The sequence below is a fragment of the Nicotiana sylvestris genome, chromosome 11 (genome assembly GCF_000393655.2).
Source record: "Nicotiana sylvestris chromosome 11, ASM39365v2, whole genome shotgun sequence".
Lineage (NCBI taxonomy): Eukaryota > Viridiplantae > Streptophyta > Magnoliopsida > Solanales > Solanaceae > Nicotiana > Nicotiana sylvestris.
This window is the reverse complement of record NC_091067.1, coordinates 141402656-141474744: the sequence shown is the minus strand read 5'-3', so window position 1 is coordinate 141474744 and position 72089 is coordinate 141402656. Positions and strand designations below refer to the sequence as shown.

General features: G+C 39.1%; 4 protein-coding genes across 4 annotated transcripts; all 4 read right to left on the bottom strand.

The window, feature by feature from the left end:
• Nucleotides 1-41096: 41096 nt before the first annotated feature.
• LOC138881763 (uncharacterized) lies at nucleotides 41097-43549 on the bottom strand. The gene is made up of 6 exons (XM_070162021.1): nucleotides 43235-43549; nucleotides 42996-43127; nucleotides 42455-42608; nucleotides 42153-42361; nucleotides 42037-42095; nucleotides 41097-41481 (listed from the first exon to the last, which is right to left on the bottom strand). Exons 1-6 carry the CDS (start codon nucleotides 43547-43549, stop codon nucleotides 41097-41099), a joined length of 1254 nt encoding a protein of 417 aa, XP_070018122.1.
• A 4390-nt stretch (nucleotides 43550-47939) lies between these two features.
• On the bottom strand, nucleotides 47940-48955 carry LOC138881762 (uncharacterized). The gene is made up of 2 exons (XM_070162020.1): nucleotides 48419-48955; nucleotides 47940-48323 (listed from the first exon to the last, which is right to left on the bottom strand). The coding sequence occupies exons 1-2, from the start codon at nucleotides 48953-48955 to the stop codon at nucleotides 47940-47942; spliced, it is 921 nt and encodes a 306-aa protein (XP_070018121.1).
• Nucleotides 48956-53272: 4317 nt separating this feature from the next.
• On the bottom strand, nucleotides 53273-54820 carry LOC138881761 (uncharacterized). The gene is made up of 3 exons (XM_070162019.1): nucleotides 54549-54820; nucleotides 54297-54434; nucleotides 53273-53294 (listed from the first exon to the last, which is right to left on the bottom strand). Exons 1-3 carry the CDS (start codon nucleotides 54818-54820, stop codon nucleotides 53273-53275), a joined length of 432 nt encoding a protein of 143 aa, XP_070018120.1.
• A 1991-nt stretch (nucleotides 54821-56811) lies between these two features.
• Nucleotides 56812-57633, bottom strand: LOC104233180 (uncharacterized). The gene has a single exon (XM_009786523.1). The coding sequence runs from the start codon at nucleotides 57631-57633 to the stop codon at nucleotides 56812-56814; it is 822 nt and encodes a 273-aa protein (XP_009784825.1).
• Between the last annotated feature and the right edge of the window lie 14456 nt (nucleotides 57634-72089).

The window sequence follows — 72089 nt, the reverse complement described above, 5'->3', positions numbered from 1 at the left end:
TCCAATCTCTAGGCTTTACATGTAGATCTTGATAGGATGTCCCTTTGGGCATTTATGAGTATACTGAAGTTCTTTGCTCGGTACTTGGTTGAATTCACGAATATTGTTATATCTTATCGCATAGGTTCGTTTAACCATCTGTATGAATTTACTACCATAACTCTTACTTTAAGTTATCGTTTCTGAGGTCTGCTACCAAATCCCAGCTCACTCTCGTTGCTCATTCCATATGTATAAATTTAAGTCCTTTAATGTTTCCTTATTATTGCTCATCTTTAGAATGACGGCCTAATCTTATGTCATACTTTCTAACTTTTGTCTATCCATTGTTGATTCACCTCAATATTGATCTACAATATACCACTGATAACTTAACCTTTTATGTAATATTGCTGCTAGGATTCACGTTTTATCGGGCAACATCTGGAATGATTAGATTGATCCACTCGGGGCGATACCCAGCACTTTCATAACTGTACCTCATGCACTGGCCTCTGATCTATCAATGACATTTCGGGCAGGAACCCTTACTTCCTTTCCTTGACGTCGTGTTTGTATAATGCACTGATATCGTAGCATATCTGTAGGCTTTGAATAAGTACAATCTCATACCTTTTTCACATTACCGCATTATTCTTCTACCACTCCATGATTAGTAGAACCACTAAATTCTGACTTCATGCCACATCACTCCATATTCCCCCCTTTAGAGGAGTACTAAGAGCTAGAGCTACGACGATCTACCTAAAGATATTTTACCTCTATATATTTGACGTCTTTTCACATCATCGATTATCCTTACTCGCCTTGTGGTAATGCTTTTTGTACCAAGGATAATAAAATTCCTGGCTCACAAGGATGACACTTAGTGTAACTGGCGCACATAGTCCCTTAAGCTTAACTTTGATCATATTGCTTGCTTTAGGGAAGCGACTTCCTGAATGACCATTAAAGGGCATTCTTTTGTCATCCATTCTATTATCGCCGGAATGCAACCTCTGAAATTCTCATGATGCCGACTATTATGTTATCATTTAGTCCCTAGTTCACGTTTAATTTATCTTGTTTACCAGCCCATACTGATTTCTACTACTCCGGGGGTATATCTTTTCCTGCTGGTAATCGCGTTAGAGTTGCGAACTTATTTCTCGAAAAAAAGATATGACTTTATGGCCTATACTCCTTTGTTGTTTCAAGTCCTGTCACCTCTCATCTTTTTCCTTCACTGAACTATAGACTCTATAATTCTGTCATTTTCATCATCATTGTTTTTCCACCATTGTCATCCATGTGGACATCTTACTCATAATTCTTCATTAACTCTATTCTTATTTTCCTACTAACATTTATGTCTATCACTTTATTCTAAAAACACAAACAAGACATTCTTTTGCTTTTAACTCCCCTTACTTCATTTCACTGGCTCTTCGGGATGCCTAAAATTCTCTCTCTTAGGGACACGAGCCATGCTAAGGTAATATTTATCCCTTCAAGGCTTCTAGTGGCTATCTTTATAGTACTCGTATCTAGCTGTACTATTTTAGAGTGCGCCATCTGGGTATCTCACAAGGAGATTTATTAGCACATTTGCATTATGCTTCAGAAATTGTCAACTAACACAAACAATCAATTCACCATTATGGGTTATCCTAACCCCAACCGGATCTTGATATCTCGTCTTTTTCTTAATCTACACATGTTAGCCCCCAATAGGGTATAACTGAGATGGTATGCTCAATTATACATACCTCTGTTATTGTTGAGGGTAACTTACAATGCTTATATTTTTTTGCCGGAGATGAAAATATTGATAATCTTTATTAATTAGGTGCCTTGTACCCTTCCCATCTTTCTCCTTTTACTTGTTGAAGCTTGTATCTATCTTTTGAATCTTTCATTGCCTTTAGGGGTGGATAGATATTCTTTGCCTTAAGGCTCCTTATCGAGAAGCTTACACTTCTTAGTACACACATGGTCTACTGAAGACCTTATATTTACCCATCATATGCATCATGCAAAATCGAGCTCCTGTAACTCAACTCTTTCACAGCCATATACAATCTTTTACCAACCATCTTTTTAAATATAGGTATCGTTGTATTATGACTAAAGTCGAATTTAGGAGTTTGAATTCTTACAACAGAGCTCTGCCACACGATCTAGAATAAGAAGAAAGAGTGAAAGTCCTAAATGCCTATAGCCTCCTGCTTATAAGTGTGGTGCACTACACACCCATAAACAAGACTCTACTAGACACGACTTGTAGAATCCCTAGGACATAACTGCTCTGATACCACTTTTGTCACGACCCGAATCAGAGGGCCGCGATGGGCACCCGGTGCTTTACTCAACCGAGTACCAATGTAACATATCTTTCTTATCATACTATCATGAGTAAATGAGCCAGCAAATCGGGCATAAGATAACAAGAATAAAACATAAGGTAATACTCAATGTATGAAGACCCAAAATGATATAACCACTCATATATGTGACATACGGGCCTATAAGGCCGACATGACCATTTGTAAACTCAAAATATAGGCCGATAAGGCCATACAAGTGTCCCTACACCTGACATCTGTCTACAAGCCTCTAAGAGTACATAAAATCATAAAGATCGGGACAGGGCCCCGCCATACCAATCAATACATATCCAAAGCATACTGACCAACTAGGCAACTCCGGAGCAAGTGGAGTGCACCAACACCTTCGCTGAGCTGATAGCCCACTAGGAGGACTGTCAACCTATCAATCGGGACCTGCGGGCATGACACGCAGCATCCCTAGGCAAAAGGGATGTCAGTACGAATAAAGTACCGAGTATGTAAGGCAGGAAAGCATAAACAAGAACAGTAATGTAAAGATAGATATAGGAGATACAACCTGTAACATCTGAGTGCCTCTGGGGGATACTGACATGAAATGCATAATACATATATATATATATATGAACTTTTTAAAAACATTCGCCTCTGTGGGCATCATCATCATCATATCATACCCGGCCTCAAAGAGGACTCGGTAAAAATGTACCCGGCCATCATAAGGCTCAGTAGAATCGTACCCGGTCACGTGGAGCTCGGTAAACCCAACTGATCAGTGGTTGCACAATAGGTGTCATACCCGGCCGACTGTACCGCGGCTCGGTAGAGTAAAATAGATACATATATATAATGCAGGCTCGACTCATGGAATCACGTTCTAACCCTTTCGGAGTGATGTAAGGCCATTGCACCTTCGATTAACATTATGGACATCCCTACCATCAATATGAACCTTATTGGGATTTAAGGATCATACACACTTGTTTAGAATAACTTTATAAGGAAAGAACAACATGGACAACCTTAGTTTCTAGGAGTAGATCCGTTATGAATTAGCGTACCGTTTATGTTCATGTCACTTTAAATCATGCCAAATGAAAGAAGAGTTTAGCCTTAACATACCTGTGAGCTTAATTCTACATGAACTCTCACGTAAAGCTAGAAGACTGATAGTTGTGCATGACGTACTAACAGCTTCAGCTGTTCAGGATGAATGAACTATATCCAATACTGAAGCTTACGTTTTCCACAACACTTTTCCTTTTACTACTTTTGTCCATTCAGTGGGAAAGAATCTTCCTCAACTCTGTCCCAACTAATTCTCAACTGCTTAAGCTTGACCTTCAAATTCTTGACAATTGTTTTTCACCAGATTTCATGAGTTTAACAGATTGCAAATTGCCAGAACGTTTTGTCCGGACATATCTATGATACGTGCAAGGAAGTGGAAGGTGAATTCTTTGAATTAGTTAAGTTGCTTTTCCATGACAAATTTCAATGGGTCCATTAAATCTAGTGGTAATTCCAAAAAGAAAGTCCTCCATTGTTGATCGTCATAAATTCTTGGAATGGCTTGACTTGATTATTATACTATTCTAAATAAAGATACTTCCATCTAAAGAAATTACCTAATAGATAAGGATTGTCTACTAATAGATATTTGAAAAATATCTTCCACAAGACATCAAAGAGATAAGTTGCCACCTTTCTATTCCATCTTAAGAGTCATGAATATGGTTAAGGCCTTGCTGCCACGTGGGGTAGGGATTTGGTAATCATTATCTGCTTATAAGGTAATTAGGTAGTGTCCTATTATCCGGTAATTAATCAATTATCCACATAATTAAGAATTGTCTTAAATTACTGAAATTTTACTTATTTTTTTAATACACTTTAAACATACTAATATCATGGTCATATAGTATCTTGTATGGTACTAGTCCGTAAATATTGGGTATCATCGCTCGACCCGTTTTTTATCCCAATATGTCCACTTGGATAAAAATTCATTTTCCTTGACTTCCTTCCCCTCTCACCTTCACGAATTTACCCATCACTTGTTTGAAATAGCATAATCCGTATAATCTCCAAATAATCTTTTCCTTGGACTGGTGTCAATTACCTTACAAAAAATTCAATGTAAAATACTACAATGTGCAACATCATCGTAATATAATACTGCGGAACATGATATCGACGTAATATTGTGGGGCGTAACAAACCCGATGACTTTCCCGGCATAACCTGAGGACCCTTCTGACATAACCCCGACATAACCTGAGGACCTTTCCGGCATAACCTGATGAACTTCCCCGGCATAACCCGAGGACCTTTCCGGCATAACCCGATGACTTTCCCCGGCATAATCCGAGGACCTTTCCGGCATAACCCGAGGACTTTCCTCGCCATAACCCGAGGACCTTTCCGACATAACCCGATGACTTTCCCGGCATAACCTGAGGACCCTTCCGGCATAACCCGATGACTTTTCTGGCATAACCCAAGGACCTTTTTCGGCATAACCCGAGGACCTTTCCGGCATAACCCGGTGATTTTTCTAGCATAACCTGGTAATCTTTTCCAACATAGGGTACCACTCCCTAGCTGATGCCAGCATAACATGTTAGTCTTTTCTAGTATAGGGTCTCACTCCCTAGTTGATGCCAGTATAACCTAGTAATCTTTCCAATTTAGGGACTCCGGTCCTCATTTGGTTTCATTTTAGATATAAGGTCTCCACCCCCTAATCTCTTTTTCTCAAGGATACACAATCCTGATTTTATTGCTTTCAATAAAGAATTAGTTTAGTTTTTTGCAATAACTCACGATTTTTCCTAGTGAAAATTGGGGCAGAAAATTTCGTTCGTTTGTTTTGGTGCCTAGACAGGCTTTCACCATAAGGCGCGAGGTTTGATATGACCAAAAGAAGAAGTCTCAATCCAAATAAAAGAAAAGAAAAGGAAAAGAAGTGAACCCAAAGTGCAAAAGTGGAGAAAAGATATGCATTGCTCAAGATATGATTGAAATCACAAACTTTGCATGTCCTGCCTTGATTTGAAAAGCTGAAGAAAAATAAACCAGCAGTTGCAACTAACGAGCATCAAGATTCACATCAAGTCTGCAGGAAGAACCAGCGAAGACTCAAGATCAAGCTTCAGAAGGTCTATGGATAGGAATCTTGTAACTCATGGTTGATAGGCTTAGTTAGTTTAGCTTTTCATCTTTCATTTTGGGGTAATAAGGAGCTCAACAAGCAGAAACAGCAGTGAAATCACAATTTTTCGGTAGTCCCAGCTACCAAAACTTTCAGAACTACACTCACCTGATTCTTTTATATCCAAGAATATGTAGGCAACCTCCGAAGCAAGGTTCGGTTAGACTTTTTCCAAAAAAAAAAAATTCTTCCCATGAAGCTTCAAACGGGCAAAAATCGTTAGTAGTTGCTTATTTTCTTTGCCCGAAAACTCTTCATGTTTTCGAGGAAAGAGGGGCAGCTGTGAGCATGTGATTTTTGCCCTATGTCAAATACTCCTATAAATTAAAGAAATAAATATTTTCCAAATTGTTTGCAATTTTATAGAATTTTTGTAGGATTTTATTAATTGTTTACATTTTTGTACACGTTTAATTTTGTTAAAATCATGAAAAAATGTCAAAAATACCATGCATTGCATTTAGATTTTTGTTTTGATAATTTAAGGATTAATTAGTTCATTAATTGCTTTATTAAAATAAAAATCACAAAAAATATCATTCATTTATATTTTTTAGCTTTAAATGCTAGAATAGTATTTTTCTCTTCATTAATTTAGGAGTAACTAATTTTTGTAAATATTATAATAGATAATTACTTTAATTCTATAAATTAGATTAATTTAGGATTTAATTTAGGATTTTAGTTAATTAAAGGGGAAAAAAAAGAAGAAAAACAAAGAAAAGAAAAAAATAGGAAAAAGTATTTGGTTTTATTTCTTTGAAATTAGGCTAATTTTAAAATTGGCCCAGTTTAATTGTTAAAATCTCGTTCAAACCCAAGCCCAATACCCAAATATACTCGGTCCAATCCCCTTAGTCACAAAACAATACCATTTTCTTGGTTTTAATCCCAGCCGTTGATCTCCCATGATTTAACGGCTGGGAACTAATTGTCCCTTTTGTATAATACTGTTCGAACAGCCTTCCCGCTAACTCCAAAAACCCATATCAGTCTCTCATCTTTCTCAAAGAGACTAAACCCTAGCCGCCTCTATATCCTCTGTCAGCTACGCCTTGATTCGTCGTCCGGAAATTGTCTTGCGGCGGTGGAGCTTTTCCAAACTACACCAAATTAACACCCTGTAATCGCCTCTCCCTCCCCATTCTAAATCCACAAACCATTTCCTCCAAATCCTTACCAAATTGCTCGAATCTTAGATCTGGAATCTACGCCCAAACCCTAAATTGACCAAATCACACCAAAATCACAACCCACACTCCTCACACCCCTCTGAACCCTAATCTATAGTCAATTTCCCTAAAACCCTCGCCAAGTTCTTTGAATCTCAAATCTAAAATCCCCTGAACCCTAACGTTTTCCCCTTTTTTGATTTCCGGTCAATGATTGGTTGTTTGAACCCCAAACTTTCATTAATCGACTATTCTTGTTGAGAACAATCGATTAATGTTAGTTCAAGTTCATGTTACCCTATGAAAGCTTGGTCAAAATTCGTAGTTGGTCCGGTCTTTTAAAATGAATTTAAGTAATTCTTTTCACTCTCCTACTTATTTTTGTTATTGTTTCTTTTTTCTTTTGCATGTTCAGTTTCTTATCTAGCCGCATGATTTAGATTTTCTCTTTTTCTTTGGTTGTTAGTTTGATTACTGACATCTATTTTATTAGAATAACTGAAATATGTTTTTAAAATTTCACCATTGGAAATTCGATTTGCTTAGGTTCAAGTTTAATTAGGTTTAATGTTTTACGTTTTGATAAATTATTTGTTCTATTTTTCCTTTTGTGTTTGTTTCTCTCTTATGTTTATTTCAACGTTTAATTAAGTTGATTAGGATAATGTTAAGAGTTAATTGATATCATATTTAGCCGATTCCTGATTAGCTTTAGAAAACCTTCGCCTTAGATTTAATCTGTTTAATTGAAACTAGTTGAGTTTGATTTCTGTGTTTTCTTTGCATTAAGCATTCTTGATTTTTTATAGTTGTTGTATGGTTACAAATTAAATGCAATTTTGTTTAGGATTAGTTAGATAAAACTTGTCTATTAGGTTTAAACCTTAGAATTGAAACTTAGACCCTTTGTTTAATTTTCGAAATAGAATGTGAATACCCTAGGGCTACAAATTGAAGCAAGTTTAAGAAATCCTAATCATCTAATTGATTCTAGAAAGTCCTAAATAGATTTCTAGAATCACAATAGGATCAGATTTGTTTAGAATTGAAATATCTAGCAATTGAAAGGGTAAAAGTAGGGTTTCACATAAGGTAAAAAATCAGAATATTCTAGATTTGAGACAGTTGCCCCATTCTTAGTAAAAATGTGATAAAATTGGGTGGGAAAAAGGGCATACTGTTGTCCAGAGATGATGTACTATTCTGAAACTTCAGAATATAAGTTAGAATATTCTATTTTGATGCCATATTTGTGCACTCTATAAAAAGAAAAGCATTCACTCATTCTAAAGGGGATGAACCAACATTTTCTGCATCCAAAAGGCTCTGAAAATAAAAAAAGAAAAATTCCCTAAAACTTTTCTAAAAACTTCAGTTTTTTCTAGTTAGAATTCTAGGCTGATTTTTTGATACTCTGATTTTGGGAGACATTTGAGTGTTTGGATTCTGGGTTTTCTGGGTGATTTCATATTGTTGCTGCTTGGTTTTGTTGGCTGCTCTTTCTTTAGAGTTTTCGATCAACATTTCATCGGTCCACTACTTGGTTCTTGATGTTGTAAGGTACTGATTTCACCTCTTTAAATGTACTGCCTGCTTTGAAGTGATATAATATCAACAAATTTGCAAGTTATGTATATTGAATGAGTTTCATGTGATAGTTGATTAATCTATTATTGATATAGAAGATTTTACTGTTTGAGCTTAAAATAGGGAAATAAACTAGCATGATCCCCTTTTGTTTGGTTTACTAATGCTTGTAACTCCTTCTTTGAAAGATGTTTAAGTTTGAAGATTTTTTTTTTGCCTTATACTGAATTTGAACCTTGGTTGGTGAAATGATATTTCTTCTTTCTTTCTGCCTACTTTATTATTTAATTAGCAATACATCAGTAAATGGAATCCCACAAGTACTGAAACCTGTATTTTGTTTTTTGCTCTTTTGTATGTGAGTGGCAATAAGGCAAAGAAACCTCAAGGCCGGAATTGAATGTTGGCTTGTAAGCAACAGCTCTATAGCTGATTTCTTAAAGTTGAAGCTGGTTTGAAGGATTTTGTAACAACTGAAAGGCTCAGAATTAGGAAGAAATGTCATTTTTTATCCTATCTTAAAATTATTCTTTCTTTAGACATATAGTTGTATTTAAAAGCATATTGTAAATTTGTGGATTGTCAGTAGTAAATGGACTGTTGGAACGTTTTAATTTCAAATTTTTGTTATGTTTAATTATTAGTTTAGGTTCATAACAATATAATTTCTTGGTAATAAGCACAACCCATTATCGCAGAACTGTTTGAACGTAACACAAGTTGGCCCAGACTTGCAACAAGGCCCAATCTAGGAATCACCTGAGCAAGTCTAGGTCCAGGCAGATGGGCCTGGGCATTAAACCCAATAGTTTGACCCTCAATTATAAACTTTCCTTGTGAACTCTAATGTAAATCCATTTCCGTTATATTTTGCAAATCATAGTAGTGCAATTAATTTCCAAACATGAATTGTATCTTGACTTTTAGGTTCTGATTTTCTTACATAAAAACGAATTGATTTATAATCTTTGACAAATGTGTATATCATGTAAGATTTGGCTAGCTTTAAAACGTAAAGTTAGATAGGCCCAACCTGTAAATATTCGCGATCGGGCCCGCCTATTGTAAGCCCAATGTGGGCCAGCTTTAGTTTTAAAAATCGGACTGGGCCAAATTCCAAGCCCAATGCAGCTTCAAATGCTGATTGATCCCTAGCCAATTAACTAATGGGCTATTGCTGGTGTCACGACCCGGATTTTTCGCCCTCGGGAGTCGTGATGGCACCTACTAATGTGAGCTAGTCAAGCCGACTATTTGAACCAATTACCTTTTTACCCCTTCTATATTCTTTAACAATTATAAAGCAATAATGTGTAGACAACAGAATTTACAATAAGCGGAAGAAAAGTAATAAATTATCTGAATATGTATCTAATACAACAGTTTAAGCAACGACTACCCAGAACCGGTGTCACAGTTTCACAGACTATCTAAGAATACTACATACAAAGTCTAAAAGATAAAAGATACACTGTTTCTGAACTAAGTAAATAAAACATGAGTAAAGGGATAGAGGGAGATGCCAGGGCCTGCGGACACCTGCAAGACTACCTTGGATCTCCGCGTGGACTGAAGGCAGCCACCCAATCTACGGTCCAAAAGCTACTGCTCCAGGATCTGCACGCAGTGCAAAGTGTAGTATCAGCACAACCGATCTCATGTGCTGGTAAGTGCCTAGCCTAACCTCGGCGAAGTAGTCGACGAGGCTAGGACCAAACTACCAATGATAAACTGTGCAATTCAACTATATATAACGAAAAAGAAGAACAGTAATATACAGTCAAGTATGGGAGGGGTACGTAACATGCTGCGGGGAAACTATCAATTTAGAATAGAAAGACAATAGGTAATTGAAAGAAACAACATATCTCAAATATCAACAAAGAATCAGAAATCAATAAGTGTACGGCATCACCCTTCGTGCTTTTACTTTCGTCCTCACCATATAATCACTATAATCGGCACGGAATTGTACATCGTGCGGCACAACATCACCCTTCGTGCTTTACACTCTTTCCTCACAAATCATACATGGCATCACCCTTCGTGCTTTAACACTCTCTCACCAAACAATACACGGCATCACCCTTCGTGCTTTAACACTCTTCCTCACCCAAACAACAATCACAAACAAAAGGACAAGGAAATAAATGAAATTACAATAAAAATTCTGGCAAGGAAAATAATATAATGATTCTCTTCTCTTTTTCACTTTTACTTCTCAACTCACTTCACAACTTGAGCCAATTCTCTAAAAGGTTCAATTACCACTTATACTTTCACATTTCATTATACAACTTGAGCCAACGCTCCTTAATGTTCAAATGTCACAATTACTTCCACAAACTTTGCCCAACGATAAAAATCATCACCAAAGCATGAATAATTCAATGAAGTCATAATAATCACAATATAAGACTCACGTGCATGATTGACACCAATGTATAGATACTCGTCACCATGCCTATACGTTGCACTCAACAAATACCATATAGCAAATAGGACTCGACTCTTAATCCCTCAAGCTAAGGTTAGACCAAACACTTACCTCAATTCCACGAACACAATTCAAGTATCTGATATCGCTTTACCTCTTGATTCCACCACCAATTCACTCGAATCTAGCCACAAGTTACTTAATTACATCAATGAATGCTAAATGAATCAATTCTAATGCATGAAAATAAGTTTTCTAAAGTTTTACCCAAAAAGTCAAAAATTGCCCCCGAGCCCACATGGTCAAAACCCGAGGTTCGAACCAAAACCCGATTACCCATTCCTTCACAAACCCAAATATATAATTTATTTTGAAATCAGACCTCAAATCGAGGTCCAAATCCCCAATTTTTGAAAAACCTAGGTTCTACTCAAAACACCCAATTTCCCCCATGAAAATCATTGATTTTAAGTTGAAATCATGTGAAAAGGTGGTATTGATTGAAAACAATGAGTTAAAATTGACTTACAATCGATTTGGAAGAAGAGTTGTCTTTGAAAAATCGCCCAAGAGAGTTTTGGTTTTGAAAGAGTGTGAAAAATAAAAGATTTCCGGCTAAGTTATAAAATTGCAGGTTGAAGATGTCGCAATTCGACCATGGTTCGCAATTGTGAACCCAGACTTCTGCTAAGCTCGCATTTTCAAAGCAGCTTTCGCATTTGCAAAGTGGGAATTGTGAACAACATGTCGCATTTGCGATGATTGGGGATCCAAACCAAACATGCACACCAACCTAAAACATCATTCGGACTCGCTCGCGTAATCAAATCACTAAAATAACATCAACAACTATGAATTTAGCATCAAAATCATGAAATTTCTTAAAAACTTCAAATTTTCCAATTTTCTCAAATATGGTACGATTCACGTCGTTTCAGGTCCGCTTCTTTCCAAATTTTACAAACTCATCCTAAATCACATATAAGACCTGTACCGGGCCCCGAAACCAAAATACGGGCTCGATACCATCAAGTTTTAAACACATTTTATTTTCAAAACTCATAAATATTCCAAAAAATAATTTTCTTTAAAAATTCATTTCTCGGGTTTGAGACCTCGAAATTCGATTCCGGGCATACGCCCAAGTACCATATTTTTCTACGGACCCTCCGGGACCATCAAATCACGGGTCCGAGTCCATTTTTCTAAAATGTTGACCGAAGTCAACTTAATTCGTTTTAAAGTCAAAATTTATCATTTTCCATATATTTTCACATATTGGCTTTCCGGCTATGCGCCCGGACTGTCCACGCAAATCAAGGTGAGATAGAAAGAGGTTTTTAAGGCCTCGGAATGCAGAATTTACTTTTAAAACAAGTGATGACCTTTTGGGTCGTCATCACATTCTCCACTTCTAAAACAACTGTTCGTCCTCGAACAGACAGAAGAAGGAAGTACTTGAGTCGGGGAAAAGATGGGGATAACAGCTCCGCATATCGGACTCAGACTCCCAGGTCGATGCCTCAGCAGGCTAACCTCTCCACTGAACATGAACAGAAGGAAAACCTTTCAATCTCAACTGACGAACCTGCCTGTCTAGAATAGCTACCGGCTCCTCCACAAAGGACACGTCCTTGTCCAACTGGACAGTGCTGAAATCTAACACGTGGGATGGATCGTTGTGATACTTTCGAAGCATGGACACATGAAACACTGGATACATGGCTGATAAACTCGGCGGTAACGCAAGTCTGTAAGCCACCTCTCCCACTCGATCAACAATCTCAAACGGGCCAATGAACCTAGGGCTAAGCTTGCCCTTCTTCCCAGATCTCATCACGCCCTTCATAGGTGACACTCAAAGCAACACCCGCTCACCGACCATGAAAGCCAAGTCACGAACCTTGCGGTCGGCATAACGTTTTTGCCTGGACTGAGCTGTACGACGCCTATCCTGAATAATCCTGACCTTGTCCATGGCATCCTGAACTAGATCCGTACCCAACAACCAAGCCTCTCCCGGCTTGAACCATCCAAACGGTGACCGACATTGCTTACCATAAAAAGCCTCATAAGGAGCCATCTGTATACTCGACTGGTAGTTGTTGTTGTAGGAAAACTCTGCTAAAGGCAAAAACTGATCCCACGAGCCTCCAAAGTCAATGACACAACCTCGGAGCATATCCTCCAAAATCTGAATGGTCCTTTCGGACTGTCCGTCCGTCTAAGGATGAAACATTGTGCTCAACTCAACCCATATGCCCAACTCTCGCTGAACTACTCTCCAAAAATGGGAGGTAAACTACGTACCTCAGTCCGAAATGATAGACATGGGCACAACATGAAGGAGAACTATCTCCCGGATATAGATCTCAGCTAACCTCTCGAAAGAATAGGAGACTGCCACAGGAATAAAATGTGCTAACTTGGTTAGCCTATCAATAATAACCCACACTGCATCGAACTTCCTCTAAGTCCATGGGAGTCCAACAACGAAGTCCATAGTGATGTGCTCCCACTTCCACTCAGGAATCTCAATCTTCTGAAATGAACCACCGGGCATCTGATGCTCGTACTTAACCTGCTAACAATTCTAACATCGAGCCATATATACAATGATATCCTTCTTCATTCTCCTCCACCAATAATATTGCCGCAAATCCTGATACATCTTCGCGATGCCCGGATGAATAGAGTATTAGGAGCTGTGGGCCTCCTCCAAAATCAACTCTTGAAGCCCATCCACATTAGGCACACAAACTCAACCCTACAATCTCAAAACTCCATCATCTCTTAGGGTAACTTGCTTGGAACCTCCGTGCTGCACCGTGTCTCTAAGGACACACAAATGAGGATCATCATACTACCGATGTCGGACACGCTCCAATAAAGAAGAACGAGCGACTGTGCAAGCTAACACACGGGTAGGCTCAAAAACATCCAACCTCACAAACTAATTGTCCAAAGCCTGAACATCCAAAACAAAAGCGGTCTCCCAGCGACTGGAATATAAGCAAGACTGCCCATACTGGCTGACTTCCTGCTCAAAGCATCGACTACCACATTGGCCTTTCTCGGATGATATAAGATGGTGATATCATAGTCCTTTAATAGCTCCAACCACCTTCTCTGCCTCAAATTTAGCTCCTTCTGCTTGAACAAATACTGCAGACTCTTGTGATCCGTGAACACCTAGCATGCCACACCATACAAATAATACCTCCAAATCTTCAATGCGTGAACAATGGCTGCTAACTCCAAATCATGAACTGGATAATTCTTCTCATGAATCTTCAACTGCCGCGAAGAATAGGCAATGACCTTGCCATCCTGCATCAACACTGCACCAAGTCCAATACGAGATGCATCACAATAAACTATAAAAGGCCCTGAACCTGTGGGCAAAACCAATATCGGTGTCGTGGTCAGAGCTGTCTTGAGCTTTTGAAAGCTCGCCTCACACTCGTCCGACCATATAAACTGGGCACCCTTCTGGGTCAACCTAGTCATCGGGGTTGCGATAGATGAAAACCCCTCCACAAACCGACGATAATAGCCTGCCAATCCCAAAAAACTCCGGATCTCTATAGTTGATACTGGTCTAGGCCAGTTCTTGACTTCCTTAATCTTCTTCAAATCAACCTGAATAACCTCCGTTGATACAACATGACCCAGGAATGCAACTTAACTCAGCCAGAACTCACACTTCGAAAACTTAGCATACAACTGACTATCCCTCAAAGTATGAAGAACCACTCTAAGATGTTGCTCATGCTCCTCCCAACTACGGGAATAGATCAAAATATCATCAATGAAGACTATAACGAACGAATCCAAGTAAGGCCTGAACACTCGATTCATCAAATCCATAAAAGCTGCTGGGGCATTTGTCAACCCGAATGACATCACCAAGAACTCATAATGCCTGTACCGAGTGCGGAAAGCTGTCTTAGGGACATCAGATGCCCTAATCCTCAACTGATGGTAGCCAGATCTCAAGTCAATCTTCAAAAATACCTTGGAACCCTGAAGCTGATCATCAATTTTCGGCAATGGATACTTATTCTTGATTGTAACCTTGTTCAACTGCCGGTAATCAATACACATTCTTATCGATTCGTCTTTCTTCTTAACAAACAACATCGGCACACCCCAAGGCGAGACACTAGGTCTAATGAAGCCTTTTTCAAGCAAGTCTAGCAATTGCTCCTTCAACTCTTTCAACTCAGGCGGGGCCATACGATACGGTGGGATAGAAATGGGCTGAGTGCCCGGAGTAAAATCAATGCAAAAGTCAATATCCTGTCGGGTGGCATACCCGGCAAGTCTGAAGGAAATACCTCAAGAAACTCACGAACAACAGGCACAGAATCGATAGGAGGAACCTCAGCACTAGAATCACGAACATAGGCCAAATAGGACAAACACCCATTCTCGACCATACGTTGAGCCTTCATATAAGAGACAACATTGCGGGTAGAATGACTAGGAGTCCCTCTCCACTCTAAACGAGGTAAACCCGGCAAGGTTAAGGTCACAGTCTTGGCATGACAATCCAAGATAGCTTGATAAGATGATAACCAGTCCATCCCCAATATGACATCGAAATCGACCATGTCCAGAAGAAGCAAATCTACACGAGTCTCAAGACCTCCAATCACAACTATACATGAATGATGGACTCGATCTACCACAATAGAATCACCCACCGGTGTAGATACATAACTGGGAGTACTCAAAGAATCACTAGGCATGACCAGATACGGTGCAAAATAAGATGACACATAGGAGTATACAGATCCCAGATCAAATAAAAATGAAGAATCTCTGCTACAAACCATAACAGTACCTGTGATAACTGCATCGGAAGCCTCAGCCTCAGGCCTGGCTAGAAGAGCATAACATCGGGGCTGGGCCTCACCACCCTGAACTACATCTCTAGGATGACTTGTTGCTGGCTGGCCTCCACCTCCAGTGGCCTGAGCTCCACATCTAATACCTCTACCTCCACCTCTAGCACCTCTACCCCCACCTCTAGCTGGCTGGGGAGGGATGTGGAACACTTGGTGCCTGAACCATGGAACGGGAACCCTGATGCTGAGAGATACTCGGTGCTCGAGGGCAAAATCTAGCAATGTGACCTATATCACCATAAGTGTAACAAGCCCTTGGCTACTGAGACTGCTGACCCTGATGACTTGAATGACCACCCCGAAAACTCTGAAGCGGCGGTGCACTGATAGGAGCTGGTGGTGCATTGTAGGACTGTTGATCAGAATACTACATATGGGAACCACAACCACCTAAAGCACCGTGAGAAACCTGAAGTGTTGACTGAAAAGGCCTAGGAGGATGGCCTTTGCCATACGAATATCTGCCTCCAAACGAGGTACCATTAAATCGGCCTAAATGACGAGGCCTCTTGTCAGACCCCTAACCACCTCCCTACGATAGAACCGTCTCAACTCTTTTGGCCACATTGGCCGCCTCCTGGAAAGAAATCTCACTCCCAGTCTCCTTGGCCATCTGAAGTCGAATTAGCTGAATAAGTCCCTCAATGAACCTTCTCACCCTCTCTCTCTCTCTCTCGGTGGGAAGTATGATAAGAGCATGGCGGGCCAAGTCGATGAATCTGGTCTCATATTGAGTAACAGTCATAGAACCCTACTGGAGACGCTCAAACTTCCTCCGATAGATCACTCTCTGAGTGATGGGGAGAAACTTCTCCAGAAATAGCTGAGTAAACTTCTTCCAAGTCAAAGCCGGTGATCCGGCTGGTCTAGCCAAACAAAAATCTCTCCACCAAGTCTTGGCGGATCCAGACAAGCAAAAAGTAGCAAAATCGACCCCATTGGTCTCCACTATCCCCATGTTCCTAAGAACCTCATGACAGCTGTCTAGATAATCCTGGGGATCCTCAGAAGATGCACCGTTGAAAGTAGTAGTGAAGAGCTTGGTAAACCTGTCCAACCTCCACAAAGCATCGGCAGATATAGCTCTTCCATCACCGGTCTAGGCTTCCACTCCCGGTTGAACTACTCCAACTGGCTGGATTGCTGGAGTTTGGAACTAGGGAGCTACCTACTCTGGAGTGCGAGTAGCAGGAGTCTGGGCTCATTCTCCAGCCTGAGAGACGGCCGGTGCTAAAGGAAGCAAGCCTGCCCGGGTGACACTCTCTATAAGGCCCACTAGACGGACCAGAGCATCCTGGAGTACGGGGGTAGCAATAAACCCCTCTGGGACCTGAGCTGGGCCCACCGGAACTGCCGAGGCGGAACCTCATCATCAAAGTCAACTTGAGGCTCCGCTGCTAGTGCTGCTGCTCTGGGATGAGCTCTGCCCCTACCTCGGCCTCGCCCTCTGCCTCTCGTGGGAGCTGCTGTTGGGGGCTCGGGCTGTTGGTAAGTGGATGAGGAAGCACGTGTCCTCACCATCTGCAAAGAACAGAGTAGAAATTCAATTAGCATTGAGAAACTAAGCTGCACGACAGGAAAGAATAAATGTGAAGTTTTGCCTAACTCTACAGCCTCTGGGGGATAAATACAGACATCTCCGTACCGATCCCTCAGACTCTACTAAGCTTGTCTGTGAACTGTGAGACCCATGTAACCTAAAGCTCTGATACCAACTTGTCACGACCCGGATTTCCCGCCCTCGGGTGTCATGATGGCACCTACTAATGTGAGCTAGGGAAGTCGATTGTTTGAACCAATTACCTTTTTACCCCTTTTATATTCTTTAACAATTATAAAGCAATAACGTGTAGACATCGGAAATTACAATAAGCGGAAGAAAAGCAATAAATTATCTGAATATATATCTAATAGAACTATTGCTCCGGGATCTACACATAATGTAGAGTGTAGTATAAGCACAACCGACCCCATGTGCTAGTAAGTAACTAGCCTAACCTCGGCGAAGTAGTGATGAGGCTAGGACCAGACTACCAATGAAAACCAATGCAATTCAACTATATATAACGGGAAAAGAAGAATAGTAATATACAGTCAAGTATGGGAGGGGTAACATGCTGCGGGGGAACTATCAATTTAGAATAGAAAGACAACGGGTAATTGAAAGAAACAACATATCTCAAACATCAACAAAGAATCAGAAATCAATAAGTGCACGACATCACCCTTCATGCTTTTACTCTCGTCCTCACCAAAACAATCAAGTAATAAAAACGTACACGGCAGCACCCTTCGTGCTTTTGTTCTCGTCCTTACCATATAATCAATATAATCGGTACAGAATTTTACATCGTGCGGCACGACATCACCCTTTGAGCTTTACACTCTTTCCTCACAAATCATACACGGCATCACCCTTCGTGCTTTAACACTCTCTCACCAAACAATACACGGCGTCACTCTTCGTGCTTTAACACTCTTCATCACCCAAACAACAATCACAAACAATAGGGCAAGGGAATAAATGAAATTACAATAAGAATCCCGGCAAGGAAAATAATATATCTCTTCTCTTTTTAACTTTTACTTCTCAACTCACTTCACAACTTGAGTTAGTGCTCTAAAAGGTTCAATTACAACTTATACTTTCGCATTTTATTATACAACTTGAGCCAACGCTCCTCAATGTTCAAATGTCACAACTACTTCCACAAACTTTGTCCAACAATAGAAATCATCACCAAAGCATGAATAATACAACGAAGTCATAATAATCACAATATAAAACTCACGATCATGCTTGACACCAACGTATAGATACTCGTCACCATGCCTATACGTAGTACTCAACAAATAATACATAGCAAATAGGTCTCGACTCCTAATCCCTCAAGATAAGGTTAGATCAAACACTTACCTCGATGCCACGAACACAATTCAAGTCTCTACTATCGCTTTACCTCTTGATTCCACCACCAATTCGCTCGTATCTAGCCACAAGTTACTTAATTACATCAATGAATACTAAATGAATCAATTCTAATGCATGAAAATGAGTTTTCTAAAGTTCTACCCAAAAAGTCAAAAATCGCCTCCGGGCCAACATGGTCAAAACCCGAGGTTCGAACCAAAACCCGATTGCCCATTCCCCCACAAACCCAAATATATTATTTGTTTTGAAATCGGACCTCAAATCGAGGTCCAAATCCCCAATTTTTTAAAACCCTAGGTGCTACCCAAAACACCCAATTTCCTCCATGAAAATCATTGATTTTGAGTTAAAATCATGTGAAAAGATAGTAATGATTCAAGAAAACGCGTTAAAATTGACTTACAATCGATTTGCAAGAAGAGTTGTCTTTGAAAAATAGCCCAAGAGTGTTTTGGTTTTGAAAGAATGTGAAAAATGAAAGATTTCTGGCTAAGTTATAAAATTACAGGTTGCAGATGTCGCAATTGCGACCAAGGTTCGCAATTGCGAACCCAGACTTCTGCTAAGCTTGCATTAGTGAAGCAGCTTTCGCATTTGCCAAATGGGAATTGTGAACAATATGTCGCATTTGCGACGACGGGTTACAAACTGGGGGATCGCATTAGCGATAAATCCCTCGCATTTGAGAGGCAAGCTGGCCTGGGCTATTTTTTCACATTTGTGGCATAGCCTTCGCATTTGCGAACTCGAATTTGTGAGCCGCAAATGCGAAGCCTGCAATGCAACAGCTGAAGTCTACAATTTTTCAAGTCCAAAATCCACCCCGTAGCCTATCCAAAACTCACCCGAGCCCTCGGGGCTCCAAACCAAACATGTACACCAACCTAAAAACATCATACGGACTTGCTCACGCATTCAAATCACTAAAATAACATCAACAACTATGAATTTAGCATCAAAATCATGAAATTTCTTAAAACTTCAAATTTTCCAATTTTCTCAAATATGGTCTGATTCATGTCGTTTCAAATCCGCTTCTTACCAAATTTTACAGACTCATCCTAAATCACATATAAGACCTGTACCGGGCTCCGGAACCACAATACGGGCCCGATACTATCAAATTATGGGTCCGGATCCGTTTTCCCAAAATATTGACCGAAGTCAACTTAATTCGTTTTAAAGTCAAAATTTATCGTTTTTCACAGATTTCACATATTGGCTTTTCGGCTATGCGCCCGGACTGCGCATGCAAATTGATGTGAGATAGAAAGAGGTTTTTAAGGCCTCGGAACGCAAAATTTACTTTTAAAACAAGTGATGACCTTTTGGGTGATCATAGTTGACCCCAATTTTCCTTATAAAAAATGATTAAAGTTCCAACACATATACCCAAAAGCATGTACATAGTTAATAGCTTTATATTGAATTTCAAGATAGTTTTAAATATGAACATCCATAGGTTGCTTTTATTGAGTACAAATCTTTTTAAAATAAATCGAGGCATGCCATTCACAATTGAATCACCTAATCTATGACCCTCGCATTAATATCATAACTAGTGTAGAAAATACTTTGAATATTCGTAGTTTGTTTTAGGTGTGTTCATAATGAAATTATCATAGCTACGGGTACGGTTCTCGTGACGTAGTTGTGATAACTAATTTCCAAATTCGGGGGTACATTTATGTGACCCAGCCATAACTTTTAATAATGTTAATAAATTAAACATATTGTAGATAGTGGGTATGGTTCCCGTGACACGATTCGCAATGTGTATCAGACAAACAAGTATACGACAATCGTAACATGTTCCAGAATAATTCCATAAATAATTAAAAGCGATTATAAGGCTAAAATGCACGATAGGTTTAAAACGTGTAGTAAATCAGATAATAGACGAATTATTAATAGTTTAAGCGACCGTGCTAGAACCATGGAACCCGGAAATGCCTAACACCTTCTCTCGAGTTAACAGAATTCCTTATCTGGAATTTCTGGTTTCACAGACTTTTAAATAAAGTCGATTTTCCTCGATTTGGGATTTTAAAAATAAACTGGTGACTTGGGACACCAAATAAAATATCCCAAGTAGCGACTCTGAAAATAAATAAAATAATTCCATTTCGATTATGTCACTTTAATTGGAAAAACTCCCTTATATCTGCCTTCGGGTGGTAAAAAGGTGGTGTGACAGCTACTATAGAAAACATATATTATAACATAACATAACAATTAGTTCTAAAAAAACTTGACTTTTATAGTGAATGGCTAGCCGTTATATAGCGGTGTTGTTATAGAGATGTCTGAGTGTATATTTTAGGTCAGATGATGCAAAGACATGCTAGCAACATTAATTTATTCTGAAGCCAACTCTCAATAAAGATGAATAATTTCAGAGCTTAGTGCAACAAAGACTTTTTTTAAAATCAAATATTGATTCTAGTATAAGATATTTTCCCGGGCTTTTAGGATCAAGTTGTTCATTTTGTTATGCTTCTGTCCATTAATAAGATACAAATTGCATATCTTAATTAGGTATCCACTTGTTTAGATATGTCTAGCATTATAGGCGGAGTCAGAATTTGAAGCTAATGGATTCGGGGTTTTATTTCTTCTAAATTACTAGATTTTAAATGAATAACTTATACATATTTAATGAACTTTTAAAGACAAATATAGAGTTTGGACTAAAACTACTAAAATCTGTTCAACCCGCGTCCAAAGCTCTAGCTCCTCTGAGTCTGGCATTGCATGTGTGAATTAATGAACCTAGTCTTAATTAAGGCTTACCTATGTAGTGGTATTCTTAGATATAATTTATCATCATTTCTATTCAATCCCATGCTACCTCCCTTTGATAAATTTAACAGTGTTATAATTAGTAAGAACCTTGGGAGATGAGCTCAGCCTTAACATGCACTCTATCTTTACGGAATCAAAATGATTTCCTTCTTGCTTATTCTTTATTGAAATTTAAATCAAATATTGACTCATTTTAAGATGACATTATGATTACACTAATCTTTTGGGTCAATGCTTCGGAATTTAGGGGCGGCAACCGGGCGGTTCGAGTCGGATATATAGTTTGGGTAAAAAATGGGTAATGAAAAAAACGGATAAATTATCCGACCCGATCCATATTTAATGCGGATAAAACAGGATTAACCGGTCATATTATCTATGACTTCTTGCATATGATCACTTTTGGAAGAATTCTTAGTCTCCCTAACTAAAGGAACTCCCAATTTGAGGCTTTACAAATGTAAAAGTTAGACCCATTGATTATTCATTTTCTAAATGAATAATATGGTTTTTATCTATATTTGACCCGTTTTTAAAAAGTTCATTATCCAACCCAGTTTTAATGAATAATATGGGTGGTTAACTATTTTTTTTAACCATTTTGCCATCACTACTTCGGATTCATGATGAAATGGGTTTCCTTTCTAGCCTCGTCTAAGTTTTCTTAGCTAGCATTCAGACATAAATTTGCTTGAAGCTTTAAAAAAAAAATTGTGTTAAAAAATATTTTTTGAAAATTGAAGTTGTAGTTGGATATGCATTTTACTGAAAAAATGATGAAATCTGTAAGTAGAAGAAAAGATTAGGAACATGAATATATTTCTTCAAATTTTTTTTTTCTTAAAACTGATCAAATTTCATAAGCAAACAATTTTATGTCCAAATAGGAGTTAACTTTAGAAAAAATACACTATGTACAATACACGTGAATACGGTAATCACGGATCTTACTTTACATATACACTTGCGTATTTTCTGAAACTTAAAAAATTGTGGCCAACTTGACATTATTCTAGCCTCTAGGTTAATTTGGTTGTAGTAAGTGGATGTCTCGATTTTACCAAATATCGTGATCATTCTCCAACTGTTGCAACTTTGTTTATATATATATATATATATATAATAAAACAATTACGTTAGAAAAATAAAATAATTATATTCTGCCGTTTAAACAAGGTATAAAGGTAGAAGCAAATGAAATGAGTTCCCCTTATATATTAGAGCACGGTCCAGTATAAGAGAAATAGTTATCAAAGGGATGATAAGATAAGCATAATAAACAATAAAAGAAAAATAAAAGGAAAGGTTGACTAAACAAAGGTTGACTTCCTGGCCGACAAAAACTACAGCCCTAAAAAGAAGGAAAAAAAAAAAAAAACAGGGAACCATCATCAACACCTCGTCTTTACCAAACCATCCGACCAAGAAAGGGAATTGCAATAATGATTATTTACATTCATTGCTAAAGCGTAAAATTTCAATCTCATCTTTTATTATTTAATTAGCTCACTATCACGAAAATAATACAAATGAACTATATGTGATAACGTTTATGCTGTTGATTGATGCAAAGTGAAATTAGGTAGCCAATAGATCGTTTAACAAGATATAGTACTAACTTTATACTATATGTGAGATTAAGAAAGAGGCTCAAGGGTCAAGTTAAATATCCTTGCTTAACTTTAATTACATAGGCTAATTATTATGGACTAATTGAGCTAGGGTGGTGACCACTTGGCTATCATGGCTAGGTTAAGAATGAAAAGTTGTAGAACTTTTCTTTTTCACTTCTTCCTCTTCAAAAAAGTGGTAAAGTGATCACTTCCGGTCCTAGATTTTTAACAGCTAGTTCTGGTAAAACCCTCACGTGGCACATCTTTTCAAAATGAGATTATCGACAACAAAACATAAAGTTTTTAATCTTATTTCTTACTATTTAGTATTACGAATTAACTCCTATTTATATTTAATTTATTTTTTATTGAAATTTATTTAATAGCATATCTAATCACGCCCAACTATGCCTTCTAAAAAGGACAAAGCGGTCGCTGCAAATATATTCCGGTTAACAAATCTGAAGTCGAATCTCATAGGAAATTAACCTATCAATCACATCTATTGGACTCACGGAAATTCACGTATTCAATCTTCAGAGATATTTGATTAACAAATCGGGTGTTTATTAACTAAATATTAAGTAATAAAATTTCAGTTATTAAGAACTAGCTATAAACAGTTTGTAAGGAAGAATGAATTGTCTAAGGTTCTGATTTTCCCTTTTGTCGGAATCCTTTCCGCTATGTTCGCTATAAATTTGCCTAAGTCTTCTCTATCGATCTTGAGCACTCTTACTATCGTAACTCTCTCCCGAGTAATTAAAACAATATACTAGACATATTTTCCCGAATTACACTAGCTGGCCTTAGTTACAGCTCACTTAGATTGCACCCAAGGTTTCGTTATCCTTAATCCCACCTTTAAACCCTTCGTATTGATCCCTCATATACGTTAGGAGTGGTGTTGTTTAATAACTACCTAAATATGCACTCTCTCCCGAGTAATGCATACTAAATAGGTACAACCGATTGAGGGCCCTTCAATCAACAGCAATCACAATATAGTTGAACAAACAGAGAAAATATTAGGGCAAAATCTATATTAACATAACGCGAAATTCATCCTCCAAGAGGTTTCATCAAAACCCTAGATTAGGAGTTTAGCTACGCATAATCGTTTTCACAATCATAACGATAAAATTCATCTTCAATGATAAAAACAAGAGGAAGAAAGGTAAAAACTCTATGTTGAATCTTCCGTCTTGCTTCTTGCCTGTTCTTGCCTTCAAAATTTCTTCAAAAACCTCGATATCCTCTTTTTTGGGCGAGCTGGGCTTCTTATAGGTCAAGGAGAATCATCCTGAAAATTACACAATTGACCTTGCATTATTTGGCTCTGAACACCCCGTCCGTCGCCGCGGATGGACCGCGGATAGACCGCGGATTTGGCACAACTTTTCTCCGCGGTCGCGGACCTGTCCGCGGCCGCGGACCTGACCGCGGACCTAGGCGCGAATTTGGTCCTTGCTCTTTCTTCTCCTTTTCGATCGTGTTATCCTCCGATTTGCCTTTCATGCTCCATATTGACACCAAAATACTCTTTTAGCTTTCTCCTAGCTCAGAATGGCTCTTGCAAAGCATAAAACTATTAATTAGAGCATTTTGTTATCTTTTACAATCAAATATTGATAAAGTGCGGCCAAATTAGAGTTTAAATATTAGCTAACTTGCATGATTATCAAACCACACTCTACAATGGCCTAACTTCACTGAGCAACTCCCCTACTCGTCATACCAAGAACATTTTACAAGAATTGAGCCCAGTAGTGTAACATCTTCGCCTCAAGACTTGGGGCACCTGACTGGTACCCTCTCCCGCTGCTGTATCAAGCCGTCTACTAATCGTTTGCTTCCTAGTCGAAGGCATCACTGAAAAAAAACAAGGTGAATATTAGAGACAAACACTTACGACTCAACTCTACGCACGATCTAGATTCAGGAAGAAGGTAACAACCCTAGATGTCATGTAGCCTCCTGATTATAAATGTGGCGCGCTACACATCCATAATCAAGACTCTACTAGACATGGCTCATAGACAATCCCTAGGACAGACTTGCTCTGATACCAAGTTTGTCACGACCCAAACTGGAGGGCCATGACTAGCACCCGACCATACTTGCCGAGCACCAACGTACATTTCATCTAACCTTCATTATTATCTTTTAGGGCTGACGAGATCAATATAAATGGTAGACCTGGATCATGGACAACCAGCAATAAAATATGACGGCATGAACATACATAGCAGGGGATGACCAGACAATCAAGAAACTACATATAAGGTATGAGCTACCACGCTACCATGAAAGACTATACAACAAAAACCAGCCGACAAGGCATACCAAACTATACATGAGTCGACACTTGTCTATGAGCCTCTAAATGAACATAAGTGCTGCAACATAGCCGGAACAGGGCCCCGACATACCCATAATGTCTATAACAAAAATGCATACCAAGACCAAGGCAAGTCCGGAGAAGGGATCTCGCCAATCACCGCTGAACTGGACAGCCTACTGTGGTGGGGGAGCTGCACCTGCCTGTCTATCAGGACCTGCAGCACGACATGCAACGTCCACAAACAAAAGGACGTCAGTACGAATAAAGTACTGAGTATGTAAGGCAGGGAACCATAAATACGAACAGTAATGTAAGCAGGGATAGAGAATATACAACCTGGAACATCTGAGTATCTCTGAGGGCTACTGACATGAAATGCATGATACATATGTATGTATACATAAACTTTGAAAACATACGCCTTTGTGGGCATCATCATCATCATATCGTACCCGACCATAATAGGCTCGGTAAAAACATACTTGGCCATCATAAGGCTCGGTAGAATCGTACTCGGCCACGTGGAGCTCGATAAAACCCAACTGATCAGTGGTTGCACAATAGGTGTCATACCCGGCCGACTATAGCGCGGCTCGGTAAAGTAAAATAGATACATATAATGCATGCTCGACTCATGGAATCACATTCTAAACCTTTCGGAGTGACGTAAGATCAGTATCCTCTGTACACGTTATTAGGACCAACTCTTCATTACGAACCTTATAAGAATCAGGAAGTACTAACAACATTGATAACATAAGAATAAGAGAAGCAACATTAACATCAATCATTCCATAAGAGGGAAAGCAATGTAAGTACTGCTAGCTTCTAAGAGTTGAGTATCTTTGGAAGCTCGTTCATTACATTATGTACAATCGGAGTCATGCAAAAGAAGAAAAAGGATAGCCTCACATACCTTGTATATACTGCCCCAATCACAAGCTATGAAATTGTCACAACTCCTTAGTCTACAATAAGAGAAACGATACTATCGTTATCATTTAAGCGTCATAACTATTATGTATCGACCACAACCTATTTTACGTTGAAACGGACAACACCTCCCCTATATATATGACTTCACACCATTCCAAAAAATCACCAAACATCCCAAACAACATCAATAATAAACATATTGAGCCTCCCAAAACAGTCCACGCACAACCTTATTACATCATACATACGACGACCACCGTAGTCGTGTCAAACGACCCAGAAATGTTACGAATCACTATCAGCCCACAACCCTACATATATATGGTGGTCCTCCACACCCTTCCACCTCCAAAACTCCACAAAATAGTTGTAAAACACGCAGCCAAATAGCAACACAAAACAGTCCACAAAACAGTATGCTACAAGTGAATAACTCGAACTCACGGCTTCCGATCACCGTCCCGTGAGTTCTTACATGTATAGAACGAATTACCATGAATTCACAGCAGAGAAAAATGTATGAAAGATGGCAGTAACTTACCTTACTTGTTGGATAACTCAGCCCTTCCCTTGGTTCTTCAAACTCTAGGTTTTACCTTTAAATAGAACTTGAAAGAGAGGGAAAATCGATTAGTGTTTGTGTGGGATTTTTGGGGAGGAGTTGCAGGGGTTAACTTTTGTTTTGAGGGTCTGAAATATAGATGAAATAACTGAGTTCATAACCCCTTAAAAGTCCTCTCTTGGCCGACTTAGGTCTTTTAATTTTGTCCCATCATTTTGGCAAGTAGGTGATGCACCTACTTGTCATCTACCAATCTGCGCAGGCTTGCAAAAATATGAGTATCTCTATACTCCGAGATTGTATTGACAAATGGTTTAATGCGTTGGAAATTAGACTTGTAGATCTTTAAATTGGTGGGTAGATCACCCCGTAATTCCTTGTATATTAGGAGAAAATCTTAGAAACATTTAACCTAATGTTTAAGTAAAATTATGAACCTAAGTTGCGACAACGTTTGTCGACTTTTGTTTCATAACTCGTTTGACTTCAAGACTTATGATACGGATATTATATGATTCAAACACCTTAATACATGACCTTGAGTTTATTAAGAACCTCTAGGTTTACCTGAAAATACGAGTTACCGCATCCTTGATTCTTTTAACTTCTAATACTTGTTAATCACCCTTATACACCCTTGTATCACTTAAGACCAATAGGATTAACTTCTTATCATCTCAAAGGTAATTCCTTATTGAATTTATGTTAACTAATATATGGCATTAACTAACGCGTGTGGATATGGGTTGTAACACCCTTCCCCCCTTAGGAACATTCGTCCTCGAATGCAAGGGTTCATGGGGAGTTTAAATCATCATGGATTCCGGTCAAGTTTCTCCCATAAATAGAGGACAAACTTGCAAGCGGTTAACTCAATGTATGGACTTACAAGAGTATGCAAAGCATTACGGACATGTACATTATCTGCATATCGCCATTTTATATTAAGGAAGAGTATTCTCAAGTTATTGTTTACCTCATAGAGCCATTTCACCTTCCAATATATCATGTGTTCCACCAGCATCCTTGTTATCTTCATTTTGGAATAGGTACGGGTATTTAGACTTCATATCCGCTTCTTCTTCCCATGTTATTTCTTCCATATTCTTGTTCCTCCACAATACTTTGATGGAAGCTACATCTTTTGTTCTCAGCTTGCGGACTTGTCGATCTAATATAGCCAATGGCACTTCTTCATATGATAGGTCCTCTGTAACCTGTACATCTTTGATAGGGATAACTCGAGAAGGGTCTCCAATACATTTCCTCAACATAGATACATGGAATACCGGGTGGACAAATTCCAATTCGGATGGCAATTCTAACTCATAAGCAACCTGTCCAATCTATCGAAGAATTTTATACGGCCCGATATACCTTGGACTCAGCTTACCTTTCTTCCCAAAACGCATAATACCCTTCATTGGTGAGATCCTCAGGAAAACCCAATCACCAACCTCAAACTCCAGATCATGACGTCGGACATCGGAATAAGATTTTTGCCTGCTTTGTGTCGTCCTCAATCGCTCCTGTATCACTTTCACCTTCTTAATAGATTGGTGAATCAAATCTGGCCCATATAATTTTGTTTCACCGACTTCGAACCATCCAACTGGTGATCTACATCTTCTCCCGTATAGTGCCTCGTTTGTGGCCATTTTAATACTGGAATGGTAGCTATTATTGTAGGCGAATTCTATGAGTGGAAGATGGTCATCCCAATTTCCCTTAAAATCTAGAACATATGCTCGTAGCATATCTTCTTGTGTTTGAATGGTACGTTCAGCCTGTCCGTCAGTCTGCGGATGAAATGCAGTGCTGAGATTCACTTGTGTGCCAAAACCCTTCTGAAAAGACCTCCAAAAGTTAGCTGTAAATTGAGCTCTTCGGTCTGATATAATAGATACCGACACACCATGAAGCCTAACAATCTCCTTGATATACAACTTCGCATAATCTTCAGCCGTGTAAGTTGTCTTAACTGGCAGAAAATGGGCACATTTTGTAAGTTGATCAATTATCACCCAGATGGAGTCAAACTTATGATAAGAGCGAGGTACTTCAATAATGAAGTCCATATTAATCACCTCCCATTTCCAGTTTGGAATCTCTATATTCTGAAGCAATCCACCGGGTTTCTGATGTTCTATCTTTACTTGTTGACAATTGGGACACTGGGCTACAAATTCTGCAATAGACTTCTTCATGTTATCCCACCAATACTGCTCCTTGACATCATGATACATCTTTGTCGAGCCGGGATGGATGGAATATCGGGATTGATGAATCTCATTCATAATCTTCTCTCGCAACCCTGCCACATTAGGCACACATAATCGGCCCTGGTATCTCAGTGCCCCATCTCTTCCGATCTCAAAAGCCATACTTTTACACTGCTGAATGCTCTCTCTTAATCGTACTAAGATAGGATCTTCATATTGTCGTGCTTTTACCTCGGCTACCAAAGATGATTCTGATGTATTCTGTACAGTAACACCTCCGTCATCAGAGTCTAACAATCTGATTCTCATATTGGCTAGCTGATGAAGCTCTTTAGTCAACCCCCATCTACCTGCCTCAATATGTACTAAGCTTCCCATTGATTTACGGCTGAGAGCGTCTGCCACAACATTGGCTTTACCGGGATGATACAATATCTCGACGTCGTAGTCTTTCAATAATTCAAGCCACCTACGCTGCCTCAAATTCAACTCTTTCTGCTTGAAGATGTATTGTAAACTCTTGTGATCTATGTAGATGTCAACATGGACGTCGTATAAGTAGTGCCGCCATATCTTCAAAGCATATATTACTGCAGCCAATTCCAAATCATGGGTTGGATAATTCTTTTCATGCTTCTTCAATTGTCTTGATGCATAAGCAATCACATTCCCACGCTGCATCAATACGCACCCCAAACCTATACCTGAGGCATCACAATATACCACATAACCTTCTGTTCCTTCAGGAAGAGTGAGCACTGGTGCAGATGTCAATCGATTCTTCAGCTCCTGAAAACTACGTTCACAAGTGTCAGACCACTGGAATTTGGTAGCTTTTTGTGTTAACTTAGTCAATGGTGATGATATAGAGGAAAATCCTTCTACAAACCGCCTATAATATCCTGCTAGCCCTAGGAAGCTGCGGACTTCTGATGGTGTTGTAGGTCTCGGCCAATTCTTTACTGCATCGATCTTCTGAGTGTCGACATTATACCCTCGTCAGATATCACATGGCCAAGGAACACTACTGAGTTCAGCCAAAATTCACATTTGGAGAGCTTAGCATATAACTTACGATCCTGAAGCGTCTGTAATACTATCCGCAAGTGGCCCGCATGTTCCGCCTCCGAACGAGAATATACTAGAATGTCATCAATGAATACAATCACGAACACATCAAGATAGGGCCTGAATATAGTATTCATGAGATCCATAAAAGCTGCTGGGGCATTTGTTAGCCCGAACGACATCACCAAGAACTCAAAGTGCCCATATCTTGTCCGGAAGGCCGTCTTTGGAATATCTTTCTCCCTAACCCTTACCTGATGATACCCTGAACGTAAATCAATCTTGGAGAAATACTTGGCACCCTGGAGTTGGTCAAACAGGTCATCAATTCTTGGAAGTGGATACTTGTTCTTTATAGTAGACTTATTCAACTGTCGATAGTCGATACACATCCGTAACGACCCGTCTTTCTTCCGCACGAATAGGACTGGTGCACCCCAAGGTGAAGTGCTAGGCCTAATAAAGCCCTTATCCAGCAAGTCCTTCAACTGCACCTTCAACTCTCGCAACTCTGCCGGGGCCATTCTGTATGGAGGAATAGAGATCGGTTGAGTGTCAGGCAACACATCAATGCTAAACTCAATCTCCCTTTCAGGAGGAAGGCCTGGGAGTTCATCTGGGAAAACATCTGGGAATTCGTTGACCACAGGGATTGATTGTAAAGTAGGCGGTTTCGCCTCCGCATCCCTAACGCGAACGAGATGATAAATGTAACCTTTTGAGATCATTTTCCTTGCCTTAAGATAGGAAATAAACCTACCTTTCGGTGTAGCAATGTTCCCTTTCCATTCAATGACGGGTTCACCCGGAAATTGGAACCTAACCATCTTCGTACGACAGTCAACATTTGCATAGCATGAGGCCAACCAGTCCATTCCCATTATCACATCAAAATCAACCATTTCTAACTCAAATAAATTTGCCGAGGTTTGACGACTACAAATCATCACAGTGCAACCTCTATATACCCTTCTAGCAATCACAGAATCTCCTATCGGAGTAGATACCGCAAGGGGTTTACTTATCAATTTAGGTTCAATGCCAAACTTATTAGCCACAAAGGGTGTAACATATGATAATGTAGATCCCGGATCAATCAGCGCATATACATCATAAGAAAACACAGATAGAACACCTGTAACAACATCTGGAGATGACTCGAGATCCTATCGACCTACTAGAGCATGGGTTCGATTTTGACCACCCCTCAAACTCGGCACTGCACCTCTACTTCTACCACGACCTGTTGACTGCTGAAAACCCCGTGCTGGAGGTCGAACTAATGAGGAAGAAGCAGACACAGATCCAGTCGGCTGAGCCATACCATCACCTCCCCTGTTAGGACAATCCCGCATCATATGGCCAGGTTGTCCGCAAGAATAACATGCATCAGAACCTCTACAGCACAGTCCAAAGTGGGCCTTGCCGTAATGATCATAACGTGGTGTTGTAGGTCTCGTCTCACTAGTATCCCTGTGATGTTGCGAGCCTGATGCTTGCGAACTCTGACCTGGACTAGAATGGGTAAATCGATCATATTGAGCCCTCTGAAACTGTGGGGGAGCACTAGCTACAGGTGGCGCCGAACTCCTCGAAGACTGGGGCCTGACACTGCCTTTGAAGTCATTAGAATACCTTGCAAATCTCGCCCTCTTATACTGCCCCCTATCCTTCTCCCTATCTGCCCTCTGCTGGCGCTTACGATCCTCTAGGGTCTGGGCATAAGCCTGAATACGGGAAATATCCATGCCCTCCACCAAGGAGGCTGTCGTGCACTCATTTATCAGATGTGGTCCCAATCCGTTCACGAACAAATGCACCCTATCACTCATCTCGGCCACCATATGGGGAGCATACCTTGCTAAAGAATCGAACCGTATACTGTACTCTCGCACACTCATATTACCTTTTCTAAGATTCAAGAACTTATCAGCTCTAGCTCGTCGTATCTCAACTGGCAAGTAGTGACGAAGAAAGGCCTCAGAAAATTCCTTCCATACAGCTGGAGGAGCGTTCAAACCCCTGGATCTCTCCCAACTATCATACCAGAGCACTGCTAAATCCCGTAGCCGATAAGAAGCCAACTCTACTGCCTCTATATCACTAACAAGCATAACCCGAAGTGTACGATGAACCTGGTCAATAAAAGTCTGTGGGTCCTCCTTGGGGTCTGATCGGGTAAACACTAGAGGGTCTAAATTAATAAAATCACGAACTCTCGTACTAACTGGTTTCTCAGCAGCACCTGTATTCTACCTCTGAGCCTGAGCAGCTACCAAGCTAGTCAATAACTGCAAAGCACTCAGCATATCCTGGTCTGTAGTGCCAGACGGAGGAACTGGAGGTGTTGGGTGCCTCCTAATATCCTCTGGAGGAGACGGGGTAGATGAGGTATGAGACGGCATCTCACTCTGAGCCTCACTTTGACGTGCTCTGGCTTGGGGAACCTGACTGGTACCCTCTCCCGCAGCTGTATCAAGTCGTCTACTAATTGTTTGCTTCCTAGTCGAAGGCATCGCTGAAAGAAAACAAGGTGAATATTAGAGACAAACACTTACGACTCAACTCTACGCACGATCTAGATTCAGGAAGAAGGTAACAACCCTAGATGTCATGTAGCCTCCTGATTATAAATGTGGCGCGCTACACATCCATAATCAAGACTCTACTAGACATGGCTCATAGACAATCCCTAGGACAGACTTGCTCTGATACCAAGTTTGTCACGACCCAAACTGGAGGGCCATGACTAGCACCCGACCATACTTGCCGAGCACCAACGTACATTTCATCTAACCTTCTTTATTATCTTTTAGGGCTGACGAGATCAATATAAATGGTAGACCTGGATCATGGACAACTAGCAATAAAATATGACGGCATGAACATACATAGCAGGGGATGACCAGACAATCAAGAAACTACATATAAAGTATGAGCTACCACGCTACCATGAAAGACTATACAACAAAAACCAGCTGACAAGGCATACCAAACTATACATGAGTCGACACTTGTCTATGAGCCTCTAAATAAACATAAGTGCTGCAACATAGCCGGAACAGGGCCCAGACATACCCATAATGTCTATAACAAAAATGCATACCAAGACCACGGCAAGTCCGGAGAAGGGATCTCGCCAATCACCGCTGAACTGGACAGCCTACTGTGGTGGAGGGATCTGCACCTGCCTGTCTATCAGGACCTGCAACACGACATGCAGCGTCTACAAATAAAAGGACGTCAGCACGAATAAAGTACAGAGTATGTAAGGCAGGGAACCATAAATACGAACAGTAATGTAAGCAGGGATAGAGAATATACAACCTAGAACATCTGAGTACCTTTGAGGGCTACTGACATGAAATGCATGATACATATGTATGTATACATAAACTTTTAAAACATACGCCTCTGTGGGCATCATCATCATCATATCGTACCCGGCCATAATAGGCTCGGTAAAAACATATCTGGCCATCATAAGGCTCGGTAGAATCGTACCCGGCCACGTGGAGGTCGGTAAAACCCAACTGATCAGTGGTTGCATAATAGGTGTCGTACCCGACCGACTATAGTGCGGCTCGGTAGAGTAAAATAGATACATATATATAATGCATGCTCGACTCATGGAATCACATTCTAAACCTTTCGGAGTGACGTAAGATCGGTATCCTCTGTACACGTTATTAGGACCAACTCTTCATTACGAACCTTATAAGAATCAGGAAGTACCAACAACATTGATAACATAAGAATAAGAGAAGCAACATTAACATCAATCGTTCCATAAGAGGGAAAGCAATGTAAGTACTGCTAGCTTCTAAGAGTAGAGTATCTTTGGAAGCTCGTTCATTATATTATGTACAATCGGAGTCGTGCAAAAGAAGAAAAGGGATATCCTCACATACCTTGTATATACTGCCCCAATCACAAGTATTGCAATTGTCACAACTCCTTAGTCTACAATAAGAGAAATGATACTATCGTTATCAATTAAGCGTCATAACTATTATGTATCAACCACAACCTATTTTACGTTGAAACGGACAGCACCTCCCCTATATATATGACTTAACACCATTCCAAACAATCACCAAACAGCCCAAAAAACATCAATAATAAACATATTGAGCCTCCCAAAATAGTCCACGCACAACCTTATTACATCATACATACGACGACCACCGTAGTCGTCTCAGACGACCCGGAAATGTTACGAATCACTATCAGCACACAATCCTACATATATATGGTGGTACTCCACACCCTTCCACCTCCAAAACTCCACAAAATAGTAGTAAAACACGCAGCCCAATAGCAACACAAAACAGTCCACAAAATAGTCCGCTACAAGTGAATAACTCGAACTCACGGCTTCCGATCACCGTCCCGTGAGTTCTTACATGTATAGAACGAATTACCATGAATTCACAGCAGAGAAAAATGTATGAAATATCGAATTAACTTACCTTACTTGTTAGATAACTCAGCCCTTCCCTTGGTTCTTCAAACTCTAGGTTTTACCTTCAAATAGAACTTGAAAGAGAGGGAAAATCGATTAGGGTTTGTGTGGGATTTTTGGGGAGGGGTTGCAGGGGTTAACTTTGGTTTTGAGGGTCTGAAATATGGTTGAAATAACTGAGTTCATAACCCCTTAAAAGTCCTCTCTTGGCCGACTTAGGTCTTTTAATTTTGTCCTATCATTTTGGCAAGTAGGTGATGCACCTACTTGTTATCTACCAATCTGCGCAGGCTTGCAAAAATATGAATATCTCTATACTCCGAGATCGTATTGATAAATGGTTTAATGCATTGGAAACTAGACTCATAGATCTTTAATTTTGTGGGTAGATAACCCCGTAATTCCTTGTAAATTAGGAGAAAAGCTTAGAAATATTTAACCTAATGTTTAAGTAAAATTATGAACCTAAGTTGCGACAATGTTTGTCGACTTTTGTTTCATAACTCGTTTAACTTCAAGACTTATGATACGGATATCATATGATTCAACCACCTTAATACATGACCTTGAGTGTATTAAGAACCTCTAGGTTTACCTGAAACTACGAGTTACCACATCCTTGATTCGTTTAACTTCTAATACTTGTTATTCACCCTTATACACCCTTGTATCACTTAAGACCAATAGGATTAACTTCTTATCATCTCAAAGGTAATTCCTTCTTGAATTTATGTTAAATAATATATGGCATGAACTAACGCGTGTGGATATGGGTTGCAACACTACACCTCCTTAGGCACTTTAATACATACACTTTAACCTTTAAAACCCCACAGTTATGTCAAACCATGACTGCACCTACATATCATTATATATTAACCCTATTCTTCTTTAAGCACAATTACATCAAGAGCCACCACTTATCAAGGAATATATTTTTCACAACAATACAACTATTATTTTCCTTTTCTCTTTTTTTTTTGAATTCAAGTGGCTCTTACTTGTTCAAAATAGTGCACATTACTCCTTATTTCATTAGTTCCACTCAAAAGCCAAACCAACCACCCAACACTTTAAATTTTACAAAGTTCATAACAATTCAAGTGCTCATGAGAGGTAAAAGGTTCAAACAGATAATTAATTCAAACAAATGGGGGTAATGCTTTTAATGTGGTTGCCAAAGAAACAGGATTACAGGCTCAAAGGGGTTAACTACGATACATAACAATTAGGCGGGTAATATATATATATATATATATATATATATATATATATATATATATATATATTAACATAACGCGAAATTCATCCTCCAAGAGGTTCCATAAAAACCCTAGATTAGGAGTTTAGCTACGCATAATCATTTTCACAATCATAACGATAAAATTCATCTTCAATGATAAAAACAAGAGGAAGAAAGGTAAAAACTCTATGTCGAATCTTCCGCCTTGCTTCTTGCCTGTTCTTGCCTTCAAAATTACTTCAAAAACCTCGATATCCTCATTTTTTGGGCGAGATGGGCTTCTTATAGGTCAAGGAGAGTCGTCCTAGAAATTACAAAATTGACCTTGTATTATTTGGCTCCGAACACCTCGTCCGTGGTCGCGGATAGGCCGCAGATTTGGCACAACTTTTGTCCGCGGCCGCGGACCTAGTCGCGGATTTAGTCCTTGCTCTTTCTTCTCCTTTTCGATTGTGTTATCCTCCGATTGGTCTTCGATACTCCATATTGACTCCAAAACACTCTTTTAGCTTCCTCCTAGCTCGGAATGGCTCCTGCAAAACATAAAATTCTTAATTAGAGCATTTTGTTGTCTTTTAGAATCAAACATTGATAAAGTGCGGCCAAATTAGAGTGTAAATTGTTTAACCAAAAATAGGGATTTCGGTCAAAGCTTATTTTTAGAACAACTCAGATTACTGATAATCGAGTAGAAATAGGAATAATTTATGTAAATAATGACTGAATAGAAAGCAAAGTAAATTAGTATATTCCAATAGTATTTCGTGTCCTTAAAAATGTTCAGTCCTCACATTTTATAGCTATTTCTAAGTAATACGTTTTTCTCCTTTGATAATGGAGTCATTATGGATAATTAATAGCATTTAATGTATGTTATAATTGGTAATTATAATAGATTCAATACAGATTCCATAACGTTTTTCGTAATTAATGCCTATTAATTACCAATAATACATATCTATACCCCTTTTGCTACCTAGGTTCATTCTTTTGATGCGACTTCTGAGTATCAAGAGGTTCGAGCACCTATCCTTTCTGATTTTCTTGGATCTCTACCCATTCATTCTTTAATGCTTGTGACGCATGGCATCTTCTGATTGGTTTTGTAACTTTTCAGCGTCTTTTAGGTCTTTTTTACGGCTTCATCAATTACGAAGCGACAACTTCCATCATGACGTTTCCATCATTACACCTTTTCCTTTGACGATTGCTTCTGAGTATAAATATAAGTTTCGCCTTTGTCTTTCTCATAAAAAGTTTAGAAGATTCACTTCTTGTTTTCTTCTTCCTCGTACTACTATTTCTTCTTTAAACCCTAACCCTCGAAGAGCCCCTATTGTTGATGACCTTCCTCTTGCTCCTGTTAGAAGCAGGAAAGGAGGAAAACTTCGTAGTTTAGGGTCTTCATCGACACGGGGCTTTTCTATTCCTCCAGTGAGTTCTACTCCACCTTCTAGAACTAGGGGTTCTCTTTCCAGAGATCTTCGTCTAGAAATAAAGACTCTAATGAACCCCTTCGTGAACCTTTGGTAGACAAAATTGTTCCTGCTGAACTATCTTTTTACACTGATAGGGAATCGATCAGAAATCAAGTTTCTTCCATGTCTTCTTTAGATCGTGCTGATATTTACCCATCTCAAATCACTGAAGGTTTGATCTCTGTTGTTCGTAGGGATTGCCACTGGAGACATGATTTTCCCATTATAATTCCCAATGCGAACCAAAGGATTACATCTTACTTGACTGGATTTTCTTTTGTGTATATATACCCTTTTACACTGAATTTTAAACCCCCCATTGATCCTGTTATCATCGAATTCTGTCTTTTTTCGACGTTTGTTTAGGATAGATTGGCCCCATTGTGTGGAGGGTTGTTGCATGCTTAAGGCATTTAACCAATATGGCTAGTTTGCCTTTTACTTTCTTCCATTTGATTCATCTTTACTTTCCTAAACTTTTCTGCCATGGGATTTTCACTTTAGTAGCGAGAGTTAAGAGAGTGTTAGTTAGCCCAGCGGATGATAAGGACCGTGGCTGGTATGTCAAGCTTGTTGCTACCCCCACTGTTGGTTTAGTGGGTGAAGAAAATGTTCCATTTCATGAGAAGCGGAATTTTGTACGTAAGTTTTCTTTTTACAATTTTTTCTATCTTTTCTCTTTATTTTTCTCACTACCGTTTAACCTTTTCCTCTTTTCCAGCAACCATGGGAACTGTTGATGAGATTCCTAATTTCCGTGGTTAGGTAGGAAAGTTATTGAATGTTTCTCCAATAGAAGGTACATCTTGGAAAAACCTATCGCATAGGTTTGGTTGGAAGGTGAAAACTCATGGTAAAGACTTTTCTCATCTCTTCTTCATATTTTTATTCACCCTTTCTTTAGAATTTGTTTTTATCCTTCTTTTTATCAGAATTTCCCATTCGAGGTATTAGTGCTGATGATGTTGTAGCTTCCAGAGTTTTTTTGGAAAGAGCTCAAGAGATAATCTTGGGTTCTTCATCGAAAAGGAAGGCTGATACGACCCATGATTCTGAAGAAAAAAAAGAAGAAGAACAGGATGGAAGTTCCTTGATTAAAAGGCCGCGGGCTAGAAGACGCGTCTTTTCAGATGATGAAGCAACTCCTCCCCGTTTTGTTCCCATATCGAGCCTGTTGAAGCCACCTTGGTGAGCTCTGATGATGACACTCCTGCGGCAGCTCGTGACTCTGATGATCAGCTTTTTTCTCGTGGGTTTGATTGTAATAATTTGGGTTTAGTTTCTGATGAAGTACCCCTTGCCTCATTTACCATGCCTATTCCCGTGACGTCTTCTTTACCAATTGTAATTGCTGCTGTTGCTGCTCCATCCCAAGCTATTTTGACTTCTTCCATAGTTCCCCCTACTACTGTCCTTCATATTGAGGTTGGTTCCTTGAGTGGAAGTGGAGCTATGAAGCAGATTATCATCGAGGTTCCTGCCGATGGTAACCTTTTGAGAAAGTCAGGTCGGGCTGACGTGTGGCTGAAACCTCTGATCGGTCCAGTTGAGAAATCCAAGCTCAAGAGTCACAACTCTTTGACTTGGATGAATGACATAGTGCAGTCATCATTAAAGGTATTTTCTTTCTTTTCATACTTTACTAAATCCTTCTTCTATTAAGGTTCTTACCCCTTTTTTAGATCAATCTTGTTGGCATAGAGATGATGAAGAGGGTTTCTCATATGGAGCAATTAATGCATGATTATCAAATTGAAGCGGACAACTGGAAAGAACAATATGAAAGCCTTCAAATTGATATGGAAGTATTGGAAGAAAGCAAGTGCACCTTAGAGTAGCAATTGAAGGTTTTGACTTCAGAGTTAGCAGTTGAAAAGGCTTTCTCAAATCAAGCTGGCAAGGACAAAAATCTCCTCGAGACATCGTTTTCTGAGCAACTCTCCAAAGTCAGTGAAGAGATTAGAGAGTTGAAGGCTTTGCTAAGTGAGAAAGAGGTTTATGCCGGTGAACTTGTGCAAATACTTACTCAGACCCAAGAAGATCTCCGTGAGTCTTCTGATAAGGTCAGTTTTTTAGAAAGTTCACTTGCTCCTCTGCAAGCTTATTATGATTCTACCTTGGCTGAGAATGAAAAGCTTAAAAATGAGATTGATCAATGGGAGAGAGATTATGAGATTCTTGAGGACAAGACTGTTATTGAAGTGAGTTGGGCGATTTTAAACACATGCCACAATACCTTTTTGGAGGCTAGCCAAGAGGGTTTCAACTTGGATGCTGAGTTAGCCAAGATAAAGGAAAATATTGAAAAAACACAGCAAGGCCAAGAATTTCATTCTCTCATGGATGATACTCCCGAGCATGTTGAAGACGATATGGGTCGGTGAATGCCCCAACTCCTTCAAGCCAACTCGAACCTTCTACTGCTAGTGATACTGCTTTAGATCCTTCTTCAGCCCCTCAGTGAAAGCTTATGATATGTGACTTCTTTTTATTTCTCGGTGGAATGTGATTTTAAACTTCGGTCTCATTTGGGGGTTTAGTTTTTTGGAAATGACAAGTCCCCAGACCTTTCGGGGCATTTTGTATAAATGACAAATAGTTTACGACTAGGTTCATACTTAGTCTAAACTTTAATATTAAGAAGTTTTTGTTTAACTTAATTGTCTTGAGCTTCTGTTTTGCTCGTTCTTGCCTTTATATTCAAGGTCTTGTTTGTTAATTCGTGGGTTTTCGTCTTACCCTTTCTGCATTTTTTGTTTACAAAAATGCTTTATTAACTTCATGGATATTTGAATCAAACATGAATATTATAAAGGAGGGCCCTTTTATACTCGACACTTAATGAAGAAGACGTCTCAACTTCATAATGGTGTAAATATACGAAAAAAGAAATAGGAAAACACATGTTTCTTGAAATAACTTTGATAAAATTTTCTTCTGAACTTTGCCAAGTTTAAGTAACATCCTACATGTATTTAAATATCTTCTATAACTTTTTGTAACTGTATTTATTACAGCAGATTTTCAAAAAAGAAAATAAAATCCAAGGGTTTTTTATACCCATGACTAAACATTGCCTTTAACCTAAAAACCTTAATATTTTGAAATCTATATGAAGGTTATTTGACTGGCTTGTGTTATTGGCTCGTGAATTTGCGCTGCACTTGATATATTCGATGAGTAGACTTTTGAGCTTGACTTGAATTTGACTTGCATTCAATCTTTTTTGCCTTCTTATGTATATTATATAGTCCCCCAAGTGTTTGAGCTTTGAAGTATGAAATCTCGAGCACTTGATTACTCCTTCCATGTGGTCCTTTTCCTAAAAAGAAAAAACATACGGGACTCGGAGGTATGATTTTAGATGAAGACTGCTTAACCCATTTAAATTTCTATCAGAATAGTTGTAACCCTAGACCGGGAATTTATATTTTTCCATGTGTCTTGCAGGTCATGATTCATCACTTAGTATGGGTTAGCTTTTTGCCTATCATCTAAAATTGTTAGTAAAATTTTAACAATTCAAAAATAAAATTTTAAAATGAGGGTACCTGCCTGTGGATATTTCCTTTCCTTAGAAATAGTATCTCTTTAGATGAACAACGTTCCACTGTGAAGGTAGAATCTTGCCATCCATTGTTTCCAGCTCGTACGCTCCTTTTCCTGCGATACCGTGAACCTTGTAAGGTCCTTCCCAAGTTGGACTTAACTTTCCCGCATTAGCTGCTCTCATGGATTGGAAAACCTTTTTGAGTACGAAGTCCCCAATCTTGAAGTATCATAGACGAGCTTTCCGGTTATAGTAGCGTTCTATAACTTGTTTTTGTGTTGCCATCCTTATTAGTGCAGCTTCCCTTCTTTCTTCAAGTAAATCTATGTTTACTCGCATTTCTTCTTCGTTTGACTCCTCAGTTGCTTGTGTATATCTCGTGCTTGGTTCCCCTATCTCGACTGGGATCAAGGCTTCAGCTCCGTATACAAGTGAGAACGGTGTTTCACCCGTACTTATTTTTGTTGTTGTGCGGTAAGCCCACAAAACACCAGGTAACACCTCTGGCCAATTGCCTTTGGATTCCTCCAATATTTTCTTCAAATTGTTGATAATGACATTCGTTGATTCAGCTTGTCCATTACCCACCGGATGGTAAGGCGTTGAAGTAATCCTTTTAATTTGCCAACTTTGAAAAAATCCTGTGATTTGTGCACCTATAAATTGCGGGCTGTTATCACATACGATTTCCTTTGGTATGCCGAACCGGCATATGATATTTCTCCAAATGAAATCTCTGACCTCTTTTTCTCGTACATATTTAAAAGCACCTGCGTCTACCCACTTAGTAGAGTAATCAGTGAGTACTAGCAAAAATCTTACCTTGCCTTTAGCTTGTGGTAGTGGTCCCACGATGTCCATCCCCCACTTCATAAAAGGTCACGGTACAATGACTGGATGTAACAATTTTGCAGGTATATGCATATTGTTACCGTATCTTTAGCACTTGTCACATTTAGCAGCAAAATTTTCTGCGTCTTGTTCCATTTTGGGCCAATAATAACCGGCTCTAATCATGGATTTCACTAAGGATCTTCCTCCCGCGTGATTTTCTCAGTGTCCCTCGTGTATTTCTCTCATCACATACTCTGTTTGAGAAGGTCCGAGGCATCTTGCTAAGGGGCCACCGAACATTTTACGATAAAGATTGCCTTGTTTTAAATAGTACCAAGCAGTATTTTTGCAAAGTGCTTGAGCCTGTTTCTTATCTTCAGGGACAATACCATACTGCAAAAAAGTGACAATCTCGTTTCTCCAATCCCAAGTTAAATTATTTAAATTTACCTCATTTTTGTCTTGATCAAGTACTGAATGAAATAGATGAATTACATAAGCATTTTTATCATTTGTCACTTCTGCTGCAGATGCAAGATTAGCTAGGACGTCTGCCTTGACATTTTCTTCTCTTGGTATTTGCACAACTTTCCAGGTTTGGAATTGCCTAACTATATCACATAACTTTTCTAGGTATTGTTGCATTCTTGCCTCTCTGGCTGTATAAGTCCCCAGCATTTGGTTAACTACGAGCTACGAATTGCTTTTTATTACAACATGTTCTATGCCAAGCTCGCGTGCCAGTTCCAAACCTGCAGTCATAGCTTCATACTCTGCTTCATTGTTATTAACAGGGTGGCATTTTATGGCTTGTCGTATTGTTTCACCCGTAGGTGGTACCAAGACAATTCCTAGACCTTCCCCTTTTACATTCGATGAACCATCAGTGAATAAAATCCAAAGTTCCTGGATTAGACCCGTTGAATACTTGTAGTTCTTTTGTTGCTTCTAGTTGCATACCTTGGCTAAAATCGGCCAAATATCTGCCAATACCTGTGACTTTATTGCAGTCCTAGGTTGATATGTAATGTCATATTCACTCAATTCTATAGCCCACTTGGCTAACCTACCTGATAACTTGTGCTTATGTAATATATTACCCAGGGGATAAGCAGTTACAACAGAGATGGGGTGGCATTGAAAATAAGGTCTTAATTTCCTAGATACCATAATTAATGCAAGTGCAAGTTTTTCTAGATGAGGATACCGAATCTAAGCATCTAATAATGACTTTCTAACATAGTAAATTGGAGATTGTTTACTTTGGTCTTCACGAACTAAAACAGTACTCACCGCTACTTCTGCAACAAGGTAGATAAGTAATTTCTCCCCATCTTTTGGTTTCGCAAGCAACGATGGATTTGACAAGTATACTTTCAAATTTTTGAGTGCTTGCTGAAATTTTTCTAACCATTTGAACTGATCCTGCTTTTTTAGAGCTGAGAAGAACCTAAAGCATTTTTCTGATGATTTGGAAATAAATCTTCTCAAGGCTAAAATTCATCCCATCAGTCTCTGTTCCTCTTTTTTACTTGTAAGATATCAAGAATCTCCTCAATAGCTTTAATTTGCACGGGATTTACTTCAATGCCACTGTTAGAAACAATAAATCCCAAAAACTTACCTGATGAAAAGCCAAATGCACATTTCTCAGGATTTAGCTTCATATTAAATTTACGAAGAATCTGAAATGTATCAGACGGGTGTTGAATATGATCCCCTGCTTGTTGTGACTTGACCGGCATATCATCTATGTAGACTTCCATGGTTTTCCCTAAATGTTCTTGGAACATTTTGGTCACCAACTGTTGATATGTGGCTCCAGCATTTTTTAGGCCAAATGGCATTACTTTGTAACAGTAAGTCCCCCTGTCTGTTATAAATGAAATTTTTTACTCACCTAAGGGATCCATTTTGATTTGGTTATACCATGAATATGAATCTAAAAACTTAACAATTTATGTCCTGCAGTAGCATCAATTAGTTGATATATATGCGGTAATGGAAAAGAATCTTTAGGACAAGCTTTGTTTAGGTCAGTATAATCTACACAAACTCGCCACTTACCATTCATTTTTGGTACTACTACGATATTAGCTAACCAATTTGGATATTTACCTCGCGGATAGGCCCAATTTTTAAAAGTTTTTGCATCTCATCTTGAATCATCTGATTTTTGAAAGATCCTTGCTTTCTTTTCTTTTGTTTGACAAGTGGATATGATGGATCTTCATTTAACTTGTGAGTCATTACTTCCGAAGGTATTCCTGTCATATCAGAATGGGACCAGGCAAACCAATCCATGTTAGTTTTCAAGAATTCAGTCGACATACCTTCCATTTCGTGGCTTAGGTTGGCCCCAATGTAGACTTTCCTTTTAGGCCAAGGTATGAATAGTTCTACAGCTTCCAACTCTTCAATTTCCATTTTGATGTTTTCATTTTCTTCCGGTTCTTGGATGGAATCGGGCCTCGAGTCTACATTTGTCCGCTCGTGTTCAGTTGAGGCTTGTGTTGCAGCATCCTCACCTAGATTCTATAACTGCTATTTTTCTTCAATTTTTGTGCTTGAATCTGCTACGGAGTTGATTCTCCTACATTTTTGTTGATCACCACGGATTTGACGTATTCCCCATTGTGAAGGGAATTTAATAACTTGATGTAGGGTAGATGGCACAACATCCATTTCGTGAATCATGGTATACCTAAAATCATATGTAACGACCCCACCAGTCGTTTTGAATAATACAATCCTGTTTCCCCCATTTAATACTAAATTCCTGATTTATAGTTATTATATGACTTTTCGGGGTAATTGGTTAGGGTCCGGTGAGGTTTTTGAAATGAAGACACTTCGTCTCCAAGAAGAAAGGTTAAGTTGAATAATTTGACCGGAAGGTGAAAACTGTGGAAATGGCCCCGAAATAGATTTTTGATGATTCCAATAGCTCCGTATGGTGATTTTGGGCTTAGGAGTGTGTCCGAATATTTGTTTCGAGGTCCGTAGCTAAATTAGGCTTGAAATGGCAAAAATGAGAAATTTAAATTTGGAAGTTTGACCGGGGAGTTGACTTTTTGATATCGGGGTCGGAATCTAGTTCTGAAAATTTTCCTAGCTCCATTATGTCATTTATGACTTGTGTGCAAAATTTGATGTTAATCGGACTTGATTTGATAGGTTTTGGCATCGAATATACAAGTTGAAAGTTCTTAGTTTCATTAAGCATGAATTGGGGTGTGATTCAGGGTATTAGCGTTGTTTGATGTGATTTGAAGTTTCGACCAAGTCTGTACCATATTTTAGGACTTAATGGTATATTTGGTTGGGGTCCCGGGGGACTCGAGTGTGTTTCGGGTGAAATTCAGATCATTTTGGGCTACTTTGGATGCTGAATTTCTGATATCTGGTGTTGTTCTTCGTGTTCGCGTGGAGCCTCTCACGTTCACGAAGAAGAATTTGGCCTCTGGAAGTTTGTTCTTCGCTTTCGCGAAGAAGGAAATATCGGTTGCACAGGTCTGACTTCGGAGGCTCATATCTCACTATATATAAGGAATTTGGAGATGATATAAACATAAAAGTTGTAGTCCTTTGTGTCTAATTTTCAAAAATATAAATTAATTGGCATTTTGATTTGTGTACAAAGAGTTATGGTAGTTATACTACAGGCTGTCCGGGGAGAGTTTGAAAATCTCTGTTGCACAGGGCTGATTTTGGAAGCTTATATCTCGCAATATATAATGATTCAGTAAATGATCAACCTATGCAATTATAGCCCTTGGTGTCTAGTTTTCAGAACATTAAACCATTTGTTTGTTGGTTTTCTGTGCAAAACGCTATGACAATTATACTAAAGGCTGTCTAGAATGAGTTTGGATATCGCTGATGAGGAATTTGCTAATCGCGAACACGAGGGAAGGGTCGCGAACGCGAAGAACAAACTCCTGGGCAACAGAATAAAGTCCAAATTCGTTCCATTCTTCCATTTTTGGACCAAGGAAGCTCGGGTGGGGCGATTTTTTAGGGAAACAACAGGGTAAGTGTTCTTAACACAATTTTTGATAGATTACTCAAATCCAACGTTGTTTTTAACATTTAATTGGTGATTTCAAGTTGGAAAAGTTTGAAAACCCTCTTGGATAGATTTGAGGATTTGAGGGCCGAAATGTTATTGGAATTTAGTAATTTTGGTATGGTTAGACTCGTGGTTGAATGTGTTGTCGGATTTTGTGAGTTTCGTCGGATTTCGAGACGTGGGCCCTACGGGCGATTTTGAGTTAAATTTCAGATTTTGTTGGAAAATTAGTAATTTCATATGGAATTAATTCATATAGTTAGTATTGAATGAATTGAATTAACTGTGGCTAGATTCGGGTCGATTGGAGACCGATTCTAGGGGCAAAGGCATTTCGGAGTAGGATTTTGCTCGGATTGAGGTGAGTAACGATTGTAAATGTTGCCCTGAGGGTATGAAACTCACATCGTTGTGCTATATTGAGGTGACGCACACGCTAGATGACGAACGTGGGATCAAGCACTGCTGGGGATTGTGACTTAGTCCATCCCAAATGATTGTTTTACCGCGTATTTGACTGAAAATTATTTGCTATCATCATGTTTTGGGCTGAATGCCATATTTGGGCCTCTTGCCAACTATTTGAACCCTTAGGGGACTTTTCATGATATTTCCTCATTGTTTTGACTTTATACTTGAACTCAGTCATGCTATATTCTAGTGTTTTTATAACTCAGCCATGTTTACTCTATTTTAACACATTAAATGATATTTTGGGCTGAGCATCATGTTTTATTGTTGCCCTAGTGGCTTATGAGATTCTGAATGAATAAGGTTGATGGCCTATATTGTGAGGATACTTTTGGGTCGGGCTGCACGCTGCAGCAGTGATACACTGATTATGATTATGAGGCCGAGGGCCTGAGATTGTATGCCACGAGGTGGCTTGTTGATATGAGCCCGAGAGCCTATGTGATAATGCCACGAGATGGCTTGATATTGTGCTTGGGCCATAAGGGGCCCCACCAGGAGTCTGCACACCCCCAGTGAGCGCGGGTACCCATTGTGATATGAGATATAGCCCGAGGGGTGGTTTCTGTTGACATTGTGCCCGATGGGGGAATTCTTATGTGTTTATCTGTTCTAGCTACTTTGTATTTAATTGCTTAACTGTTAAAAAGGCATTTCTAAAGAAGCTTAAACTGAACTAAAGTGACTTTACATATTTTCACTGTTTTATTGTTTTTACTGGCTTTTACTGCTTCTTTATAGCCTGTTGACGTGCCTTTACATGAATTCTTATCGCTCAGTCTTCATTTATTATTATTACTTACTGAGTCATAGAACTCTCATTACTTCCTGCACCTTGTGTACAGATTCAGGTATTTCTGAATCCGGTAGCGGGTATTGGTTGATCAGAGGCAGAGTCATCAAAGTTTAGCAAGGTAGCTGCCCGACGTTCCCAGCACTGCTTTTCTCCCTCTTGATTTCATTAGATCATATTCAATACATTTTCAGACTTTCCGTTGTATTTAGACCTTAGTAGATGCTCGTGACTTATGACACCCCGATGTCGGGCTCTATCTATTTCCGCACTTGTTATATTTCGCTAGATTTATACTTGTTGGGGATTTATTCTTATAAATGACTTAACTTGACTTATTAAATTATTAAAAATGAATTTGGGAATTTTGTCAGCTGTCCTTGTCTTCACGAGAGGCGCCATCATGACCAGGTCCGGTTTGGGGTCGTGACATCATATTATTAGCTATATCCATCTCTACCACCTGAAATTTTGTATCTTTGACAACTCCCTCTACGAATGTTGTGAGTATTACCTCCCCTTTTCTTATGACGCTTGAATTGTCATAACCAGATAAAGTATGTGCCTTGGGTACCAGCTTATCTTTGGCTTGCATTTCGTTCAATACTCTTAGCAAAATGATGTTCACGGAGCTACCTGGATCAATCAAAACTCGTTTCACATTAGTGTCATGTACAAGTAGAGATATTACCAGTGCATCGTTGTGTGGAGTTAGTACGCCATTTGCATCTGCATCGTCGAATGTAATACTTTCTTCTTCTAAAACATGTCGAACCCGCTTCCCGTGTGTGACTGTAACCTTTGAAACTTTCTTGGCTGTTGTATACGTCACGCCATTAATTTCTTCTCCTCTGCTTATAACATTAACGGTCATTTTTGGTGAATGAGGTTTAGGGGGATCCTACATGTTCTTCATATATGTTTGCTTATCTTTTTCACTAAACAATTCGGTAAGATATCCTTGCTTTAACAAATGGTCAACTTCACCTTGCAGCAATCTACAATCTGCCGTTTTGCGACCATGATCATTATGAAACTCGCACCAGAAATCAGGATTTTGCCTATTCACATTTGATCTCATTTCCTTTGGCCACCGCACCTTATCACCCATGCTTCTTAATATTGCTACTAATTCTGATGTGCTAATATTGAAATTGTAATCACCAAATTTTGCCTTCGTGCCTCTATCATCATCTCGCGTCTCTCGTGTGTTCCGCTCTTTTACAAACCTTGATGATGAGCCTAACTCCCTATCTCTCGATCTATGATCGTACCTTGAGTTATCCTGCTTTGAACGCGAGTCTCTTCCTGATGGTCCCATGTAGGGCTCGTATCTATTTTTGTTGGACCTTTTTCAGTTTCAGCACGACTCGAACTTACCATCTCCTCCTTTTGAGATCGAGAGATGGTATCTTCTTCTATCCTCAACTTTGTGTTGTATCTGTTGTATACATCATTCCAAGTTGTTGCTGGAAATTCACGTAGACTTTCCTTGAGTCGTCTCGTGGCTTTTGAACTTTTCTCATTTAAATTACTGGCAAAAGCCATAGCTGCCCAGTTATCAGGTACACGCGACAACGTCATCCTTTCACGTTGGAATCTATCTACGAATTCTCTGAGCAACTCCGAATCTCCTTGCTTTATTTTGAAAATATCCTCCATTCTTTTTTCGAATTTTTGAGCTCCTGAGTGTTCTTTGATAAATGAATCTACAAGCTCAGCAAAAGAATTTATAGAATTTTCGGGTAAAAGAGAACACCATGTTAATGCTCCCTTAGTGAGTGTTTCATCGAATTTTTTGGCATATACTAATTCAATTTCTTGTTTGGTGAAATCGTTGCCCTTTACTCCAGATGTGAATGCAGTCACGTGGTCTCGTGGATCAGAGGTTGCATCGTATTTTAGAATATCAGGCATCTTGAATTTCTTTGGAATTGGTAAAGGAGTAAAACGATTGTTGCGAATATTTATCCATATCTATTCTCTTGATTACATGCAGTACCCCAGGTATTTGCTCTATGCGGTCGCTTTGCTACTTGAGTTGTTTCTGCAAAGTTAATACTAAATTTTGTAAATCAGAATTGACTATGTTACATGGTTCTCCATCACGAGACTTGTTGGGAGTTCCACCACTACCTGAATTAACGAGTCCAGAACATGGGTTTTCCAAAGTGTTGTTATTCGGAGTTGGTGTTGGTGGTGCAACCGGCAACTGACTGGTAAAAGCCTGGAGGGCGTTATTGACTTGTTCAGCATTTAATTTCTTAAGAGCTTTATCGAGGGCTTGTTCATTTGAAACTTTGTCATTTTGATTTGATTTAGATCCGTTTGAATTCCTCTCTCGTGACTGTCGCTGAGAATGTTGTCGCAAAAGAGGTGGGGTTCTGTCATCTACATCGTTCACCTGATGCTGTGAATCTTGAGGAGGTAAATAGTGTTGGTTATTGTCATTGACATTTGACATGATCGTTTTTGATAAAAGAATCGATTTGGAAAGCAGACGATTATCAGAGTTCCGGTAACGGAACAAATTTGTTTAACCAAAAATAAGGATTTCGGTCAAAGCTTATTTTTAGAAAAATGCGGATTACTGATAATAAAGTAGAAATAGGAATAATTGATGTAAACAATGACTGAATAGAAAGCAAAGTAAATCAGTATATTCCAATAGTATTCCGTGTCCTTACAAATGTTCAGTCCTCACCTTTTATAGCTATTTCTAAGTAATACATTTTCCTCCTTTCATAATGGAGTCATTATGGACAATTAATAGCATTTAATGTAACGTTTTAATTGGTAATCATAATAGATTCAATACAGATTCCATAATATTTTCCGTAATTAATGCCTATTAATTATCAATAATACGTATCTATACCCCTTTTGCTACCTATGTTCATTCTTCTAATGCAACTTCTGAATATCAAGAGGTTCGAGCACCTATCCTTTCTGATTTTCTTGGATCTCTGCATGTGTCTGCTGAAGCTCGTGCCTCTTCAACTATTCTTTGCCAACTGTCATTCTTTTATCAGTTCATGTGTCATGACATGTCACCTAATAATTAATTCTATACATGAACTTAATTTTTCCCAATACATAAATATTAGCTAACTTGCATGATTATCATCTATTATCAACACCCCACACTTAAACCTTTGCTCGTCCTCGAGCAATCAAACCATACTCTACAACGGCCTAACTTCACTGAATGACTCTCCTACACGTCACACCAAGAACATATCACAAGAATTGAGCCCAGTAGTGTAACATCTTCGCCTCAAGAGCTGACTCTCCCATGCCACGCAATATTCCTAACTTTACTCACTTACTCTAACGCAAAGTTTAAGACTCGCCTTTCCTTTATGAATCAAGTATCCTTTCATAACAAATGAGAGTGGTTCCACACACAATAACAGTTAAGAACAATTAGGAACTCAAGATAGAAAGAATTCACTCACTCTTAAAAAGAACATTCATATGCCACAAAATATGCACCATAGGCTTGCCCGTAGTGTACTAATCCACTAATCGAGCTCATTCAGTCTAGGATCAATTAGGACGTCATTTGGTTGTAATGTAGGTTGTGGAACGGGTAGAAAATATTTAGGTATAAGAGTCACTACACCTCTCTAGGCACTTTAATACATACACTTTAACCTTTAAAACCCCACACTTATGTCAAACCGTGACTGCACCTACATATCATTATATATTAACCCTATTCTTCTTTAAGCACAATTACATCAAGAGCCACCACTTATCAAGGAATAGTTTTTTTACAACAATACAACTATTATTTTTCTTTTCTCTTTTTTTTTTCAATTCAAGTGGCTCTTACTTGTTCAAAATGGTGCACCTTTCTCCTTATTTCATTAGTTCCACTAAAAAGCCAAACCAACCACCCAACACTTTAACTTTTACAAAGTCCATAACAATTCAAGTGCTCATGATAGGTAAAAGGTTCAAATAGATGATTAATTCAAACAATGGGTAATGCTTGTTATGGGGTTGCCAAAGAAACATGATTACAGGCTCAGAAGGGTTAACTACGATACATAACAATTAGGCGGGTAAATATATATATATATATATATATATATATGGATTTACAAAGAAACGCTTATATATCATTTCCAAGACTGAACAAACTACTATTTCGTTTTGAAAACATACGAGGCAAGTTCTAGGCATCCAATGCAGTGGACAGAATACAACAATCCTCACACACACATGGCACATGACTCGCTCCAGATTGGATCATCCAAACGCTCTAGTCAGAGTACTTAAGCCAAATTAAGAACATACAATTTAAGGCACTCTAATAAGAATCAACAACTGAGCCTAAGCGTCACACTAAAGTATCTACTGTATTCAAGGCATAATGACGTTAACGGATCCTCCTTCCATATCAGCCCTTAGCCCACAAGTACCTAATTAAAAATAATAAAAACTAACTAACCCGGTTCAAACAAAAACCCTTGGAAAAGAATCACGGTCAAAATAAAAATTAAGGGGTAATTGATATACTACCTACAAAAGAAAATCTTTTTTTAATCAACTTAGACTCTCAAGAAACCCGTCGAGTGATATCCGTCGTCAGGATAAGTCGAAAATATGAAATTTTCACACATTTAGACTACTAAAAAAAAACAAAATCAAACTAACCAAAGAATACAATCAAACTAGGGTCAAACTACATTCCTATATATACACAACATACCAACGAAGTAACCCCCATCCCACACTTAAAAAGATGTCATGTCCTCATGTCATAAATACAAAGTAATGTGAGGCAAAGGAAATTCCCTGGAAGATCAGTCTTGATTAGACATAGTATCGAGGTCTAAGTGACACGCCCTCCCCAGCGCACGCAACCAACCCATGATTTTCTTCTCTAATTTAGCATTTTGGATGGGCAAAGCATCAACTCTAGTCCCCAAGTCTGTGACAGTAGTACGTAGCCCTACCATTTCCTACTCTAAGGTTGCCAACCGTGTAACCCGACCAACCCTGGATGGCCCTTCGGCTTTCGCAACATGCTCATGGGAGGGCGACTCAGCCCCTACTTCATCCTGCTCATCATCTCCCTTCTCGGATGCCTCAGAATCATCACTATCAGTTGAACTGGCTGCCACTGTCTCTTTACCAATGGTCATTCTGGAAGTGCGGAACATTGTTTCTTTCGTTACTTTTCCATCTACATTGGGTTCTCTGACACCCCTATAGCCCGACACAATCTAGTGACCAGAGATGGGAAGAAGAACACATACCTCCTCAGTGTTGAACGGATGAACATCTCTGAGTGAATAACCTTGGCCACATCACAATTGTGTCCATTCACGAAGCACCAAATCAAAGCAGCTCGTGGTCCATTGACTTCAGTGGTGTTGTGGGATGGCAGCAATCGACTATTGATGATGTACAACCAACACTTACCTTCAAAGGTGAGTGAGGCGGAGTGTAACTTTGATCCCTGAACAACCCACACTACCTCATTGTCTGGTTTACAGATAGTTTGGAAAAATAATTGCCAATTTGTGGGTTCTCTCTTGTATGTATCATAGTAATCCACGTCCCCAATAAATGCAGGCAAGCGATACACTCTCTTGATAGCTCCAATCAAGGCATTCACTGTGTTTTGTCGCACAATGCAAACATGATCCTCATGTTCAGAACAATTGGTGTAGAATTCCCTAACAAGCAACAAGTTGCCTTCCTCCAGCTCCTCGAAGAAGATGTCGAGCCTGCGCCTAGGCAGTTCCCTATGCATATTGGGGCATTCCGCCTGGAGGGAACTCTTTCAACTCTATATTTTGGTATCGGCTTTCTAATACCCTTTTTACATAAACGGTCTTGGGAAGCTCTGGAGACAAACCGGGTGCTATCAAACTGCCTTGAACTGGCTGATGCCCGTGCCCGGGACGAACTGCCAATAGTGCGTCTCTTCTTTGAAGATCTCATTATACCTATACAACAATCACTATTATCAAGAATCAGCAGAATTGGTGACCCAAGAGCGGTTACTCAGACTTTACGCGCCCCCTGGTCATAATTTATACTAGAAAGTTCATTGGGGCAATTCAACAAGCACCTCATGTGCATATGCCCCCTAATGTACCAAATGACCCAATTAAACCCTCATTCCTCACAATCAACAACTTTATTCCAACCCAACCAACCTAATGTCATCACATATCAACAATTATACCAACAAATATACATATATAAGAGTATCTAGATTTCTACTTTCTTACACCTACAATAGAAGAGACAGGAATGAAAAGAAAAGAAAAAAATCGAAAAGAATAAAACAAAAGAAACTAAAAGAAGAGAGTAGAATCATGTACTTACTAGAGAACCTTGTGATGCTCGGATATGGAAGAATGGGTGAGTAGAGAGGAGGGATAAGAGAAGGGGATTTGGTGAAGAAGGGGGAGTTATGCATTAGAAATTGGGGAAGAGAGAGGGTTTTGTTTTGTTTTGTGTTATTGTTTATGGGTAAGGGGAGGGGGTAAAAGAAAAGGGGGATTCGTTGGGGTGGGGGTTTTAATTAAAGAAGAAAAGGGGGAAGAAAATAAAAAAAACTAAATTTTTGATACCTGACGTCGCCAGGTCCGCGGCCGGATCCGCGGCCACGGACAGAACGTTTGCAAAATCTACGGTTGATCTGCGATCAGATCCGTGGCCGCAGATTAGGCGTCTAGTTTTTTATTTTTCTTTTTTTTATGTTTATACCTACCTCTGTGATACTTACGTAACCCCGACGGATACTACAAATCAATGGGTTTCCTTCCATGAAGAGTCTGATTTAACGTCGCGGCACGACGCAGATGCGCGTATTTAAAGTACGCTCAACTGTGGAGGCTCGATCAAATGGGTCACTGACACTTCCTTTGCTTCCTTCATGCCCACATAATGTTTCAACCTATGCCCATTGACTTTAAACGTGCTAGAGTCATTACTCACAGCAATTTCTACAGCACCTGTAGGGTGAATTTCAACCACACGGAAAGGCCCTGACCATCGTGACTTCAATTTGCCCAGAAACAACCTCAGACGTGAGTTGTATAGCAATATCGTATCTCCAGGTTTAAAATTCCGCACAATAATATTTCTATCATGTATCATCTTCATTCTCTCCTTGTATAATCTTGTGCTCTCAAAAGCGTGATATCTAAGCTCATCAAGTTTGTGCAACTCCGTCACTCTACTTGTTCATGCAGCTTCACTATCAAGATTCAACTGTCTCAATACCTACCAAGCTCTATGCTCCAACTCTACTGGTAAATGGCATGCCTTCCCAAATACCAACTTGTATGGAGACATGCCAATTGGAGTTTTGAAAGCGGTTCGATATGCCCAAAGTGCATCATCTAACTTCCTTGCCCAATCTGTTCTAGTTGCATTCACAGTTTTAGTCAGCACACTCTTTATTTCTCTATTCGAGACTTCCACTTGCCCGCTTATTTATGGATGATATAGGGTGGCCACCTTGTGGCATACATCATACTTCTCCAACAACTTTATAAAGGATCGATTATGAAAGTGAGTGCCTCCGTCACTGATTATTGCCCTTGTGGTGCCAAATCGGGTGAATATGTTCTTTCTCAAAAAACCAATTACCCCCTTTGCATCATTTGTAGGGAGTGCTTCAGCTTCTACCCATTTGGACATGTACTTCATAGCGACGAGTATGTACTTGTTGCCATATAAGCTGACGAAAGGCCCCATGAAGGTGATCCCCTCTACATCAAACACTTCAACCTCCTGAATTGGGTTCATGGGAATTTCATGTCTGCGAGAAATGTTTCTAGTTCATTGGCATTCGTCACAGCCCTTTATCCATAGATGTGCATCTTTGAACAATGTTAGCCAGTAGAACCCCGACTCCAAGACTTTCGCAGTTGTCCTTACTCCTCCGAAGTGCCCACCATATGGTGATGCATGACAAGCCTACAAAATAGAAGACTGGTCTATCTCGGGGATACATCTCTGAATCATATTATCAACACAAATCCTGAATAGATAAGGCTTGTCCCAATAATACATGTGACAATCATAAAAGAACTTTTTCTTTTGAGCAGACGAAAAGTCGTAAGGAACAATACTGCTCGCCAAGTAATTTGCAATGTCTGCATACCATGGCGCTTCCTCGAGACTCGTGGCTAGTAGTTGTTCATCTGGAAAAGTTTCCAGAATCTCTTCTACCTCAACTTTCTTTTCAGCTCCTTCTAGCCTGGATAAATGGTCAGCTACTTGGTTCTCTGTTCCCTTTCGGTCACAAATCTCCAAATCAAATTCTTGCAGCAGTAGCAGCCATCGAATCAGGTGCGGTTTTGTCTCCTTCTTCTTAATTAAGTACTTGAGAGCGACATGGTCAGTATAAACAATTACTTTTAAGCCTATTAGGTAAGACCTGAACTTGTCAAATGCGAACACCACTGCCAACATCTCCTTCTCAGTCACAATGTAATTTACCTGGGCTCCACTCAACGTTCTACTTGCATAGTATATTGGATGCATGATTTTATCTTTTCGCTGCCCAAGAACTGCTCCCACAGCATAGTCACTAGCATCACATATCAGCTCAAACGGTTGCTTCCAGTTGGGGGCAACTATGATAGGTGATATTACCAATCTCTTTTTTAATTCCTCAAAAGCTACCCTGGAGTCATCATAAAACACAAAAAGGTGATTATTTTCAAGCAATTTACATAAGGGGTTAGCAATTTTGAAATTATTTTTTATAAATCTCCTATAGAAACTAGCGTGCCCAAGAAAACTTTTGATTGCTTTGATGGAGGTGGGTGATGGAAGCTTTTCTATCACATCAACCTTTGCACGATCCACCTCAATACCTTTACTTGACACTAAGTGCCCCAAGACTATACCATCATGTACCATGAAATGGCACTTTTTCCAGTTGAGTACCAGATTAGTCTCGATACACCTCTTCAAAACTTTTCTCAAGTTCACAAGGCAATCATCGAATGAGTTCACCACCACTGAGAAGTCATCCATGAAAACCACTATTATCTCATCTACCATATCTATAAAGATGGCCATCATGCACCTTTGGAATGTGGCGGGTGCGTTGCATAGGCCAAACGCCATTCTCCGAAAAGTATAAATTCCATAAGGGCAGGTGAATGACATTTTTTCTCTATCCTCCAGGGCAATAGAAATCTGATTATACCCCAAGTACCCATCCAGAAAGCAAAAATGAGACCTCCATGTCAATCTATCTTTCATCTGATCAATGAATGGCAGTGGGAAGTGGTCCTTCCAAGTGGCCAAGTTCAACTTCCTGTAATTTATACTGATTCGCCAACCTATGACTGTTCGTGTAGAGATCAACTTGTTCTTTTCATTTTTCACTACCATCATTCCTCCCTTTTTTGGTACATATTGCACTGGGCTAATCCACTTGCTGTTAGAGATGGGGAATATGATTCTCGCATATAACCATTTAATCACTTACTTTTTCACCACTTCTTTCTTGTTGGGGTTCAGCCTTCTTTGATATTCTCTGGAAGGTTTGTGCCCATCTTCCAGTAGAATCTTATGCATACAGAAGGCCGGGATGATCCCCTTAATGTCTGCAATGGTCCACCCAATTACAGTCTTGCATTCAGTTAGTACCTGCAAATGTTATTGTGCTTGCACATCTAACAAACTAGCTGAGATAATAACAGGTAAAGTTGAGTCAGGTCCTAAGAATGCATACCTGAGATGGGATGGAAGTGGCTTCAATTACAACTTTTGTGGCTCTTCTATTGACGACTTAGATAGAGGAGTTTCCTTTCCTCTAAGTGCAAAGCCTCAAATTCAAGCTCCCTTTTCCAAAAACCTTGGCCTTCAAGAGCAAGTACCCACTCTGCCAAGTCTTCACCATTAGCTTCGTCTAAGTTCATAAGACAAGCTGCTAGAGGGTCTTTAATGTTCAAAGCTTCATATTCCTCCTCCGGGACTACATTCACCGCATTTATTAGAGAGCAATTAGAAAATTCATTCGGTCTCCGCATAGATTTCTGAACGTTGAATGTTATCTCTTTATCATTTAATCTCATCTTGAGCTCTCTAGTTTCACAATCAATTAAGACTCTCCCAGTGGCCAAGAATGGTCTTCCCAAAATTATGGGAATTTCCTCGTCAACCCGACAGTCAAGGATGACAAAATCTGCTGGGAATACAAACTTTCCAACCTGCACCAATACATCATCCAAAATCCCAAAGGGCCTCTTCACTGTTCGGTCAGCCAGCTGTAGTAGCATAGACGTGGGTCTAGCTCTTCCAATTCCTAGCCTTTTGTAGATAGCTAGGGGCATAAGGTTTATGCTTGCTCCCAAATCACATAGTGCCTTAGAAAATGCAAAGTTGCCTATTGTGCACGGGATTGTGAAACTCCATGGGTCAGACAACTTCTCAGATATGGGTCTCATCACAACAGTACTGCAGGTCTGAGTCAGTATAACCGTGGCCAAGTCTTGAAAATCGAACTTGCAGGACATCAAGTCCTTCATTATCTTTGCATAGCCAGGCATCTCCTTTAAAGTATCAATCAATGGAATGTTTACCTGAATTTTCTTCAACATCTCCAAGAAATTCTTGTACCGCTCATCTTTCTAATACTTGGCCAATCTCTGTGGGAATGGTGCTGGAGGTCGCTTCTTCCTTGTGATTTGGTTTATTCTTGTTCAGGCACTACTTCTACTGTCGGTTCCGATGCAGCCTAAGTCTCTTTCACAAACTCTTCTTCTTTGTTGGTGTTCTCTTGTGCATTCTGCACCGTCATCTCAGTTAACTCTGCTGAATCATCTATCTCAATGGGTACTGGCACCAGTGTCTTAGTCGGTCTGCTTTCGCAAGTAATTTCTTGCTCCAGATCTAAGTCTCTACCATTTCGGAGACTCACTGCCATCAGCTGCTTCGGGACCTGCTCTTTTGTATTGATTTGGGTGTCTGCAAGTAATGTCCCATGAGGACAATTATTTAGGGCCATGGAAATCTGTCCTGATTGGATCTCAATATTCTTTATTGCTGACTCATGTGAGTCTACTCTGTCAGCTAATTTTCTAGGGGACCCAATCACTTGTTGCATCATTCCCTCAAGTTTAGCAAACCCATCTTCCTGACTCACAATCTGTTGTTGTGGAGGTTGTTGATAAGCCTTCTTCTGATTTAGCTGGTTGTACCCTTGTTGCCTTTGGTAAGGCACCATTTTTCTCTGTGGTCACATAGCCCCATGGCTATTGTTGTTATTGTACTGCTGCTGAGCTGGTCTATATTGTTGATTCTGCTGACCCAAATTCTAACCACTTGGTCTCAGTCCCCCGTAGTTGGCCACATAATTCATGTTCTCCTGATATTGTTGATTATCACCTTCAGCACTCCATGAGCAGACAAATGGTTGATTAATGCATGATGTACATAGACCCCAATTAGTTGCATCAACTATGTGTGCATGCTGCTTCTGGCCTGATTCTTCAACCTTTTTGGTAAGGATGCTCATTTGTGTCAGTAGAGTGTCCATATTTTCAGCTAAGGAATTAGCCAGGTTTAGACCCACAGAGTGAACCACAGGAGTGATTGGTGTGTTTCTTGTTATCCATCCTAAGTTTTGTGTCATCTTGTCAAGTAGGATCTTGCTCTCTCTGAATAATTTGCTAAAAAATGCTCCACCTACTGAAGCATCAACATTGGCTTTCAAACTATCTGGCAAACTCATGTAAAATCTCTGCCCCAACTTTTGCTCCGGAATACCATGATGTGGACACATAACTAGCAGACCCTTGAATCTCTCCCACGTTTCGTGTAGCGTCTCAGTTGGTTTCTATCTGAAGATCAATATCTCATCAATTTGCTGAGCAGTCTTGTTGGGTGGATGAAATTTTCTCAAATATTGCTTGACTAATTCCTCCCAAGTAGTGATGGAGTTGATGGGGAGTGAATTAAGCCAAGTCTGAGCTGCTCATATCACTGAGAATGGATACAACGACAAATGTATTGCTTCCGGTGTCATGTTGTGCTGCCTCTGTATGGCACAGATTGACAGAAAAATCTTTAGATGCTGCTGAGGATCTTCAACATATGACCCAGAGAATAGTCCCTTATTTTGCAATAGATATAGCATGTTATTTGTGATCTGGAATGAATATTCTTGTATCTGATGGACTACAATGGTAGTTTCTAAGTTGTCAGCGGTGGGTTATGCCCAATCATATAGTGCTGCTTCTTGCACAAGAGGTTCCACACCCTGATCATTTGGGTCATTCACGTTGTTTCTGTTGTTTAGATTATCATCTTCCATGTCTGGCTCAATGTTTTCGGATGAGTTCTATTGTTGTTTGCCTTTTCTATTTGCACGATTCAATGCCTTGAAAACTTTCTCAGTATCTGATAATGCTTCGAGCAATTCACCAGTTCTTGAGGAATTTCTAGGCATGCACCTGTAACAACCACGACTACAAATGTTAGAATTTCAATGGTCAATTTAAATTGAAGAAAATTGACTACACTAAGAATTTTTGCACTTCTTTTTAACTGCAATCAATAACACCATTAATTCCCTGGCAACGGCGCCAAAATTTGATAACGCCCAAATATACCTTATAAGAAGAACAAAGTGGTCGCTACAAATATATTTCGTTTAACAAGTCCGGAGTCGAATCCTACAGGGAATTAACCTATCAATCGCAGCTATTGAACTCACAGAAATTCATGTATTCAATCTTCAGAGATATTTGAGTAATAAATTGGGTGTTTATTAACTAAATATTATGTAATAAAATTTCAATAATTAAGAACTAGCTATAAACGGTTTGTAAGCAAGAATGAGAATGGTCTAAGGTTCTAATTTCCCCTCTTGTCGGAATCCTTTCCGCTGTGTTTGCTATAATTTGCCTAAGTCTTCTCTATTGATAATGAGTACTCTGACTATCGTAACTCTCTCCCGAGTAATTACAACAATATACTAGACATATTTTCCCAAATTATGCTAGTTGGCCTTAGTTACAGCTCACTTAGATTGCACCCAATATTTCGTTATCCCTAATCTCACCTTTAAACCCTTCGTATTGATCCCTCGTATACATGAGGAGTGGTGTTATTCAACAACTACCTAAATATGCACACTCTCCCGAGTAATGCATACTAAATAGGCACAGTCGATTGAGGTCCCTTCAATCAATAGCAATCACAATATAGTTGAACAAACAGAGAAAATATTAGGGCAAATCTATATTAACATAACGCGAAATTCATCCTCCAAGAGGTTCCATCAAAACCCTAGATTAGGAGTTTAGCTACGCATAATTGTTTTCACAATCATAACAATATAGTTCATCTTCAATGATAAAAACAAGAAGAAGAAAAGTAAAAACTCTATGCCGAATCTTCCGCCTTGCTTTTTGCCTGTTCTTGCCTTCAAAATCACTTCAAAAACCTCGATATCCTCTTTTTTGGGTGAGTTGGGCTTCTTATAGGTCAAGGAGAGTCATCCTGGAAATTACACAATTGACTTTGCATTATTTGGCTCCGAACACCCCGTCCGCCACCACGGATAGACCCCGGATTTGGCACAACTTCTGTCCGCGGCCGCGAACTTGGGCGCGGATTTGGTCCTTGCTCTTTTTTCTCCTTTTCGATCGTGTTATCCTCCGATTGGCCTTCCATGCTCCATATTCACTCCAAAACACTCTTTTAGCTTCCTCCTAGCTCGGAACGGCTCCTGCAATGCATAAAATTCTTAATTAGAACATTTTGTTATCTTTTACATCAAACATTGATAAAATACGGTCAAATTAGAGTGTAAATATTAGCTTCCTTGCATGATTATCATCTATTATCAATATCCTTAACAAAAATTAAAAAAAGTGAAATAAATGAAGAAGTATCTCACGTCTAGTCCAGAAATGCAGCTAGATTTTGGATAGAGCTCACACATTTCCACTTTTGTCAAATTTATAATTTTGAAGACTGACGTTCGCTTTTAAAAGGAGTAGTTTCGATTTTTTATTTTTTAATAACTAGTCAGAGTACTTACCCTTGGACTTGGGACATTTGAAATGGTTTATATTAATATTATTGAAAGGCCAATCATATGCAAAATTTATAGTATTATTTTCTATCAATGGGTGCCTTTAGAAATTCGTGGACCTACGATATTTCAAAAATGGTTTTGGTACCAAATTTTCCTAGAATACACATAAAGGAACAGAAATCATAGACATTGACAGTGTACTTTTCTAGATTGACCAAATACCATATTTAAGTTTAAGGTATGTAGAACAAAAAACTTAACAATATCAATGTAATTTAATTGATTATAATAAGTGTATAGGTCGATCTGAACAGAAGAACCTTACTCAAGGGAGGGCGACCAAGAGCCAACTGAGCCGAGGTCACGTATGGGAAGCAATACACTAACGAGTGATTCAGCTATGGTCGAGGTTGAGCACTCCATTCGGCCTGAACGACTAGTTCAATCCTTAGACATCTTTAAAGAAATATTCCACATGATATTCCAAGAACTTAGGTATTGCGGTTAAGGATAGTTGGGTAAAGAAAGTATTTTTGTATAAATATCACAGGGGAGAGTAACTGAAAGGGGGACGGACGAAAAAACTCACACAGAGATATAGACACAATTTAAAGATGAAGAGGGATCTTCATCTCAAGCCCCTCGCTAAGAAGAAAGGAGAAAAGAAGCTTTGATCCTCAATATTCATCAATAATTGAATTATATCAAATGTATGGAGGTCAGCCTTGTTCAAGAACGGTGACCCTTTTACATTTGTATTCATCACTATTATTTAATATTATTGAAATCGTCATGCTTTTTTTACATTATGGGATTCAACCATTATTATAATCGAATTTTATGTTCAGTTACGCTTGTGTATTTTTGTCTTCTATCTCAGATCTAGGATAAATTATCTTTAGCTAGGATTTGCCTCAAATCTTCTTATTTAATTAGTCTAATAAAAAGTTTAACATTTTTTAGTCAAACAATTTGGCGCCGTCTGTGGGATTTTCTAGCCAAAATTTTAGTTTCCTCTAGATCTAAAGTCAGCCAGACTTCCACTTCTCTGTTGTCATAGCCTCACCCTCTCATTACAAACACCAACTCGATAAATTTGTATGCAAGCTCTTGAAATAGCCAAACCAACCGAGGTCAGATCTTTGCACAAAATCGAAATTATATTTTGATATCATGAAAGCCACGTCTTGATGAAGGGGTGAGTCTGGTATGTCGAGACCGTGAGTTGTCAAAATAGGATTATAGCCACTACGCACTAAGTACGTCCACCAACTTATTGCTATATTAACGTCAGATACCAATCTATACTTTATGCACATTGTCCTCTCTCTCTTAGGAAGGAATGATCTCCTATTGTGTAATTCTTTGAAATACCAAGCTTACCCTGCCAGCGTGTTGGCGGTATGACTTATATTCCTCTTATTTTTGTGCACCTGGGACTGGATGGGACCGGGACTTGAACCCGAGATCCCAACGGGCGAAATAAGTCATCAGTCCACAAGATGCCCAGATTCGACTAACGGCGAAGCTAAGCATGTGACCGGGATCCAATCTGAAGCCAGCATTTGAGTACGGGTCAAACAAGTCTTACTACAGCGCCCCTCTCCACTCGTCAACCAATCAAGTCGAGGTAACAAACAATTTAGTTTAGGTAAAACTAGCTATTTTTCTTTGAGTGGGATAGGAACAGAAAAATTCTCCCAAATACACGAACAGAGAACAAAAGCCATATCATCCTGCAGGAAATGGACGAGTGAAACCACCTCTCCAACAAATTGGTACTTAACGCCATAAAGGGAAAAGTCTGAATAGATTGGGACTGAGTCACCAGCTCGGAGAACATACGAATCTCTCTAGTATGAAGAAAGAACACAAGTGCGTGAAACTCATCCACGCGCTCGCCAAAGCAACTATGCGATGACACAACTAGCTAAAATTTGATCTCGCCCATACGTGATCCCGGCTTAAGCGAGACATTCATCGCGCAGTTTATCAACTACCTTTCCAGGCGGAGCTACGATGGAACTAGATTGACTGGGACTCCTCGAATGTATATACGGACCGTACAATAACATGTAGCCTTCTCCACTAAATGAGTAAGCAAAACAGCATACAGAATTCTTATGTAACTCCACCAAATCTACACGTCATGCTAACACAAGAAAAATAGCCGACCTGACTCAAATATATTAAAGAGTCAAAAATTGACTTCGCTCGAATTTACAGGTCAAGATTCGACCTCCCTCGAATTTACGAGTTAAAATTCAACCTCGCTCGAATTTACAAGTCAAAATTGACTTCACTCAAATTGTCAAAGTCAAATGTCGAGCTTGCTCGAATTAACAAGTCAAAACTAACTTCGCTTAAGTTGGTAAGTCAAAATTCGACTTCGCTCAAGTTGGCAAGTCAAAATTTGACCTCGCTCGAATTTACAAGTCGAAATTCGACCTTGCTCGAATTATCAAGTCAAAATTCGACTCCGCTCGAATGGACGAGTCAAAATTCGACCTCGCTCGAATTAACATGCCAAATTTGATCTCGCTTGAGTTAACAAGTCAAGTTCAACCTCGCCCAAATTAGCATGTCAAATTCGACCCACTCGAATCAACTACTAAAAGTCAAGGACTTATTGCGAAAAAATCCAAGAAATTCGAAAAGAAAAGAGAAGGAAAATCCAAAGACATACAATCAAAGACGAACCGATCATTTCATTCAAAGTAAAAAAGATAAGATAGCATCTTACAAAGTGGGGGCCCACCCAACTAACTAAGTACAAAAACACTATGTACAAAAGGATAAATTAAAAGTACAAAGGTTTCACTTAACATCATCCCTATCCACGCCATCGTCTCTCTCTCCGCTTGTTTGGCAACTTCACCTCCACCATCATTCTCTCCATCAGAATGTTCATCATTAAAGGCAAGCCCGTCCTCAACCTCATCGTCTCCATCAGCCTCCGGTGTCGCGAGGTTGTAGCCGAAGGCAAGCTGGGCCTCACGCACTTTGACACGGACTTCTTCAAAAGCGGCTTCCGGAACATTACCCGATACCAACAAGCCCTCATATATATCCCGCTGACCCTTAGCATGGATCCATATCTCATACAAATGGCGAGGAACAGATGTGGTAGGAGTCAAAGCCAACAATCGTGCCATCTCAGCCTCGAGAGCGACAATTTGATCACCTAGGATAGAGACATCTCTTTCAAGCCCACCAATCCGCGCCTCCTCAGAGCGGTCATTTCCCTTTCAGTTGCCCATTCAGACCTGAGAATGCAGATAGAATCTTTCAATGCCCTGGCCCTCACCAAGGCCGCTGCTCGGGCTCCCTCAATCCTGTCCAGCTCGCTGCTTTCCTTTCCAGCTCGATCACTTTCTCCGACAATTCAACACTTAAACCAGCGACTCTGGTGGCAATCTGCTCAAGTCCTCTCGCAAGGCCACCACTTACACCTGAAGATCGACGCACTCAACCGTAAGCCCCTTGCCCACCTCAAGCTCCTCTTCTTTAGCCCTAAGCAGCCCCTTGAGTTTGCTTCATCTACCAATGGACCGCACCAGGTCCTCGTCCTTTCGCTCCAACTCCTCCCTAAGGGACTGAAGATTGCTGCCCTCCATAAGTCGTGCATGCATGTCGCGACACTTGTCACTGTATCGGTAGTACTTTGAAACCATCTTCTAGAAAACGGAAGCTCGTCTCTCCTCACGGCGGAGACTCTCAGTCTCCAAAATGAAAGTCTTAAGAAAGAAAAGAGGACAAAGAAAATTCAGTAAGAGTAGAAGATGTGAAACAAAGAAGGCAATAAAGAACTCATCCTCAAAGCCATTCTGGCTACGCCCCATGACAGACCAACATCACTGATCTCCTAAAGGGCCTTATTTTCGGTAGCGGAACAAAGAACGGCAAATTGGGGCACCAGGCCTACTGTGTCCTCTAACAAATCTAAGTTTGGGGAAATCTCGATCACGCGGGAGGAACTGTCCATTCCCACTTCCACCCGAGTGAACCCCTCTTCAAACATTCTTGTATCCCCAGGGTCAATTTCTGAACCGGACTCGTAGTCATCTACAATCACACCCTTTGCCCTCTCGTTGGCTGAAAAGGAAGCACATACCTATTGTGAAGTCAACGGACCAAACGATCACAGCGGCCTCCGAGCTCCGTCCCCTACCAAAGAAGCCATCTCCATGATCGGAGGAGGCACTGTTTCATCGTCCAAACCAGTACCCCCATCCGGTTCACACACCGCCAACATGAGTTCACCCCTCGAAGGCCCCTCGGTCTCAACAACTATCCTCCGCCTCTTTAAATGGGCCTCTTCGCCTTCGTCCTCCAACGACTCGTCCACCAAATTAACTATTGGAGCTGGAACCCCCGCCAGGGGAGAGGCAGTCGAGCGGCCAGGCCCGCGCGGAGTCGAAGTCTATATGACAGTGGCGGCCTAAGCAAGCTCACTTACAGCCACGGCGAGTATGAGATCGGCTGAGATGCCCAACTGACAAAAGGTAGATGTAGGAGCCCTCGTCCTCCTTACTACCCTCCGACCTATAAACAAATAAGAGAGATAAGAGGATAGAAATGACGGTATAAAAGCCAACAACTGAAGCCAAAGGTTACTCACCACTCGCAAATCCCCATCGGAGCAAAACATGACTCATACAGTCACGAATGTCAACAACTGGTGCAGGAGGATCCCGCTGGGCTGCAAAGGAAGAAGAAAAACGATTTGATTACCCCAAAATAAATGACGGTCATTTTAGAAGGGAAACATTTATGAGCAAAGTTCCACTCCTAGGGGAATCCGCTGGGGTTCGATACCACGTGCGATGTATTCACATAGAAGAAATTTTCCCAAAAAACGATGATTAGTTTTATCGTCCATCTTTACTACCAACCCCTTAGTCCCTCGATGGCGCATATGAATCATCGTGCCCCTGCGAAAACTTGGGGCGGAGAGGTGAAGCACATGGCATAGAGAAATACCACGGCTGGACAACTCCGCGTATTTGATAAGCATGAGGAAAAGCTTGTATATGTACGGAGAGTGTTGAGCCGGGCACACATTGTAAAAGTGGCAAAAGTCCTCTGCTAAGGAAGGAAGAGGAAGCGTGTAGCCAACGACAAACGGGCACACGTAAAATGCGCAGTACCCCGGGCGATGCGTTTGGACTACATCACTACCAGCCGAAACGATTTCAACATGGGCCGGGATTCGCCACTTAGTTCTAAATGCAGTGATCGCCACCGCATCTATCATGGAAATGACATGTTCAAGTTCATCCTCAGACAGGTTTTTGAAGTCTGACCTAGCCTTCCCGGAGCGTGGGATTATCTCGTCCACGGTGGAAAAAGTTTCATCTTCCACCAAGGCCACCCCTTCCTCATGGGGAGGAGCATCCGCAGCCAACGTCATAGGGTCAGAGGGAGCATTAGCCATTTTTCTGATTATGTGTAGAAGAAGTACAAAGATGAAAGAGATGACAGTAGCAAAGGATACTAAGGAGAGGAAGAAAACACAGAAGCTGAAAACTCGAAGAAGAAAAGAACTTAGGCTTCAAAGGCTCTAAAAACACAACAATTTAAATGAGGAGTGCATATCCCTATTTATAAGAACATAGGCACCCCAAACAAGAAAGCCCAAACGTCGCCTCATTAATTTCGAAACGGAAGAAGCGAGGGAAACTATATAACGTATAGAGAATGTGTGCCATAATGACGCATGAAGAAAGTGTCATTTCAAACTGACGTAACGGTCAGGTGCGGCTTTTGAAACGCCACCTCGCCAACAAAGCGGAATCACTCTTCAACCAACGTTCTCAGATTTCTCAAAAAATGCAACCGGCGTAGTCCGCCCGCCAAGCTCGCCCAAAGGCAACCTCGACGGACGGAGTGACTAACTGTATAGGTCAAAATCTGGACAGAAGAATCTTACTTAAGAGAGGGTGACCAAGAGACAACTGAGTCGAGGTCACATATGGGAAGCAATACACTAATGAGTGATTCGGCTACGGTCGAGGTCGAGCACTCCATTCGGCTTGAATGGCTAATTTAACCCTTAGACATCTTTAAAGGAATATTCCACAGAATATTCCAAGAACTTAGGTACTCCGGTTAAGGACCGTTGGGTAAAAAAAAAGTGTTGTTGTATAAATATCATAGGAGAGAGTAACTGAAAGGGGGACAGACGGAAAAACTCACACAGAGATATAGACACATTTTTAAAGATGAAGAGGGATCTTCATCTCAAGCCCTCGCCAAGAAGAAAGGAGAAAAGAAGCTTTGATCCTCAGTATTCATCAGTAATTGAATTATATCAAACGTGTGGAGGTCAGCCTTGTTGAAGAAGAATGGTGACCTTTTTTACCTATGTATTCATCGCTATCATTCAATATTATTGAAATCGTCATCTTTTTCTAGCATTATGGGATTCAATCATTATTATAATCGAATTTTATGTTTAGCTATGTTTGTGTATTTTTATCTTCTATCTCAAATTTAGGATAGATTATCTTTGGCTATAGTTTGCCTCAAATCTTCCTATTTAATTAGTCTAATAAAAAGGTTTAACGTTTTTTAGTCAAACAATAAGTACACTATTGTTTTAGTTATTGTTAAGCTTTATTATGAATGTTGTGTTATTGGAGATTAATTAAATTTGATAGTATAAATCTTTTTATGCATTATTAGTGCACGAAATTTAGACTCTTTCTTATTGCTCCATTTTCCATAGAGATACTATAATTGCCTTTTCCTGTAGGGAATATATAACTATAACCCAGCCATTCGATTATATATATCATTGAACAATATCAGCCGATGACTTCGAATTATTGAAAAGTTGGTACGAAACAGTACGTGGCAGATGATGATTGGGTATAAGATGACCAATGAAAAGAGCTTTGGTGATACAGTTAGAGCTGCCGACAAGCTTGTGGGATACGGAGTGTGGGGGCCAGAGAAAACAAGTTGAAGGTTTACCAAATTTAGAAAATTAAGTTTGGGAAAAGTAGGGTTTAACGTTAGAGAATTGCCTTAAGAGGAAGGAAAAGGTCACTCGACAAAAATCATGATATTTTGTACTAACTTCCTTCTTGCTTCTAGTGTACTATACTTTATTATTGATATATTACATTGTTTTCATTAGTTGATAAGAAGTCTTTTGCCCTACAATTGAATTATTTTGATTTAACTAATCAAGGGAAATAATATATACTCTCAACACATAATCAAAGATTTGGCTCAGTATATATATAGTTTATATCTCTTTAATTTTACTTTATGATAAACTTTTTTTTAAAAAAAATTATTTAACTATTTAGACCAGTTTACATGCACCTCTTCTAGTCCATTAGGTTACTGCTACTTATAAGAAAGATATAAGAAAGCAGAGGCCACGAGGCTTTCCTAACATATCTTTAGGAGTCGTTTGGTAGGATGCATTAGATAAAATAATGATTGCATTAACTTTGTGTATTAATAATACCTTGTTTGGTAGACATTTTGAACATATGCATTAGTTATACATCCTATTTGGTATTATCCTATGCATAACTAATGCATAGAAAATCATGGTATTAGCAATTCAATGAATTTTAATGCATGTATTAGCTTAGTTAAAGACAAAATTATCCTTCAAAATTTATGCTTGATTAAAATATGCTAGTTATTATATGCTAGTTATTATTAATGCAAGTTTAAAATAATTCAAATAGTGAGAAATAAAATTATATCTCTAGTAAATAAATAAATACTTAGCATATTTTTTTTATAAATATATATTTAGTTCTATTTTACAATATAGGTAGACAAATCAAATAAATTTTTTTAAACTTTTTCATATAAAAATATTTCTCAACATATGTTTCTTTTAAAAAGTTTGAGTGATGGACTAGTTTTGAGGGTATTTTTGTAAACAAGCAATTCTTTTAGAAATTGTGTCATGCTTTAATACATCAAACCAAACAATGAATAAGAAATATGTCAACATAACTAATACCAGCATAACTAATACAAGCATAACTAATAGCAGCATTACTAATACATCATATTTAGCATTATTTTTATGCACCCTACCTAACGACCCCCCAGTGTATTTGTTTGTAATACATTTTGGACTAAATTTCAAATTTATGTACTAAATTAAAATTGAGAAGTTGTCCAGTCAAACGGAGTGTGGAGAGAGAGAGAAACTACTTTACCAATATCTAATTTAGATTCGTAGAAAGACGGAAGAAAAAAGTAAAAGAAGCCAAGTATGAAAAAGTTAGTCAAGGGAGGCGTTAAGTACAAGGTCTTTTTTCACTTTTAGCCGGTGCTAGAAATTATTTTTATTTGGTAGTCGAAAAATTAAAATGGATTATATATATATATATATATATATATATATATATAACTATTATTTTGATAGCGGCTATACAGTATTATTTTCCCTAATTATAATTGAGGTCTAATAACCTGTTTGGCCAAGCTACAAAAATTAGCTTATTTTGAGAAGTGTTTTTTTTCTCAAAAGTACTTTTTGTGAGAAACAGTTTGTGTTTGGCTAATTAATTTGAAAAGCACTTCTGAGCAGCAATTAGTATTTGGCCAAGCTTTAAAAAAATGTTTTTAAGTGAATTTTTCTCAAAAGTACTTCTCAAAAAAGTGCTTTTGGAGAGAAGTTATTTTTTTTTGTTTCTCCAAAACTGCTTCTGCTTCTTCTCAAAAACACTTTTTTTCCTTCCAAAAGCTTGGCCAAACACCTTAATTTTTGGTCAAAAATACTTTTGGCAAAAAAAAAAAACACTTTTGGCCAAAATAAGCTTGGCCAAACATACTATAAAAGAGGGTGCGTCAGGGTTAGGGATAGGCAATTTTGGAAGTTAAGTTTGTCATTATTTGTACCATCAGTTTATATAATTTAACATCATTCTTAATATTTGTCCTATTGAGTATCTGAGTCCCCTTTAATCACATATATAATTGATATTTTTGGTCTGTGCCATATATAAGTATAACTTCATTGACTATCTAACATTGAATTTTAACAAAGCTGGGAGTGGTTGGGTCTAAGATCATATATCAATATGCAGGTCACTGAATATTTAATTAGAAAATTTTAATATATATTGGAAGACTTTTATACGATTGAAATTCATTGTTATTAAAAAAAAAAAATGAAAACTCGGAGGCCTATATTTACCTACAATGTAATTCACTTCCAACCAAGAGGTTGTGAGTTCGAGTCTCCTCAAGAGTAAGGTGGGAAGTTCTTGGAGGAAAGGATGTCGGGGGTTTATTTAGAAACAGCCTCTCTACCCCAGAGTAGGGGTAAGGTCTGCGTACACACTACCTTCCCCAGACCCCACTAAGTAGGATTATTGTGAGTTGTTGTCGTTGTTGTTGTTGTAATGTAATCTCTAGGTCAGATTTCTTTCTTGTGCAAAGATATATATACATGTGACTAAAATGCTAAAAGCAAAATACCTTACCGCATCCTAAACTTGTCACGGATTATTAGTTACAACCTTAAATTATTCGTGGTCTTAATTATCCCCCTCAACTAGGCCTTTTGAGAGCCATTATTGACGCTGATGTGGCAAATTGTGTGGGTGCACTCGCCTGCCACGTGAATTTTTATGTATATGTGGTTTTTTCTTGAAAAATAAAATATATTTTTTTCTTTTTAAGTATGTTACTTTTTTAGATATATTTTTTGAATAAAATTTATAATAAAATTGGATAGAACTACATTATTTAGGCTAAAAAAATTTATTTAGCTAAAAATAATAAAGTTTTAGTTAATCTTTTTTTGAATCTGACCTGAAAATAAAGATTTATACAATTGCAAAAAATAACTTACTCTATGGATACATTTTTAGAACAATAAAAAAAAGGGCAGCCCGGTGCACTAAGCTCCTGCTATGTGCGGGGTCTGGAAAAGGGCCGGATCACAAGGGTCTATTATACGCAGCCTTACCCTGCATTTTTGCAATAATATTTTTTAGAGCAATAAGTATGTTAGAAATAATAAGTTATTTCTTGTAATTGTTCAATCTTTTTATTTCTTCTTTTGATGCAATGACTATTTATTTCAACTGTGTATTTTTACCTTTTCAGGTAAAATATGTAAAAAGTATATTTTTAGAGCACCATAATTTAGAGCTATATAAAAAATTATAGCCAGGATAATTAATTTCAAGCTATGTATTTTTATAACTGTTTAGATGCCTTGACTATTTATTTCAATTGTATAAATCTTTATTTTCAGGTCAAATTCAAAAAAAGATTAACTAAAACTTTATTATTTTTAGCCAAATAAAAAAATTTAGCATAAATAATGTAGTTCTATCCAAGTTTATTATAAATTGGATTCGAAAAAAATTATATAAAAAAGTAACATACTTAAAATGGTAAAAATATAATTTATTTTCAAAAAATATCACATATACAGAAAAATCTACGTGGCAGGCGAGTGCACCCACACAATTTATTACATCAGTATCCAGGGGGTAATGACTCTTAAAATGCATAGTTAAGGGATGTAATTAAGACCATTACAAATAATTTAAGGCTATAACTAATAATTCGTGATAAGTTTAGGAGGCCATAAGATATTTTGCCAATGCTAAAAGGAATATTAGTTTAATATAACAAAAATCATTTTAGTTGAATTCGCGGTCCCTATTTTCTATCCTTTAAGATAGGATATTGAGGACACCTGGAAATATGGATTGAATCCAACAAAATGAGTGAAAAGGAGACAGCAACACCATCCTAGTTATGATTGCCAGCTAATAGGTATTTCATCCATTTTATTTTATATAGTGATATTTGATCGATTCTAAGAGCCATGAAAAAAATTCACTTTTTTCGATTTTTTTTTACTTTTAAAAAAATTTATTTATTTTTTCGAAATTAGTGTTTGGCCATAACATTTTTCAATTTTCACTTAAAAATAAATTTTAAAATTTTTCGAAAAGTTAAAAAACTTCAAAAAGCTCTTTTTCAAAATTTTCACTCCAATCACTT

Bases quoted from the DNA above. Each gene is read 5' to 3' on its own strand.
- LOC104233180 (XM_009786523.1), bottom strand. From the start codon at position 57,633: ATGTTGAAGAAAATTCAGGTAAACATTCCATTGATTGATACTTTAAAG.
- LOC138881763 (XM_070162021.1), bottom strand. From the start codon at position 43,549: ATGCCATTTGGCCTAAAAAATGCTGGAGCCACATATCAACAGTTGGTG. The intron at 42,096-42,152 runs GTAAATTTAAAT...ACTTTTTTGCAG, and splicing joins TTGATCAAGACAAAAATGAG to TATGGTATTGTCCCTGAAGA. The intron at 41,482-42,036 runs GTACTATTTAAA...GCAAATTAAAAG, and splicing joins CTTTGCAAAAATACTGCTTG to GATTACTTCAACGCCTTACC.
- LOC138881762 (XM_070162020.1), bottom strand. From the start codon at position 48,955: ATGCCTGATATTCTAAAATACGATGCAACCTCTGATCCACGAGACCAC. The intron at 48,324-48,418 runs GTAAGTTCGAGT...CGTTCAAAGCAG, and splicing joins GATCTCAAAAGGAGGAGATG to GATAACTCAAGGTACGATCA.
- LOC138881761 (XM_070162019.1), bottom strand. From the start codon at position 54,820: ATGAACCCAATTCAGGAGGTTGAAGTGTTTGATGTAGAGGGGATCACC. The intron at 54,435-54,548 runs GTATGATGTATG...GAATGCAACTAG, and splicing joins TTTATAAAGTTGTTGGAGAA to AACAGATTGGGCAAGGAAGT. The intron at 53,295-54,296 runs GTAGGTATTGAG...CTTCTATTGTAG, and splicing joins GAGTTGGAGCATAGAGCTTG to GTGTAAGAAAGTAGAAATCT.